This window comes from Moschus berezovskii, chromosome 2 (assembly GCF_049115385.1).
Source record: "Moschus berezovskii isolate FMDL1 chromosome 2, NW_MosBer_1.0, whole genome shotgun sequence".
Lineage (NCBI taxonomy): Eukaryota > Metazoa > Chordata > Mammalia > Artiodactyla > Moschidae > Moschus > Moschus berezovskii.
The window spans coordinates 126009038-126081126 of NC_142461.1; the positions used below are offsets into that span (position 1 = coordinate 126009038).

At 39.0% G+C, this 72089-nt stretch overlaps 1 protein-coding gene and 1 pseudogene across 1 annotated transcript; one reads left to right on the forward strand and one right to left on the reverse strand.

Annotated features, from left to right (window-relative positions):
- Positions 1-508: 508 nt before the first annotated feature.
- LOC129537745 (non-histone chromosomal protein HMG-17 pseudogene) lies at positions 509-1256 on the reverse strand (annotated as a pseudogene).
- Positions 1257-12890: 11634 nt separating this feature from the next.
- NUP35 (nucleoporin 35) lies at positions 12891-47552 on the forward strand. The gene is made up of 9 exons (XM_055397472.2): positions 12891-12984; positions 20172-20342; positions 22495-22622; positions 26024-26084; positions 39752-39893; positions 42865-42934; positions 43659-43787; positions 45781-45945; positions 46910-47552. The coding sequence occupies exons 1-9, from the start codon at positions 12945-12947 to the stop codon at positions 46985-46987; spliced, it is 984 nt and encodes a 327-aa protein (XP_055253447.1). The 5' UTR covers positions 12891-12944; the 3' UTR covers positions 46988-47552.
- Positions 47553-72089: the final 24537 nt, after the last annotated feature.

Below are 72089 nucleotides of genomic sequence, written 5' to 3' on the forward strand. Positions count from 1 at the left end.
ACCACTGGAAAAACCGAGCCTTGACTAGATGGACCTTTGTTGGCAAAGTAATGTCTCTGCTTTTTATTTTTTTGTTTTTTTTTTTAACTGTATCCAGCTTTATTAAAGATACTTTTCATAAACAATCATGGTATTTCAGGCAGGACACATGGGCAGACAATCGTTAACAGTATACATCTTTCAAACTCCCTTTTTCAATGGACTACTAAAATCAGAAAGTCACTATAAAACCCAATGAAATCTTCATGTGATGCTCTGAACAGGGAAAGTTTAGAGTGAGGGTTGACATTTCACATTTAGCATGTTGTTTAACAACTTTTCACAAGCCGACCCTGACTTTCAGGAAATGGAAATGAAAATGGCAGAAATATTACTCTGAGGAGCCACAGTATAAAAAAGGAACCGCTGCTCTTTTGAAGGACGCCATCTCAATGGTGACACTGGAGAGTCCAGATTGCCTGACATACTGGTCATCAATTTTGGGGGGGCACAGGTTAAGGTTCCAACAGGTCTCTGGGTTTAGGGGAGTCAAGTCTATGCTGAGGTGGAGAGGGAGAAGAGGACATAAAAACTGAATTTTAGTTTTTCCACACCACAAGGCGTTTGTGCCAAGGTGGCTAATGTGTGTCAACATCAAGGAATCCCTCCTTCCTGGGAACCAAGAGTAAGTCTCTCAAAACTAGACAGGGAAAGGTATTTTTCCCCCACGTCAATTCAGCTTCGGAGACATTCTGTTAGTGAAGTGCCCTTCCCCCAAAAAACAACAATGAAGTGTTCTGTGTGCTAACAACATAGCTTAAAAAAAAAAAAAAGTAAAACAAAATTCTGCATTTTTATAAAACTTTAAAAAATAGTATTTCAAACTGTACAGTCACCAGAAGTACACAGTTATCAAAAATGCACACACTTCACTTGGCATCTCCAGCACCTTCAGCTTTCTGTGCCTGGTCTGTTTTGGCATCTCCATTTTCTGCAGGGTTATTCCCATCCTTGCCAGCATCAGCTTTCCCCTTTTTCCCTTTGGGTACCTTCTCTCCCTTCTTTGCACGGGCCTTTTTAGGCTTGGGCTCTGGCTTTGGAGGAGCAGGTTTAGCAGATAACCTTGCAGATCTTCTCTGTGGTTCGTTCTTCACCTTGGCTTTATCTCCTTTAGCCTCCCCTTCAGCCTTTCTCTTGGGCATGGTGGCTGCGGCGGAGGGACGTAGGCGCTGAACACGGGGATGCAGTGGCGCGGGGTTTAAGTCGGTCCAGGGGTCGCTCTTGCCTCTTCTTCACACTGTTCTCTGCTTTTTAATATACTATGTTGGTATAACTTTCCTTCCAAGGAGTAAGTGACGAAGCTCAGTTGTGTCCACCTCTGCGAACCCCATGGACAGTAGCCTACCAGGCTCCTCCGTCCATGGGATTCTCCAGGCAAGAGTACTGGAGTGGGTTGCCCTTTCCTTCTCCAGGAGATCTTCCCAACCCAGGGATCGAACCCGGGTCTCCCGTATTGCAGGCAGATGCTTTACCATCTGAGCCACCAGGGAAGCTCTCCAAGGAGTAAGCCTCTTTTAATTTCATGGCTGCAATCAGCGTCCGCAGTGATTTTGGAGCCCCCCAAAAATAAAGTTTGACACTATTTCCACTGTTTCCCCATCTATTTCCCATGAAGTGATGGGACCAGATGCCATGATCTTTGTTTTCTGAATGTTGAGCTTCAAGCCAACCTTTTCACTCTCCTCTTTCACTTTCATCAAGAGGCTTTTGAGTTCCTCTTCACTTTCTGCCATAAGGGTGGTGTCATCTGCATATCTGAGGTGATTGATATTTCTCCCAGCAATCTTGATTCCAGCTTGTGCTTCTTCCAGCCCAGCATTCCTCATGATGTACTCTGCATATAAGTTAAATAAGCAGGGTGACAATATACAACCTTGACGTACTCCTTTCCTATTTGGAACCAGTCTGTTGTTCCATGGCCAGTTCTAACTCTTGCTTCCTGACCTGCATACAGGTTTCTCAAGAGGCAGGTCAGGTGGTCTGGGATTCCCAACTCTTTCAGAATTTTCCACAGTTTCTTGTGATCCACACAGTCAAAGGCTTTGGCATAGTCAATGAAGCAGAAATAGATGTTTTTCTGGAACTCTCTTGCTTTCTCCATGATCCAGCGGATGTTGGCAATTTGATCTCTGGTGCCTCTGCCTTTTCTAAAACCTGCTTGAACATCTGGGAGTTCACAGTTCACATATTGCTGAAGCCTGGCTTGGAGAATTTTGAGCATGACTTTACTAGCGTGTGAGATGAGTGCAATTGTGTGGTAATTTGAGCATTCTTTGGCATTGCCTTTCTTTGGGATTGGAATGAAGACTGACCTTTTCCAGTCCTGTGGCCACTGCTGACTTTTCCAAATTTGCTGGCATATTGAGTGCAGCACTTTCACAGCATCATCTTTCAGGATTTGAAATAGCTCAACTGGAATTCCATCACCTCCACTAGCTTTGTTCGTAGTGATGCTTTCTAAGTCCCACTTGACTTCACATTCCAAGATGTCTGGCTCTAGGTGAGTGATCACACCGTCGTGATTATCTTGGTTGTGAAGATCTTTTTTGTACAGTTCTTCTGTGTATTCTTGCCACTTCTTCTTAATATCTTCTGCTTCTGTTAGGTCCACACCATTTCTGTCCTTTATTGAACCCATCTTTGCATGAAAAGTTCTCTTGGTATCTCTTATTTTCTTGAAGAGATCTCTTGTCTTTCCTATTGTGTTGTTTTCCTCTAATTCTTTGCATTGATCACTGAGGAAGGCTTTCTTTTCTCTCCTTGCTATTCTTTGGAACTCTGCATTCAGATGCTTATATCTTTCCTTTTCTCCTTTGCTTTTGGGTTCTCTTCTTTTCACAGCTATTTGTAAGGGCTCGTCAGACAGCCATTTGCTTTTTTGCATTTCTTTTCGATGGGGATGGTCTTGGTCCCTGTCTCCTGTACAATGTCAGGACCTCTGTCCAGAGTTCATCAGGCAATCTATCTATCAGATCTAGTCCCTTAAATCTATTTCTCACTTCCACTGTATAATCATAAGGGATTTGATTTAGGTCATATCTGAATGATCTAGTGGTTTTCCCTACTTTCTTCAGTTTAAGTCTGAATTTGGCAATAAGGAGTTCATGATCTGAGCCACAGTCAGCTCCTGGTCTTGTTTTTGCTGACTGTATAGAGCTTTTCCATCTTCGGCTGCAAAGAATATAAATCAGTCTGATTTCGGTGTTGACCATCTGGTGATGTCCATGTGTAGAGTCTTATCTTGTGTTGTTGGAAGAGGGTGTTTGCTATGACCAGTGCGTTCTCTTGGCAAAACTCTATTAGCCTTTGCCCTGCTTAATTCCGTACTCCAAGGCCAAATTTTCCTGTTACTCCAGGTGTTTCTTGACTTCCTACTTTTGCATTCCAGTGCCCTGTAATGAAAAGAACATCTTTTTTTGGTGTTAGTTCTAAAAGGTCTTGTAGGTCTTCATAGAACCATTCAACTTCGGCTTCTTCAGCGTTACTGGTTGGGGCATAGGCTTGGATCACTGTAATATTGAATGGTTTGCCTTGGAAATGAACAGAGATCATTCTGTCGATTTTGAGATTGCATCCAAGTACTGCATTTCGGACTCTTTTGTTGACCATGATGGCTACTCCATTTCTTCTAAGGGATTCCTGCCCGCAGTAGTAGATATAATGGTCATCTGAGTTAAATTCACCCATTCCAGTCCATTTTAGTTCACTGATTCCTAGAATGTCTATGTTCACTCTTGCCATCTCCTGTTTGACCACTTCCAATTTGCCTTGATTCATGGACCTAACATTCCAGGTTCCTATGCAATATTGCTCTTTACAGCACCGGACCTTGCTTCTATCACCAGTCACATCCACAACTGGGTGTTGTTTGTGCTTTGGCTCCATCCCTTCATTCTTTCTGGATTATTTCTCCACTGATCTCCAGTAGCATACTGGGCACCTACTGACCTGGGGAATTCCTCATTCAGTATCCTATCATTTTGCCTTTTGATTCTGTTTATGGGGTTCTCAAGGCAAGTGTACTGAAGTAGTTTGCCATTCCCTTCTCCAGTGGACCACATAACCCTATCTAATAGTTCAAATATAAAAGCAGGAAATGAAATCTTATTTATAATATATTTATATTTATAAAAATAATTTATAACACCTTAAAGTTACATTTTTTAGAACAGTTTTACATTCATAGCTAAACTGAACAATAGGTATGGAGATGTCCCATGTACCTTCTGCCCTCACACATGTTTAGCCTCCTCTTTTATCAACATCTCCCACCAGAGTGGTACATTTGTTGTAAGTGGTGAACCTACATTGAAACATCATTATCACCCTCCGAATGCATAGTTTACATTACTTTGGATTCACGCTTGGTGTTCTACATTCTTTGGGTTTGACAAATTTATAATAACATGTATCCACCATGATAATATCATACAAAATAGTCTCAGTGCACTAAAAATCCTGTGTTCTGCCTATTCACAACTCTCTCCTTTAGTTATATGGAAGTTTTGATGTTGTCTTTTTATTTCCAACAGGTGTTAGTGAGTGAGTGAAAGTCGCTCAGTCGTGTCAACTCTTTGTGACCATATGGACTATACAATCCATGGAATTCTCCAGGCCAGAATACTGGAGTGGGTAGCTTTTCCCTTTTCCAGGGGATCTTCGCAACCCAGAGATTGAACCTAGCTTTCCCACATAGCAGGTGGATTCTTTACCAGCCAAGCCATGAGTGAAGCCCCAACAGGTGTTGCTGCTGCTGCTGCTAAGTCACTTCAGTCGTGTCCGACTCTGTGCGACCCCATAGATGGCAGCCCACCAGGCTCCGCCGTCCCTGGGATTCTCCAGGCAAGAACACTGGAGTGGGTTGCCATTTCCTTCTCCAATGAGTGAAAGTGAAAAGTGAAAGTGAAGTCGCTCAGTCGTGTCCGACTAGTAGTGACCCCATGGACTGCAGCCCACCAGGCTCCTCTGTCCATGCGATTTTCTAGGCAAGAGTACTGGAGTGGCTTGCCATTGCCTTCTCCGCAACAGGTGTTAAGAACCATCTAATCGGTTAAAAGACAAGTGAGTCAGCTAAACTGATAGATCTTTTGATGTTTGGCTACCCTCTTTCTGCCAGTTGTTTACCATAATAAAATCAGAAAACACTGGTAAGTTTCCAAATATAATATTGATTTTAATTTATAAAGATGTAGCTTTGACCATTACTGTTTATAGTGACCAGACAATGCAAATAACAACTAATTGATTTGCATTTTTTCTGGACAAAATCCCTACATCTTAAACACCACAGAGCTCTTTTGGAGATCATTTGTCCCTCAGTTCAGTTCAGTTCAGTCGCTCAGTCGTGTCCGACTCTCCGCAACCCCATGAATCACAGCACGCCAGCCCTCCCTGTCCATCACCAACTCCTGGAATTCACCCAAACTCATGTCCACAGAGTCGGTGATGCCATCCAGCCATCTCATTCTCTATCGTCCCCTTCTCCTCCCGCCCCCAACCTTTCCCAGCATCAGACTCTTTTCCAGTGAGTCAACTCGTCGCATGAGGTGGCCAAAGTATTGCAGTTTCAGTTTTAGCATCAGTCCTTCCAATGAACACCCAGGATTGATCTCCTTTAGAATGGACTGGTTGGATCTCCTTGCAGTCCAAGGGACTCTCAAGAGTCTTCTCCAACACCACAGTTCAAAAGCATCAATTCTTCGGCGATCAGCCTTCTTCACAGTCCAACTGTCACATCCATACATGACCATGGGAAAAACCATAGCCTTGACCAGACGGACCTTTGTTGGCAAAGTAATGTCTCTGCTTTTTAATATACTATCAAGGTTGGTCATAACTTTCCTTCCAAGGAGTAAGCGTCTTTTAATTTCATGGCTGCAATCAGCATCTGCAGTGATTTTGGAGCCCCCCAAAATAAAGTCTGACACTGTTTCCACTGTTTTTCCATCTATTTCCCATGAAGTGATAGGACCATATGCCATGATCTTTGTTTTCTGAATGTTGAGCTTCAAGCCAACCTTTTCACTCTCCTCTTTCACTTTCATCAAGAGGCTTTTGAGTTCCTCTTCACTTTCTGCCATAAGGGTAGTATCATCTGCATATCTGAGGTTATTGATATTTCTCCCAGCAATCTTGATTCCAGCGTGTGCTTCTTCCAGCCCAGCGTTCCTCATGAAATCATGGTCTGTCCGTATGTTTTATGTGACATCACAATGTACATCATGGCCTGTCCGTGCCACACCAGCTGCCAAAAGCTCAGATGATGGGAACATGAGTGCGACACTGTTGCCTCTCGTGGCTCTCTTTTCAAAGGTGACAAACTCTATTCTTTCCCTAAATTCTTACCAAAGGTGGATACCATTTTTCTTTGCTTCAGTGTAAAAATTCTTTGTTTTTATTTTTAAAGTAGACTAGGAGTGGGATTTAATAATTTCGGTCTATATACAGACATTGCATATTAATAGACATTTATAAATAGGTCGATGAGTATTCAGTGTGTATGACAGACACACAGTAGTTTGGCTGCAAATACATCAAATATATTGAAAATTACTACATTTTGAGACTTCATGTCTCAAATACATTTCTGACTTTTTAAAAATCTGTGTTTAGAAGAAAGTTGAAATGTATATAGCTGGAAACTAATCTTCATATTGGACTCTCTGTAGCCCCAGGGATTTCACCCAAGTGCTTCAGGGGTCATTTGAAGGTGATTATTGACAGATGAGGGGGCAAGAATCCTGAGTTAGTGGGGCTTGCACTTTACCTGTTTTTTTTCTTCCCCCTCAACCAGAGTGGTTCTGTTGTATGTGTTAAATATCTGCACAAAACCTTGTTAAATGAAAGAATATTCCATATAAGTCTGAAATTCAATAATCTACAAAAATAACACTTTGTGGAATCATATGTCACTGGAAGGCAGCATTCAGAGAACCACAAATCTGGAATAGAAATAAGGAACAGGTGTTCCACTTTGATATTTTATTTACCATGTTCAGAAAAGAAAGTAGGAAAGCAAGTATTGCAGTTAAGATAATAATATCCATGTATAGAAGACTATGATGAACATGCAGTATTTCTAAAGACTGTAGTTTAACAAGAAACATAAAAAGTAAAATTGTGCTATACAATGTTACTCATTCAAGATAACCCATTTTATCTCATTTTATAGAAATTTCATTTTACCAAAAAAGGATAAACAGAACTACAAATAGGTCTTCCATTTAAAATATGTATAATAAGCACTTCTAATGGAATTAATGTGCAAAATTATTATTTTAAACATTTTAAACCATGAAAATTGCATCAAATAAGTTATATCAGATAAATACACTGATGTAATTATTCAATGTTTATATAGAGTTTGTCATTAAAATGTGTTCATTCATTTACTTTTTCAACATAGTTTTATTGGAAAGTGATAGAAAAACAATAGAAAATATTACGATCCTGTCCTCAAGAAATTTCATCTAGTAGGGCTGAAAAGAAAACTTAAAAAAAAAACAAAACAAGTATCTTGTAGCAAATGAGTTGCAGAAATGATGTGTTGTACATTTTGAGATGAAACGATTATCGAAGGCTGGCAGGGCTGGAGCAAGTTTCGTGGTGGAAGAGAGCTGCCACTTGCAATAACAGGAATTTGTAAATTGTGGCGGAAAGCAAAGAGATGGTAAACAGGGGTATTGCTGGGAGCAAGGAGCATGATGTGAAGATCTTTCGCAAAACGTTGAAACACTTGCAAAGAGGAATAATGAGAGAAGTGATTGGAGCAGAAAGCTAGGGAGTGGAGAGACCGTTTTGAAACTGAGGCTCTCAGTCACCCCTGGGGAAGGCAGGGTGACAATATGTATCCCTTTTAGGGCACCTGTTGGATCAGCAGAAGAGATGCTTCTACATTCCCGTCTCAGCTTGTTTGGGCTGTTTGCTTCCCTGGTGGCTCAATGGTAAAGAATCTGCCTGCAATGCAGGAGGCATGGCTTTGATCCCTGGACTGGGAAGTTTCCCTGGAGAAGGGAATGGCTATACACTCTAGTATTCTTGTCTGAAAAATTCCAAAGAGAGAGGAGCCTGGCAGGCTACAGTCCATTGGGTTGCAAAGAGTTGGACATGACTGAAGTGACTGAGCACACACACAACAGAACACCATAGACTGGGGGGAATGTATAAACAACAGAAATTTATTTCTTCAAAGTTCTAGAGGCTGGGAAGTCCAAGATCAAGATATGGCAGATTTGGTGTTAAGTGAGAGCCTGCTTCCTGGCTTACAAACAGCACCTTGTTGCTCTATGCTCACATGACCAAAGGGATTGGGGCGCTCTCTGGATGGTTTCTTGTGTAAGAGCACTAATCTCATTCATGAGGACTTAACCCTCATGACCTAACCACTTCCCAAAGTTCCCAGCTCCCAAATACCATCATACTGGGTGTTAGGATTTCCAACAAATGAACTATGGGAACACAGATATTCAGTCTATAGCAACTTCCACCCCCAAAGGATGCTGATTTTCCTCTTGTTGCCTGGGTGAGAATGTGTACAGTGTAATGGGAGACGCTATTGGTTGGCATGTGCTGCACATGTGAAGCTTGTGAAGTTGAAAAAAATGAGGCTACTATCGGGAGGAGGAAGTCAGTGAGAGTTCTGGACAGCTGACTAGTGTGTACAAGGAAGGGAGCATCGGATAGTGGTGTTTGGTGGGAGAGATTGAAGGCATGGCATTGTTAAGAGTTGACTGCAATTGTCTAGGCATTGAGAAAGAATAGGACTTGGTATCTGAATGTTTGATGGAAGGGAAAATGGAAGCCAGAAAAAGCAAAATGGACCAGGCACTGTACTAAGCATATTGTTATCGTTAAGTCACTAAGTTGTGTTTGAATTTTTTGCACGCCCATGGACTGTAGCCTGCCATGCTCCTCTGTCCATGGGATTTCCCAGGCAAGAATACTGGAGTGGGTTGCCATTTCCTTCTCCAGGGGATCTTCCTGACTCACAGATTAAACCCACTTCTCTTATGTCTCTTGCCTTGGCAGGCAGATTCTTTACCATTGAGCCAACAGGGAAGGCCATACTAAGCATAACCACCTTTCAAAGTAGGTATTGTTTTTATTTTATAATCTAAAGAGATTTAATACAAATCAAAGTAATACAGGATTTAAGTGTATGAGTTGGACTTTGAATAAATGTCTGTATCATTTTAGACTCTAACGTACTGTGATTTTGAATTTCTAAGAGGTCAAAAGAGAAAGGGACAACTGGAATGGGGCTGGTTTTAGGGTAAGATGAGTTTATTTTTGAGGCTTGATGTGCTGGTAGATTGTTCATCAAGCATCTGGGAAAGTATAAGTTGGCTTTAGAGAGAGCTGGGGCTTACAATATTGGAATTCTCTCTCTTTTTTTTTTTGGCATAGACATGACAATTCATGAGGACTCCCAGAGAGAACATAAAGAATTTAAGAAGAGAGAGGACAAAGTCTTGACTATTAACAATATGACCAGGTTAGAATAAAGTAGGATCAGGTATAGAAAAACCAGAAAAAGATTAGAAAGTTATGGGATAAAAATAGGAAGTGTAGCCTCACCAAAAACATGGAAAACACTATCTAGATGAAAAGATGGTCAAAGCTGTTGACTACTGCAGATATCAAGAAGACAGGCTTAATCTGGCCACAAGGAGAAAAATAGCTGGGGATCAGTAGTTTCATAAGATTTACATAGTAGCCAGTATGTAATGAATTAAACAATAAGATGGTGAAGTTAGGGAAATAGATCATCCATGAAAATCGGTAGGCTCTTATTTTGAGATCTTGAGAAAAGGAGAGGAAATGTGAGAGAAATTAGTTCATGGTAGCTAGGAGAAAGAACAAGATATAGGAAAGTTTCTGTGAGAGGGACAACTAGGCATCTTAATAACTTGGTAAGGAAAGAGACAATTAAAGGGTAGAAGACCGAAAAGCAACTGAAGGAAAATGGCTTTCTTAAAGGAAAGAGTTTTAACTTGAAGAATACTAAAAATAGTAAATAATGCCTATAATCATCTACTAAAAGTTATACAAGATAAAATAAGGGCCCTTCTTAAGCACCCTGATTTACAAACCCCTCTCCCATTCTACCTTCTCTGTTAACAGTTTGGAAGGAATGTTTTCTAGATTTTTTCCTTTATTTAAATAAGCATCTCTGTTTCTGTCTCTTTGCATCTGTTCTCAAATGTATACTTTTTATTAAGTTAAAATGAAATGATGCTATATAATGTTTTCAAATTGCTTCTTTCACATCAATCATGGAGATTTTTCTAGATCAATACATACAGTCACATATCCAATCCATTTTATTCTTTTTAACAGGTGCATGATATTCTTTTATTTGGTTAGATCATAATTTATATTGAAATCCCTTCACTGATGAACTTTTCTTGGTACCTTATTTCTAGAAAGGGAAACATTGGGTGTGGTGGACTGAATGGAGCCTCCAAAGATATTCACATTTTAATCTCTGGAATCTATGAATGTTACTTTATAGACATAATTATTAACCTAATCACCACAACTGGTTACCACCATGGGAAGATTATCCTGGATTGTCTGAGTAGGCCCTAAATATGATTACAAAGGTCCTTATAAAATGGATGCAGAGGGGGATTTTACTATAGAAGAAAAAAGACCATGTGACGACAGAAGCAGAGAGAAGCAGTGTCACAGGTAAAAGATGCTATGCCACTGGCTTTGAGGCAGGAGGACAGGGCCCAAAGCTCAGTACAGAAGTTAGAAAAGCAAGGAAACAGATTCTCCCTTGGAGCCTCTTGAAGAAACCAGTCTTGTTGACACTTTGGTTTTAGTCCTATAACAATAATTTTGGATCTCTGGCCACTAGAGCTATAAAATATAAATTTGTGTTGGTTTAAGCCACGGAGTTTGTAGTAATTCAGTATGACTGCATCTGAACATGATTATATCTGCAAAGACCCTATTTCCAAATAAGGTCACATTCATATGTATTGGAGGTTAGGATCTTAACATTTATTTTGGGGGAGAGAGTTCAGCACATATGTAACATCTGTTAATAAAAAGTCACTTCATCTGTAAGTGGTTTTAAGCTTTGATTTCTGGAAACTTGTCATTTAATGCTGGAATTGTTATTACCTCACCCAAATTAGAAAAATCCTGGCTGGATTTGGGATTTCAGGCAAACCTCAGAGGAAATAGGGAGGATGGTATTTGGAGGACAGTGAATTTGGTATGGATCAGAGAGCATCTTGGAAGATACACATGTAGCATATCACTTTAATAAAATTAGTAAGTGAGCAAAACTAAACAACACATTTTTTCCTTTTATTTCCTTTTATTTTTTAATTTTTATTTTATATTATAGTTGATTAACAATGTGTTAATTTCAGATGTACAGCCAAGTGATTCAGTTGTACATGTACATATATGAATTCTTTTTCAAATTCTTTTTTCATTTCAGTTATTACAGTGTTGAGCAGAATTCCGTTATACAGTAGGTCCTCGTTGGTTATCTGTTTTAAAAATAGCAATGTGATGTGTCAGTCCTAAAGTCCCAATTTATCCCTCCTCCCTATCCTCTCCCCTTGTTAATCATAAGTTCTTTCTCTATTTCTGTTTTGTAAATGAGTTCATTTGTATCATTTTTTTTTGATTCTGCATATAAGCAATATCATACTTGTCTTTCTTGGTCTGATTTACTTCACTCACTATGATAATCTCCAGGTTCATTCATGTTGCTGCAGACGGCTGCTGCTGCTGCGTCACTTCAGTCGTGTCCGACTCTGTGTGACCCCATAGACGGCAGCCAACCAGGCTCCCCTGTCCCTGGGATTCTCCAGATGGCTAAACAACTGATTTTCACATACACATATTGATAAATATAATGTGTTTGTGTGCGCGCTCTTCAAATAATATCTAAAGAAAATCAGGACAGCCACTCCAGTGTTCTTGCCTGGAGAATCCCAGGGACGGGGGAGCCTGGTGGGCCGTCGATGGGGTCGCACAGAGTCGGACACGACTGAAGTGACTTAGCAGCAGCAGCAGCAGCAGGGAAAGGCAGACAGCAGGGATGGCATAGGGAGGAACACACAAGATTCTGCAATGTGGTGAGTTCACGGGTGTTTATCATTAGCCTTCATTATTTAATCTTTTGTTTATATTAACATATAATAAAACAGCAAGTATAAGTTATGCTGTAAGTAAAATGGGTTTCTCTGATAGCTCAGCTGGTAAAGAATCAGCCTGCAATGCAGGCGACCCTGGTTGGGTTCCTGGGTTGGCAAATTCCGCTGGAGACGGGAAAGGCTACCCACTCCAGTATCTGGCCTGGAGAATTTGTATAGTCCATGGGGTCGCAAAGAGTAGGACACGACTGAGCGATTTTCACTTTCAGTTAAGTAAAAGTGTGCCTATATAACCTAAAATTAAAAAAAAAAAAAAGGCATAGAGATTGTAGAAAATATGCTTTGAGAATGGTTTCATGCAGCCAGGCCCAGAAATTGACACTGGAAAGCGGCACCATCTGTTTCTCAAAGGCAACTTTTCCAGGCGGTACTTGAGAAAGAGCATTGGGTAAACTCTCGCTAACTATGAAAGCGTTACAGTAACTTGTGTTACTGTACGACTCAAGCACCAACAAATCAGGAGGCTCACAGGTGAGCCATGAAGTCCGGAAATCACAACTTCCACGTTGTTTCATCACTTTACCAGAGAAATTCTTCCCGCACAAGTAGTCTGAGCAAAGACTCTTGCCCTATACCAAAATGGCAGCGCCAGCGCCACAACAGGTACAGCGCATGTCCGGAAGTTACGCAATCCCATAAGGTAGCGCGGCCCCACCCGTGGGGAGAGTTTCCGCCATTTTTGAAAATCAGGAAGGTCCGGGGTTGAGTGCCGCCGCTGATGTGATGGCAGCCTTTGCCGTGGAACCCCAGGCGCCCACGTTGGGTGAGTAAAAAACTGCTTTTCCTCGCTAGCACTGCGATGCACACTGTAAGCTTGGAAGCGGGCACGCTGAGAGACAGTAATCGTAGGGTCTCGTCTGCTAATTTCAAGCCTCAAAGAGCTAGCCCTTTGGCTCGCCCCCAGGTTCCTAGTCCGCCTCCTACTCTAGGCTTCGCCACCCTGTAGCTACCAAGGGGGCTCCAGGGCGCTGCGGGCTCCGAGGAGGGCGAAGAAACGGCAGTCTTGTGGTGACTAAGCCGCTTTGTATCCCCCGCACAAGGCAGAGCCAGTCCTGTCCATACCTGAGGCTCCGCCGGCGCGGCAGACGCTATGCTAGGTTCCCGGATCCTGTGAAGCGCTGGTGGGAAGGTCCTCACCTGTGGAAGGTCCTCACCACGTGGGTGGGCGGTTCCCTGGAGCGTGGTCACCTTTCACCGCTGTTTGGTCACCTAGGCTTCTCGTTACTGCTTGATTCCAGCTCCTCCCGGATTCGCAAAAGTAATCTGTTTTTAATGGAAACTTGAGTTGTTCGACATTTAATTAACCAGGTGATGGCAACCATTGAGATATTCCCTTAATAGGAAGCCATGAATTCGCTTCATTTTCTTTATCTTGGGAAAATGACTCTATTGTAGAGGATCTTTTTCTCTACATTACGATCACGTAATGATTTTAAATAATCATTTCCGTTATATAATGGGAGCATTAAAAAAGATCTTGCATGTCAACTTTGGTTGTCGATTATTGTGTGTATTTGTCAGTTGAGTTGGTTTTGTGAGAACCATGGAATAGCTTAAAACAGAAAATAAACGGTCTGCTATCATAGAGACGTATTTGAAAATTTGATTACTTTCTGAGTTTGGAAAGGAGAGCAAGCACGGTATGTCTGTAGAATGAGTTTTATTAGAATTGAAGGATGTATGATGTTGGCCATGTTTTGTACAAAATCAGTTTCTTTTGATAACAGAGTAACTTGAACTGTTTTACTATTATAAAAATCTAAATGTATAATATCAGTGGAGATACTCAGCTGCATTTAAAGATGGCCTAGGTATTTATGTCTTGTATTATTTTAGAGGTCAGAAAACTTTTCATTTCCAGTATGAAAGTCTTCTGCTTAACAGAAGCATTCTGGAGTATATATTTCTTGGGGTTACAGTTACGATTAAACCCCTGGTCCGAAATCTGACATTAGCTGATATTGTTTAAATCCTTATTCCAGACGAGGTATAAACATTTTCCCAGCACTCAGTTCAGTTCAGTTGCTCAGTCGTTTCCGACCCTTTTCGACCCCATGGACTGCAGCATGCCAGGTCTCCCTGCCCATCACCAACTCCCAGAGTCCACCCAAACCCATGTCCATTGAGTCAGTGATACCATTCAACCATCTCATCTTCTGTCGTCCCCTTCCCCTGCCGTCAATCTTTCCCAGCATCAGGGTCTTTTCAGGTGAGTCAGTTATTCGCATCAGGTGGCCAAAGGATTGTAGTTTCAGCTTCAGCATCAGTCCTGCCAATGAATATTCAGGACTGATTTCCTTTAGGATTGACTGGTTGGATCTCCTTGCTGTCCATGGGACTCTCAAGAGTCTTCTCCAACACCACAGTTCAAAAGCATCAATTCTTCGGTGCTCAGCTTTCTTTATAGTCCAACTCTCACATCCATACATGACTACTAGGAAAACGATAGCCTTAACTAGATGACTGTTTGTAGGCAATGTCTCTACTTTTTAATATGCTGTCTAGGTTGGACATAACTTTTCTTCCAGGGAGCAATCAACTTTTAATTTCTTGGCTGCAATCACCATCTGCAGTGATTTTGGACCCCCCCCACCCCCCGCCCCCCGCAAATAAAGGCTGTCACTGTTTCCACTGTTTCCCCATCTATTTGCCATGAAGTGATGGGACCAGATACCATGATCTTAGTTTTTTGAATGTTGAACTTTAAGCCAACTTTTTCACTCTTCTCTTTCATTTTCATCAAGAGGCTCTTTAGTTCTTCACTTTCTGCCATAAGGGTGGTGTCATCTGCATATGTGAGGTTATTGATATTTCTCCCAGCAATCTTGATTCCAGCTTGTGCTTCATCCAGCGCTGCGTTTCTTATAGTGTATTCTGAGTATAAGTTAAATAAGCAGAGTGACAATATACAGCCTTGATGTACTCCTTTCCCTATTTGGAATCAGTCTGTTGTTCCATGTCCAGTTCTAACTGTTGCTTCCTGACCTGCATACAGATTTCTCAGGAGGCAGGTGGTCTGGTAGTCCCGTCTCTTTAAGAATTTTCCACGGTTTGTTGTGATCCACACAAAGACTTTGGCGTAGTCAATAAAGCAGCAGCAGATGTTTTTCAGGAACTCTCTTGCTTTTTTTAATGATCCAATGGATGGTGGCAATTTGATCTCTGGTTCCTCTGCCTTTTCTAAAACCTGCTTGAACATCTGGAAGTTCACGGTTCATGTACTCTTGAAGCCTGGTTTGGAGACTTTTGAGCATTACTTTGTTAGCATGTGAGATGAGTGCTATTGTGCGGTAGTCGAGCATTCCTGGCACTTAATGGAACAGTAAACTAACGGTTACTTCAGCAAACAATGCTCGCTGAGTAAGACACACCACTTAACATTTTAGGAGTAGAGACTCGGAAATTTAAGACTTGAGGATCCACCAATATAACTCTCTGAGGAAAATTAGTGTGAGGGCTCGGTGGTTAGTGACAGTTTAGTTAAGAGTCCTGTGGCTCTCCTCACTGTGGTTATTTCTATTGTATCACAATATATATTTGGATGTGTCAAAATTTTTTTGACTTAATTTTTACTACACTTGCTGTTACTGTTATTTAGTCTCTAAGTCATGTCTGACTCTCCCCCATCCATGGGATTTCCCGGGCAAGAATCCTGGAGTGGGTCGCCATTTCCTCCTCCAGGGGATTTTCCTGACCCAGGGATCGATCCTGTGTCTCCTGCCTTGGCAGGTGATTCTTTACCACTTTGCCACCTAGGAAGCCCATATATGTTTTTTCTTTTTATTTTTTCTTTTGGGGCTGGGAGATGGTACCTAAAACTTTGTACTTTGAGTTTATAAATATGTGTTCATAATATGCTTTTGTTTAGACTTTTGATTTGATTTTAGTATTATGTTCTTTGGAAATACGTAGTAGTAACATGGTAACTAGCTCTTTGAAGTAATTACAGTGTAATAAAGCTCTTCACACCTATTTCAGTATTTGCTTTCTTTTCCTTTTTCACGTGCTTGCATTGTTACTATATAGCAAGGTCTGCTATAATGAGAAATAAGAGGAAGGGTAAGTAAATGATAGTGTTTGGATAGCACTAAACACAATTTTGAGGCAGTTAAAAGTTACGGTGTAGTTAATAAAGGCCGTATAAAATATCAAGTGTTTGAACTTTCTGAGTTCCATAAATCACAAATCAGCCTTGTTAGATAATTGAAAAATCAAATTTTCTTAAGCAGAAATTGCAAATTCTACATGTACACAGTAAGTTTTGGTTATTGTAAGGTACTATTAGAGTAATAATAATAATAATAACTAATATTTGTGAGAACTGATTGTATATTAGGCACTTGAGTTAAGTGCTTTATTTGCTATTTTTCTAATCAAAGCTGGGTGCTGTGATTATGTCCATCTTTCTGAAAGACTTGAAACCAGGTCTCTCGACTCCAGAGCTCATGTTTTCCTTACTGTGCTGTGCTATTTTGTTTTGAAATTAGAGGAAGTTATAGCTTCCTTATTTTCATAGTTGGAATAATAGTTTTACCTATCCTGTAAATTGTGAAAAATAATTTTGAATGGATCATCATGAAGTATCAGCTCTCCTCTTAATTGGTTTTCTGTTAGGAAGACTTACTGATTATTCCTAACCCAACATCCGCTGGATCATGGAGAAAGCAAGAGAGTTCCAGAAAAACATCTATTTCTGCTTCATTGACTATGCCAAAGCCTTTGACTGTGTGGATCACAAGAAACTGTGGAAAATTCTGAAAGAGATGGGAATCCCAGACCACCTGACCTGCCTCTTGAGAAACCTGTATGCAGGTCAGGAAGCAACAGTCAGAACTGGACATGGAACAGCAGACTGGTTTCAAATAGGGAAAGGAGTACGTCAAGGTTGTATATTGTCACCCTGCTTATTTAACTTCTATGCAGAGTACATCATGAGGAACGCTGGGCTGGAAGAAGCACAAGCTGGAATCAAGATTGCCGGGAGAAATATCAATAACCTCAGATATGCAGATGACACCACCCTTATGGCAGAAAGTGAAGAGGAACTCAAAGGCCTCTTGATGAAAGTGAAAGAGGAGAGTGAAAAGTTTGGCTTAAAGCTCAACATTCAGAAAACGAAGATCATGGCATCTGGTCCCATCACTTCAGGGGAAGTAGATGGGGAAACAGTGGAAACAGTGTCAGACTTTATTTTTTGGGGCTCCAAAATCACTGCGAATGCTGATTGCAGTCATGAAATTAAAAGACGCTTACTCCTTGGAAGGAAAGTTATGACCAAACTGCTGCTGCTGCTAAGTCACTTCAGTCGTGTCCGACTCTGTGTGACCCCATAGATGGAAGCCCACCAGGCTCCCCCATCCCTGGGATTCTCCAGGCAAGAACACTGGAGTGGGTTGCCATTTCCTTCTCCAATGTGTGAAAGTGAAAAGTGAAAGTGAAGTCGCTCAGTCGTGTCCGACCCTTAGCGACCCCACGGGCTGCAGCCTACCAGGCTCCTCCATCCATGGGATTTTCTAGGCAAGAATACTGGAGTGGCTTGCCTTCTCCGATTGGAGTATCTAGTTCTTGCCAAATATGAGATTTTTTGAAATGCAATCTTAAAAGTCCAAAATAGAAACTGCATGTTTCCCCTACGTCTCGCTTCATACATATAGTAGTTCTCTGATACCACTGATATTTATAAAGTTACCATGTGGATATCACAAAATTAAGGTAATTATTTAAATGGATTTAAAAGTTAAATATGGAACTTCCCTGGTCGGTGTAGTAGATAAGAATCCGCCTACCAATGCAGGAGACAAGGGTCCGATCCCTGGTCCAGGAAGATTCCACATACCATGGAGCATCTAAGCCTGTGCACCACAACTACTGAGCCTGTGCTCCAGACCCCGGGACCACAAATACTGAAGCCTGTGCACCCTAGAGCTACGCCCCTCAAAAAGAGAAGCCACCGTAATGAGAAGCCCTCGCACTCCAACAAAGAGTAGCCCCCACTCACCACAACTAGAGAAAGCCCGTACAGCAACAAAGAACTAGTGCAGCCAAAAATAAAATAAATTTAAAAGTTATATATGAACAGGGACAAGAAATACTCAGCTGGATTTGCACCTCCCCAAATATGAATGGGGGAATATGAGCATACAATTCAAATCCTAACAATGTATGGAGCTGCTGGCACAGAAATAGGGGGGAAAGGTAGGAGAACTTCAGGTACATAAGCATTAGAAGACCTTTTCTAAGGCGAACTACAATAGTGATTTACCAGTGTGATGAAATGTCTTAGGCACAACTAGCAGTACTGCCTATCCTGCACAATGTCTATACTGGCATTTCTTTGGCAAACCTTTTCCTTAAATTTGTATTTATTTATTGGCTGCACTGGGTCTTCGTTGCTGCATGCAAACTTTCTCTAGTTGTGGCAAGCAAGGGCCACTCCTTGTTGTGGTACTTGGATTTCATTGGTTTCTCTTGTTGCAGAGCACAGGCTCCAGGAACTTGGCCTTCAGTATTTGCACCACACCTGGGCTCAGCAGCTGAGGCATGCAGGTTCTAGGGCATGTGGGCTTCAGCAGTTGTGGCACAAGGGTTAGCTGCGTTGCAGCATGTGCAATCTTCCCAGACCAGGGATTGGAACCCGTGTCCCCTGCACTGGCAGGTGGATTCTTATCCACTGTACCACCCGGAAAGTCCTGGTAACCTCTTTATACCAGTTTTTAACCCACTAAAATCATGGATTTGATATGCTAGATTTTTTTTCTTTAGCAATATGCAAATTAAGATTATATTTTAAAAGTTTACTTTTGACTGAAAAGTACAGAAAGAGATGCTATCTCAAAAACATTTCTCTTACCCGAAATAGCCATTTCAACACAGACCAAACTAGACAGCATATTAAAAAGCAGAGACATTACTTGCCAACCAAGGTCCGTCTAGTCAAGGCTATGGTTTTTCCCGTGGTCATGTATGGATGTGAGAGCTGGACTGTGAAGAAAGCTGATCGCCGAAGAATTGATGCTTTTGAACTGTGGTGCTGGAGAAGACTCTTGAGAATCCCTTGGACTGCACGGAGATCCAACCAGTCCATTCTAAAGGAGATCAATCCTGGGTTGTTCATTGGAAGGACTGATGCTAAAGCTGAAACTCCAATACTTTGGCCACCTCATGCAACGAGTTGACTCACTGGAAAAGAGTCTGATGCTGGGAGGGATTGGGGGCGGGAGGAGACGGGGACGACAGAGAATGAGATGGCTGGATGGCATCACTGACTCGATGGACATGAGTTTGAGTGAACTCCGGGAGTTGGTGATGGATAGGGAGGCCTGGCGTGCTGTGATTCATGGGGTCGCAAAGATTCGGACACGACTGAGCAACTGAACTGAACTGAACTTTAAAATGAATGGTTTTAAAAAATTACCCAAGGCATATTTCTTAGTTGGTATGCTGTCATCACTTTTATTTCATATGTGCTTTAATATGTGCATAGTTACACTTTTATTACAGAAATGACATGGTTTTTGTGTATGGGGAAAGAAAATGGGACATACAGCTAAACCTGTTGTATCTAATTTGCTTAGACTTTATGTTGCTAGTGCATCCTGTCCTTCTTTTTGGTTGTTACATAGTAGAAACTGCCAGAAATGCAAAGAAGTTCTTCTGTATGTATTAGGGATTTTTTTTTTTTTGGTCAGTAACCTAAAATTTAAAAATAAGCGTTGATTCTTAAATCTCTGAAATAATGTAAATAGCTGTCAAATATTATTTTGTTAATACAAAATATTTTCATATTTTTCTGGAAAAAATTTTATGGTTTTTAAAATAATTTAACTGGTTTTGTAATATTTAACAGTTTTTATTAAATTCTCAAAATTGTGTATACTGGTCCTTGTATCTGTTTTTACCTATTATTACATTGAAGTCCTTTCTCTGTATTTTATTTTCCGATTCATTTAGGATCTGAACCAATGATGCTGGGTTCACCCACATCTCCAAAGCCAGGGGTTAATGCCCAATTCTTACCTGGATTTTTAATGGGGGATTTGCCAGCTCCAGTGACTCCACAACCTCGATCAATTAGTGGCCCTTCCATAGGAGTAATGGAAATGAGATCACCTTTACTTGCAGGTAGGTAAATGTTTGGGCTTCCCTGGTGGCTCAGCCATAAAGAAACTGCCTGCCAATGCAGGATATGTGGGTTGGATCCCTGGGTTGGGCAGATGCCCTGGAGAAGGAAGTGGCAACCCACTCCAGTATTCTTGCCTCGGAAATCCCATGGACAGAGGAGTCTGGCAGCCTGCAGTCCATGGGGTCTCAAAAGAGTTGGACATGACTTAGTAACTAGACAAAAACAAAGGTAAATTGCTTAGTGTAGTTTTAAGTAGTATCAGTACATGTAGTAGAATTTTAAAAACAGTAGTGATGCAGCTTTCACCTTCATCAACTAAAATTATTGAAACAGGTGTAAGCAATGTAATTTACTTTAAGAATCACTCCCTGAAAATATGCATACTGCATTTTATTCAATCTAGCATTGATTGTAACACTCACCATTAAGCACCACTAGGAGAGAAAAACACTAAATATGATACACCATTTGCCATTTTTTGTAAATTATTCCTATTTCAGAGATGTTAAAGTGTGTTTGGGTGGGGGGAGGGGAATATGGTCATTCAACTTCAGCTGGATTCAGTTTAAAAAATTCGTCTTAATATAATAACAGCAAATATTCAGTCAAAATAAGTATTATTTGTAAATTTGTAGATATGAATTTGACTTCTAGTCTTAGTGAGTTAAGATTCTCACTCACTGTGTTTAGTGAAAAGACTTACTTCACAAACTATGCTTTACAGTTGCCAGCACAAAATATTGTTACATAAATGATACATTTAATACAGGACTCTTAGCAAACAAATATTTTTGAAAGATAATTTGGAAATTTTGACCATGAGTAGAGAGAGCTACAGAAATGGTTGAATTCCAAATGTGAGCTAGTAAGTGTTTTAATAGATGTTTAAATGGAAATTCTTTCTTTAATTGTCCTTAAGGTATTATTGGGCTTCCCAGGTTGTGCTAGTGGTAAAGAACCCACCTGCCAATGCAGGAGATGTAAGAGACTTGGGTTTGATCCCTGGGTAGGGAAGATCCACTGGAGGAGGGCATGGCAACCCACTCTAGTATTCTTGCCTGTGGGATCCCATGGACAGAGGAGCCTGGTGGGCTACAGTCCATAGTGTGGCAAAGAACCAGACATGACTGAATCGACTTAGCATGCATGCATGTGAGGTGTTATTTGTGTTAAAGTGGTTTATAATTTTTTTAAAAAGATTTATCAGGGAGAATTATCATGTTATAACTGAAGAGATTCAGTTAGAAACATTATCTCAGATTATTTATTTTTGCATATTTCAAGTGTATTTTATTGTTGTAGCTACCATATATTAAGTAGTTATGAGCCAGGGAGTATCCTAAGCACTTTATACGTTATCCTATTCTTTTAACAGTCTTAAAGAGTAGTTGGTAATGTCTCTATTTCTTAAAGGAATAAACTGAGGCTAAATGCAATAAAGAACTTGCTGGAGCTTGGTTAGTGACCATTGGCGGTTGAAGGTTGGGCCAGTCTTGTTCTATAGCCTGTGCTTTAATGTAAATGGCTTTTTCTGTACTGTCTTGACTCAGACATTAGTCTTACAGAAGGTGTGGGCTGCTCTACTAGTTGGCATTGATGATTCTCTTACTTAAAAAGGCCTCTTTGTATCCCCCAAAGTTGGTCCTTTTCCTGTATGTTTATTATGTACTTTAATAAATTTTTACTGTGAGAAACATGAACTTGACAGTCAAACTCCACATTAAAATATTATATTTTTTCAGGTATATACAAACTGGAGCTGTTTAATATTCTACTTTCAAGTGAGAAATAGGATTAAATTTGGTATTGAATTGTTAAGCATTTTGTAGAGAAAACAAAACTTGTGTGCATCCACTAAGAACTAAAATTTCTATATAGTCCTTGTCCTGGAAGCTTTTGTTCAAAGGGCAATCTATGGATCACCAATATTGACAGCTTGTTAGAAATTCATAATCTCAGGCTCCATCCCACACGGTCTAAGACAGAACCCGAATTATAACAAGATGCGCATGTGACTCTGTGTATTAAGGTTTGAGTAACATTGGGAGACAGGAGTTTAAGCCATTATTTAAAAAATATTAAAGGATCTTACCAGATGGATGGAAGATTTCTTTGTTTTCTCACCTCACTGTGTCTTTTGTACGTTGTTAGGTGGATCACCACCACAGCCAGTTGTACCAGCTCATAAAGATAAAAGTGGAGCTCCGCCAGTTAGAAGTATATATGATGACATTTCCAGCCCAGGACTTGGATCAACACCTTTAACTTCAAGAAGACAGGTGATATACATATCCTCATTTATGATCATACATACTCATTTCATGTTTTCATATGGTTGTACAGTGAGGGTCAGTAATTTGAAATGTTTCCCTGAAGTCTGTTTTAGTATAACTGTTGCATAGGAATAAGCATTAGGGACAGTTACCATAGAGTCTACTTAAATTGTCTTTATTATGAAATGTGCTTAAAAATGTGATAGAACTCAGGTAATTTCCTTGTATAGGTAATTCTGTGATTTTTAAAGAGGTACCTATTACACCTGTCCATGCCCGCAGCCTCTTTAATAAACATGTAGAAATGATTACTGTTTAAGTCAGTGATTGTTTAGAAGTTCAATATACATAGTTTTGTGGCAGAAAAAATGAAGATCCAGGGTTTTATCCAGATCTGAGGTACCTTGTGATGATTTAAGGTCATTATTTTTAGGTATGTTTTATTAGTATAAGACCAGTGCTCTTTTAGAGCTGATCCTGGGTGTTCATTGGAAGGACTGATGCTGAGGCTGAAACTGCAATACTTTGGCCACCTCATGCGACGAGTTGACTCACTGGAAAAGACTCTGATGCTGGGAAAGGTTGGGGGCGGGAGGAGACGGGGACGACCGAGAATGAGATGGCTGGATGGCATCCCCGACTGTGGACATGAGTTTGAGTGAACTCCGGGAGTTGGTGATGGACAGGGAGGCCTGGTGTGCTGTGATTCATGGGGTCGCGGAGAGTCGGACACGACTGAGCAACTGAACTGAACTGAACTGTATACTTATTTTACTAAAAATGCTTCCTTCTGCATGTTTATGAGTAATGGCTTAGTACGTTCCTGGTGTAGGTGTTCTGATGGTGATGTTAAATCTTGGCTGGTGTGGATGTAGGTGTTCTGCCAGTGTTACTCTCAGTTACGGATTGCAACGTAGAGCTCTCTGTTTTGATGGGACTGATAGCACAGAAAAGCATCGAATACTTAGGAAGTGCCGGGAGTGTGCATGCCCTGATCTCATGTATTATTTCATTTAATCCTCACAGTGACTCTGGGATGAATGACTCTCTTAGGAGCTTTGTCTTATCATGGAGGAAACTAGGACACCAAAAGCCCAAGGCAGCTAGTCTAGTTGAGCCAGATTTTAAACCCAGGGAATATTGACTCTAGAGCCAGTGTTTATCAGAACAATCTTGTGCTAATACTACTATGATTAGTCTTGATTGTCAGTTGAAAGGTAGTATGGAATTTTCTTTTAAGTAGCAAGTTTAAGAGCTTTTATAGTCAAAAGTTTTCTCTCCTATTTTGTGCTTAGTAGGATACAGAAACAAAAGTATTTCAGCTAAACTGGTAAGTTCGTTGTATAAAGATACTTCTGCTGTTTGATTTGGAGGAATATTAAAGGCCTTTCTTTAAATCAAATATTGTATATTTATTGACAAGTTTAAGAAAAGTAGAAAAATCTTTAAGCAAATTTTGATTATAGGCTTGATACCCTGGCCTACTGGGCCTATTTGTCAAGCAAAGCAAAATTAATTCATGTGTTAAACAGAATACTTTCTCTTACCAACACTTGTACACCTGCCCTCCTGTCCAGTGTAGTAGCTGCTAGCTAAGTGTGGCTTTTGACACTTGAAATGTGGCTAGTCCTATAATTAACTGAGATGTTGTTTTGCGAAAAGTTTTAAATCCTTCATTTTAGGTTAGAAGGATTGGTTAACAAAAGAAGCCATTCATTACACACACAATAAACAGTTTCAATTCTTAATAAAGGCTTATTTGATTAATTTCAATATTCTGCCACTAAGAGAAAAGAAATAGATACAATGTAGAAAAGTAACTGCATACATATCACCATATTGGGCCGAAACCTACATCCAGACTTGAATAATGCTGGGAAGTCCAGAGTAACAGCAGTCTGGAGTCCCTCTTAGGGAAGAGAGTCCTGGGCGGTGTGTCCATTCCACAGGTGAGGTGTTTGGGGACTCCTGCTTATAGTTCCAAGCTGCAGAACAATCCCACCATGTTTGTGTGCAAAAATGCAACTCTGGTTTTTAAGCTTTACATTGCTGTTTCTTTTACCTTGTGAGTCATAAGACTTCTTAGACCTTGGGAGGCTGGCTCGGCCTCCAGGGGCTCAAGAAATTACAAAAGCCACTCCCTTTGTTATCTAAAGTGCCACTTGATTTGCTGGTAACAGTTGGTGTGCTTGCTGGCAAGCACATAGTTGGGCATGGTCAGAAGTCAGTCAGAGGCCTGGTCTCCTGCTTCTGAAGCCTGAACAAGATTCCCTTCATTTTATTTATAATTTCCCTAACAGATATACATGCCTACTCTAAAACAATTGCTTGTGTGTCTTGTGTTATGTTTGGACAGTATTATGATAAACTTAACTAAGTCCAGAATATTCTGTTGTATTTTTCTAAAGGTTGCTAGGTAAATCTGATGTTTAATTTGGTATGAGGACCTCTGGCTTATAAGTGTATGCCACCTTTCATTACTCCTGTGATAATACCTGAAAAGAAAGGGAGTTTATAGTTACTGCTGTGTTCAAAATGTTTTAAAAACCTTGTGAGCCATAAGTTGTAGAGAAAACTTGACTTGAAAGTTGCTGAGAATATTATTAAAGTCCAAATTAATTTAACCCCTGAGACTCTTTTTTGGTCAGCCTGTCTCTACTCATAAGTTCTCATTGAGAATTGAACAATGAATTTGTATCCCCCTTTAATAATATCTCGACATTTGGTCTGGTTGCTGGGTAATAACCAGATTTTAGATTGTCTTAGTTTAATCAGAATCTGTTAAAAAAAAATTCTGTTTACTTCTAGAGAAAGAGTTTCTCACTCCTGATTAGCTATTATTGTTTTCTATTTTGTTTAGAGACAGATTTTTTAACTACTTGAATCTTTAATTTTCTCAGATTTAAAGGAACTAGTTTTTGTTACTTTTTACTAGTAGAGGCAGAGATATGCTGCTGTTTACTGTGTAGACTGATTTGATTTGAATCTATACTATTTCATGGTTTGTAAATGTCAATTTAGAAATACAGTTTGGCCAACTTTCTGTTTTTCACTTTGAACTTTGATGATTTGAAGAATCACCATTGTATCTGTTATTTCAAATACTGTATTTTAGGTACTAAAAACAAATAGCAGTGTTACTGTTAATAAAAATAACGCTTTTCTTATTTTAAACATTATAATATGCTAACGAGTCTGCCTTTTTAGATTAGTAGTGTTCAACTTAAAAAAATAACAACAAAACAAGCAAAAAAAAAGTATTCTTCAATTGTGAGCTAATAAGAGGCATTTCCAGTACCTGGTAGACATTCAGTTGTCTGTTGAATGAAGTTCTTCAATATTTATTGTGTTTATTTCATGGTTAGAACTTTGCATTTGACCTGAACACTTTCTTCTTTTTTGCGTAGGCAAACATTTCAGTAATGCAGAGTCCTCTTGTTGGAGTTGTGACAACTACTCCTGGAACAGGTCAGCAGTGCCTTTCAATACCAGTGACAATTTTTTACTCTTTGAATGAAGATAGTAAGACCTTTGTTGGTAATTGCCAAAATTTTGTCTTATTTTTCAAACTTGGAGACTTTCTTGAATGTCAGTAACTTTCTTTAGGAAGGAAATATTTGTATATTGGTTCTTTTCTGAACTTACAGATAAGGTTATGATACTCTACTGAAAAGCGTTAAGAATTTTAAAAATTACATATTTGTATCTTCTGAATTGTTAAAACTGTAATTTTAAAAAAAAGTTGCAATTGAGAAGAGGAATGCAGAGACTGAATAATAAAGATGTTTTGAGAGATATTAATGCATCGCTGTAAATCTGAATGTCATTGACTACAGCCTTTGATTATATCTCGTTTTTCTTTAGTGGTATTTCTGTCACTGTCAGCATCATCATAAGCACAGCTTTTCCAACATTTTTATGTATTTATAATCTATCAAATGTTCATTCAGCAAATACTTGGCATACAACCATGTACCAGGCCCTGGAAAACTGAAAAAAACAGATAATCTTTGCCTTTATGGACTTATATTTACTTATGAAATTTACATTTATAAGTAAAGTAAATAGTTTGTTAGAAGGTAATACATTTTGTGGAGGAATATTAAGCAGCAAAGGGAAGTAGGAAATAAAGTCTTGTATAACTAAGGTAGCGTGTTAGTTTTCTTTTGCTGCCATAACATATTACCATAAACTAAAAAGTGGCTTAAGCAATTCAGTGTACTATTTTTACAGTTGTGGAGGTGAGAAATCTGAAATGGGTCTCAATGGGCTAAAGTCAAGGCATTGGTAGCCCGTATTAATTTATGGAGGCTCTGGGGAAGAGTCCGTTTCTGCCTTCTTCATCTTCTATAGGCTGCAGGCATTTCTTTCTGGTCCTCTTCCTCAGTCTTTAAAGCCAGCAACATTGTATCTTTCTGATCATTCTGCTTCATGTCAAGTCTTGCTCTTTCTCTTTTAAGGACCTGGGTGAACACTTCCACCCTTCTGGATAGTCAGGATAATCTCCCTATTTTAATGATTAGCAATATTAACATCTGCAGTCCTAATTCTCCTTTACCATGTAAGATTCCTAGGTTTTAGAGATAAGGACATGGACATCTGGGGTGGGAGGGCGTTAGTCTGCTTACTACAGATAGTTATAGAAAACTGACATTTGCTCAAAAATGTTTAGGGAAAGTTTTCTGAACAGAGGAAGGAGCAAGTACAAAGGCACTGAGGTGGGATTGTGTCTGGAGTGTTCGAGTACGTGTAAAGAAGTTAGTGTGAAATGGAGTGAGGGAGGGGGGTGAATAATAGGAGATGAGGCCAGAGAGGTAATGGGGTTTATTGTATTAATAGCACTTGGTCTTTACCCAGAAAAGGCAGAGAAAAGTAGGATGAGATTACCCCTGTGATGTGAATAGACTTTTGGTGTAAGGGTCAGGGTGGAAGCAAGGAGATCAGATAGTTGTCTACTACCTTAACCCCGGTGAGAGATGGTGGTGGCTTAGACATAAAACAGGACAGGAAAGGAGGAAAAGAGAAGCAACAGCAAAAACAGATGAAATGGAAGAAGCAATAGCAAGACAGTAGATTTAAATGAACTGAATGGACGATTATATAAACGAAATGTGCCAAACACTCTTGTTAAAGGCAAAATGGATGACAAAATAATACCCAATGACAAACAGATCTTTTTATCCTCCAAATCTTGATTTCTTCAAGCAGTGTGTGAGCCATCACGGGCAATGTTCTCTAAAGTATAGATTTCTACTACTGGTTTGTTCAGTGCTATTTCTATCATGTTCCTCAAAGTTCTTCCAGCCTCCACCCACTGCCCTATTCTAACGGTATGTCCACACTTACAGGTACTACAGTAGCATTCTACTTGGTACAAAAATCTGTATTTTTAAAAAGTTTTTGCCGTAACAAATTATCACAAACTTAATGGCTTAAAACAATACACATTTATTATCTCATAGTTTCTGTGGTCAGATGTCTCGGGCAGAGCTTGGTTCTTTAGAGCTCAAATGTTAGCATGGCTCTGTTCTTTTCTAGAAACTGTGGATGAATCTGCGTCCGGGTCGTTGGCCAATTCAGTTGCATACAGTTGTAGGACTGAGGTCTCTGATTCTTTACTGGCTGTCGCCATAGGTTGTTTTCAGTGTCGAGAGGCTGCCCTCATTCTTTGGCTTCTGGTTTTCTTTCTGTCTTCAAAAGCCGCAATGGCAGATCGGGTCTTTTTATATGCTTTGAGTCTCTCTGACCTCTCTGTTCTCTTGTAGTTCTGATTTTACTTTTCTGCCATCTGCTGCTGTTAAGGGATCATTTGATTCCTTTGGCTCACTGCAGTAGTCCAGGGTAGTTCTTTAAGACCAACTGATAAATAATTTAATTCTTTCTGTAAAATCCCTTCACAGCAATACTTGGATTAGAGTTTGGTTGAATTACTAATTAATCAAACCGGGGGACAGAAACTTTGGGGTGATGTCTTTAGATTTCTGTCTACCACATATCATGGTGAAAAATCTAAGATGTCACCTCTGTTTCAGTTACATACTTGAAGTGAAATGTTCTAGGGAAATTAGTTCAGGTTTTAGCCATCTTAATCTGATCAAACCAGGTAGGTGACAGTGCTTTGTTGTGTGATAATACCTTGCTACTTGACTGCTATAGTAGTGACTGTTTGACTGAATCAGTAAGTGACGGTAGAGACTTTGGAAATGCAAAAGCATGTAATATAAGTAATGTGTTATATGTTTTAAAGCATTTCTTAGTTGTCTAAAAAGCATACATTATAATATTGCTGTCAAGTAGAGGAGTACAGGGTTAAAGCTAATTAAACTTCCTTTTGTTAATCTGTTTTTTGTAATACTGTAACTTCTGTGAGGTTCTTGTAATTTTAGAAACCATATGTGAAAATATAAAAACTGTGATAGGAAAATATCCCTGTCATGAAATTGGTCACTGGGAGCCACTGCTGCTTCTCCTTTAAGTTTAAAGAATTTATGTATTGAAAGTCTTAATGGGACATAAGTGAAAAAGAATGCTTTTTCTTGAGAAAGAATACTTTTGAAAACATGTTGTAGGCATGAGGACTATGACGCATGGTCGATACTAAGCAAGAAATTGAATAAAAGAGAAAATTGAGGGAGAATGTGTAGACTTCGTTTTTTAAACTCTTACATTAAATAAATTAAAACTTCTATAATTTGTAAATTTTAACTTTCGGAAATGGACAGCTTTTATAAAGAGACATCAAAAAAAAAAAAAAAGACATCACAGGACTTAATGGTATGAATTGCTGGTTTATGCTGAGGTCTTTGTATCCATGAGTTTGAGTAGGCTCTGGGAGTTGGTGGACAGGGAGGCCTGGCGTGCTGCAGTCCATGGGGTCGCAGTCGCAAAGACTCGGACACGACTGAGCGACTGAACTGAACTTGTATCTAATAAGAAGATTTTGGTTAGTTCTTAATTCTATAACTGAGGTTAAAAATTTCTTTTAAAATCTTATTTCTGGTGCAGGAAAACCTTGGTCATACAACAAAGTAGGTAATCAAAATTAAAGAATTTAAGAAACTTTTCAACCATTATTGCCTCCAGTAAAGAATATTGAATGTTTGCCCTGTCTTTCCCCATCCTCACTGATCAGTTTTCTTCTGCTGCTATTTAAGTAATGCTCTATTTTTCATCCTATTTTTAATTAATTTTTTTTTCTTGAGAAGTTCTTTAATTCACTTGTCACCTCTCGCAAGTAGCATAGCATTTACATGTACTGAGCTAGAATCCTTATTTGTGTTAGCATACTGTTAACAGGTTAAGTATGATGTTTAGATTATAGCCATTTATGGCTGCTTTTGTTGATGCCAGGAACTCAGAATTCTAATAGTGTTCCCAGAAGAGCAGATAAAGGGCTGGTTTTTCTGTGAGCAACTTTTCCCTGACGCTTCTTTTTCTGATCTGGGTTAGCTGTTCCTGTGTGTGCGCCTGTAGAACTCTCTTCCAGGCTCTTAGCTCACCCTGTTACTGGGTTATGATCTTTAGGACAGAGATTCCTTCCACATACCCACATTGTTTACCTATCACAGAGCTGGGTATAAAGGGACGTCAGTAAATGTTGGTTGACTGAATGGATTGGTGGATGTAAGTTGTAGTGAGTTGAATGGTGGCCCCCAAAATGACGTGTTCACATTCTAACTCCTGGAACCCTGAGTACTGCTTTTTGTGGCCAAAACTAATTTAAGGATCTTGAGAGGGGTATCTCTCAAGGAGAGTGGACAGTTAAGGAGAGAGGAAAAGACGGGAAGATAATCCTGGTAATTACCTGGGTGCAAGTGTGCCCTAAATCCAATCACAAGTGTTCTTAGAGGCACAGAGAAATTTGGCAGAGACAGGAGAGATATACAGAGAAGGTGATATGAAGTGAGCACGCATTGAAGTGTTGTAGCATGAAACTAAATAAATTTTGGTGACTAATTTAAAAAAGTTAATGCCAGAGGCAGAAAAATGGTCCTCCAAAGATGTCTATGTCCTAATACCCAGGAGTTGTGAATATGTTACATTACATGGTAAAGAGAAATTAAGGATGCTACGGAAATAAGACTGCTAATCATCTCATCTTACACAAGAAGATTATGCTGGGCTAATAGAGTGAACCCAGCAGAGTCACAAAGGTCCTAAAATGGCGAGGACCTTCGTATTCTCTAACACAAAAGTCACCAGGGTCTCTGGAAGCTACAGGAGCCAGCAAGTAAGGAATTCTTTGATTGCTGGCCTTCAGCGATGTGTTAGACTCTGCTGAAAACTTGTTCTTAGACTTCTGGTTTCCAGAACTGTGGGAGGATAAATGTCTGCTGTTTTAAGCCACTCAGTTTGTGGTAGTTTGTTATAGCAGACAGAGGAAACTCCTATATGTATATAGTGTTTTGAGGCAATGACATCCCAGCACCAAATGATGATTGGAATATTTGTGTCCAGCTTGGTGTGGCATAGTTTTTCTTTAATATATTGAGTAAAATTAGCCTTAATCTAGATTATATTAGTTTCTTATTACTGCTGACACAGATTATCACAGATTATAGTGGTTTCAAATACCTCATTTATTATTTTAAAATTCTGGAAGTCAGAAATCTGGAATGTGTCTCAGTGGGCTAAAATCAGAGTATTAGTAGGACTCCATTCTTTTGTGGAGGCTCTAGGGGAGAATCTTGTTTTCTTCTCTTTTCCAGCTTTTAGAACTGCCCATATTTCTTGGCTCATGCATTCTTACCAACTTCAAATCCTGCAATGGTTAGTTGAACCTTTATTTCACATCATTTGTTTCCGCTCGCCATTTAAGGACCTTTGTGACTGTGTTGGTTCACTCTATTAGTCCAGCATAATCTTCTTGTGTAAGATGAGATGATTAGCAATCTTAATTCCATAGCATCCTTAATTTCTCTTTACCATGTAATGTAGCATATCCATAACTCCTGAGTATTAGGACATAGACATCTTTGGGGGACCATTTTTCTGCCTCTGGCATTAACTTTTTTAAATTAGTCACCAAAATTTATTTAGTTTAATGCCAAACTAGCCGTAGTACCATTGATTGGTCTCTAATTTTAGTGGGATAATATTTTATGTTTTAGTCAAAGTAATAATTGCAAATTGTTTAAAAATAGCACGTAGTACTTAAATGCAGTACTCTAATGAAATGCTGAAGTCCTTAGCTGTATTCCTCCAGAACTAGCCAGTCCAGATCGTAGAGCTATTCCTTTTGGAATTTAGCTTCCCTTACCTGAATGAGTTGCTGTATTAGCTTTCTGTTGTCACTATGACATATTACCACAAGTTCAGTGACTTAGAACAGTTTGGATTTATTTTCAAATAGTTCTAGAAGTCAGAAGTCCAAAGTCAGTTTCATTGAGCTACAGTCAAGGTGTGGGTAAGACGGTTACCTTCTGGAGGCCTTAGAGAGGATCCATTCCCCTGCTTTTTGGTTTTATTTTTTCCAGTTTCTAGTGGTTCCCTATATTCTTTGGTTTGTGGTCCCTTCTTTCAACTTAAAAAGTGTACTGTATCACTCCAGTCTCTTCCATCATCACATCACATCTCTTGTGAGGACACTGGTGGATGTATTGGGGGTCCACCTGAATAATCCTTAGTAGTCTTCCCATCTCAGGATCCGTAATCATAAATGCATAATCTCTTTTGCTATGTAAAGTAACACTTACAGGTTCTGGGGATTAGGATGTAGCCATCTTGGAGGGCCATTACTTAGTTGGCCGTATAGAATTATATTGCTTATTCTTGATTTTCATTTTTAAAATTGCTATATTTATCTTAAGGTAATTGAAGATAATTAACTTATCTTCCCTGCATTATCTCAATATAATTGAAATATATCAAACTTTATTCCTTTGTCAGTGTTTTATATTACTATGATTATGTAAGGGCTGTTTAGTGTTGCGTCGAGTAGTATATTATAATTTATTCTTCCTGTAAATTTAAAATTTTTCTTTAGTTAATAATTTTCTTTTTTCCATTTGTCTAATTTTCTACACGCCATTTGCTTCCTATAAGCAACTGTTCTGCTGCTGTGTCTTTTTGAAAATGCTCATTGTTTTATTTTTGTTTGTTTTGTTTTAAACTGAGAACTTCTCATTCTCAGCTTCTCTTCTGGCTGTTTCTTATATTAGCGTGATGTACATCTCTTAGGATTTGCCTTAGCAAATTTCTAGAGTTGATCTGTTTTTCCTAGTTAACATGTTTTCTTAGTTTATTTTCTCATTTTGGTGAAGGACATATTTGAGTACCTTTCTAGGAAAACTTATATGGCAAATAAAATTTAAGACCTTGAGTTTGAAATGCTTTTTATCTTCCTTATAAGTGGGCTGCTTGTTTGGTGAAGTATAGAGTTCTAGATCGGAGAAGGCAATGGCAAGCACCTCTAGTACTCTTGCCTGGAAAATCCCGTGGATGGAGGAGCCTGGTGGGCTGCAGTCCATGGGGTCGCTAGGGGTCGGACGCGACTGAGCGACTTCACTTTCACTTTTCACTTTCACACATTGTAGAAGGAAATAGCAACCCACTCCAGTGTTCTTGCCTGGAGAATCCCAGGGACAGGGGAGCCTGGTGGACTTCCATCTATGGGGTCACACAGAGTCGGACATGACTGAAGTGACTTAGCAGCAGCAGCAGCAGCAGAGTTCTAGATTGGAATTTTGGAGGTATCATTCCTTTTCTGGCTTCTAGTGTTCTGCAGAAGTCATACACAGTGGTGGTTTCTAAGTTGTTGTAGGGGCTTGGTTTCAAAAAATTTAAGATCTCTGTAGGGTTAAGTGTTTTCAGTTTCACAAATCTGCCTTGGTCTGGGACTTTAGTTTTCTGGGGAGTTGGTGGATCCTTTAAATCAAGACACTTACCCTGGGTTTTGGCAAACTTCCTTGTATTTGATAATAGCTTTCCTACTGTTTTCTGTGTCCTCTCTCTGGAATTTCTTCTGTTTGTGAGTGCTGCAGAGATTTCTAAATTTCTACTTTTTCTGTGTTAGAGTGTCTTTTATATTTGTATTCTCCTTTCTGAAAGATGTCCACAGTCTCAGTTTCCAGTGCATCTAATAATTTATTTTGATATTTTAATATTCAATGATCTTTTTTGCTGCTGTTCTCTTAAAGTATTTAAAATGTAGCATCCTGTCTTGTTTCATGGTTAAAATAACTTACCAGTGAAGTTCAGGTTGGACTTTTATTCCTGTTCATACCGTCTGTTTCCTTCTAGATCTTTTTTTTTCCCTCTCTCTGATTTTCTTTCTTTCTTTCTTTTAAATCTCTTATGCCTTTTCTTAGTGAAGGCATATATATTGAATGAGGCACTAAATAGCTACTTGGAGTCTCTGTGTGTGTGTGTGTTGACAGTGGTAGAAAGGGAGAAATTAGAGGAGGTTATTCTGTCTTTTTGGGCTTTGCTGTAGGAGCATTGGACAGTTAGATAAATTTTTGTTGGAAAAATCTCTGATTTCAGCATATATAGGTCCTTTCTCTAAAATTTCCCAAAGAAAAATTCTTTAATATTCAGTATTAATGTCTAAGCTGCTGTTCTGAATGTAGAAAGGGAGAAGTCTTCTTTTCAATATGCAGATTTTCGCATAGTTATTCTCCACTGTAACTGGGACCCACTGAGTCCTGAGCTATTGACGTTTCTTTTCCTTGGGGACTAACAGCTTGATTTTTTGGGGGTGGAGTAGCTGCACAAGATGAGGAAGGGCTTGCCTTTTCAATCCCTTATTATATACTCTCTTAAACTAGTTTGCCTTGATTTCAATCAGGAGTCTGTTTCACACCTTCTGTGGTCTCCAAAACCTTGGACTTTCCAGAATGATTAAGTACCTGACAAGGGCTGGAGATGAATACTGGTGTTCAGTTCATCGTACTGTTTTGGATATTGTTGTATTCATTCGGGTACAATGCGTTTGTCAGACTGCAAGTCTGAGCATACAGTCTTTGCAAGATTACTCTATCTTCAGGTGCGACTGTAAGTTTAGGTGTCCCCAGGGCCACTTTCATTTCAGACTTGCTGGTTGCAAATTCAGGCTTTCCGAAGCCCACGCTAAGGTCTGATAATTCACCAGACAGATTGAAGATCCACTGAAAGTGCAATGCTTACAGTTAGTTTTATTATACAAAAGATACAGATTAGAACCTTCTAAAGAAAGAGATACGTAGGTTGAAGTCTGGGGCTGTTCCAGACAAGAACTGTGACTTGTTCTTGTTCCAGACAAGAACTGTGACTTGTTCTTGTTCCAAACAAGAACTGTGACAAGAACTCTTGGCATTGACATATGGCGCTATGTCAGTGCCACAGAGTATTGGCAAGTAGGGAAGCTCATGGAGCCTCCATGCCTTGAGTTTTCATTGGAGTTGCATCACATAAAAATGATTGCATGATTGATCAAGTGGCTAAACTTAGTCTCCATCCCTTCTTCTGCCCAGAGGTGACCTTTTTTAATAACATGAATGTCTTTATGGGTGGTCATTAAGGCATGACCTACTTCACTATGTCACCTTGTTGGCTCGAACTGCCAGGTTCACTTGAAGTTGAGGGGCCTGCCACGAATAACAGAAACACTCTCCTGGCTGGGGAAATTTCCTAGGGTGTCGGGGTTATCTCCCAGGAACCTGGAAAAGTCAAAGGAGGTCTTTGGACTGAGACCAGATTCTTTTTTAAACGTTGTGCTACATTGTTTCATGCTAAGAAGGGAACAGCACTGCCGGGAACCTCTTTTTCTCCCAAGCTTCATATACCATGTATCTGTTTAACATTTCCCACTCCTTTTATCTCTTATTTTCATTTAGGTTAGTGGTCTGTTTTGAAATAATTGAATCTTGTCTTTAATTCAAGACATTTTCATAAAAGGTAATAAGTTCTTTTACCTTCCACTTCCAGTCTGATTTACCAGGGGAGACACAATTTGATGTGGTTTGATAGGCACACTTTTTCATTTTACAAAGCATTGCTTGCAGGTACTAGAAGTCTTATTGAAAGGAAGTAAAATTACTGGACCAATGAAACATTAACAAGGTGGGGGGCAATTATGCTAAAGTTATGTAAATAGTTTTAGATTGTGTATAAGTGGTTTATGTTTTTCAGAGTAGTTGATGGGTCAGAAATTAGATTGCTTATTTATTTGAGACTTAATTTTGATTTGTTTTATTTTTAAAGGTCATAATGGTTGTCTTATTTTGATCCTTCATTTAATTTCTTCCTTGAAGGTTATTACATGATACAGCAAAGCTAAATTGTACGTTCGTAATGGTAATACAGGACATAAAATTTTTGAATTGCCTTTAGATTTTATACTAAATGCCTTTTTACTATCTCTTTTATTGTGTTAAAGGCATGTCTTTGTAGTAAGAACTAAACTTATTTAAGGTTATGTTTTGTGTGCTTCTCCGTATTTCCTAGCAGGAAAGTTGATAAGTTGATTGGCTTAGTTATTAAAGTAGGATGTTTCATTTTAAATCAAGTTTATTTTAGAAATATTTTATACCTATTAAATACTTCTGTGATGAAGAAAAGAGAAATTGCTAGGAAAAAGAAAAGTGGCCAAATGTATTATAGCATCCTGTGCCGTTTAACATTAAGTTATTTACTTTGTATTGTCTCTCTTAAGCACAAATTTAATTTTAAAATTAGATGCATCTGTAGACTGAACCATGTAATATACTAGAATTCCATGTCCTTCTTGGATATCCTTTTGTTTTCTCTAGAGTTAGTAACTGTTCCATACCTTCTTTTGCTTGATTACTGTTGTAAAAATATTTAAATATTTTTTTGTGAAATGTCTGGTTGCTAAATTGTTTTTAGCCCAATTTCTTGATGACTGAACATAAAAAAAAAATTGGTTTTGAGCATCTTATTTTCTAGTAGGGTCTAGGATAGTGTTCTGAATTAAATAGATTTCTTAATTAACCTTGCAGATCTGAAGTGATCTGAAATTATTTTTTTTCTTAAGGAAAGGCTGCTGCTGCTAAGTCACTTCAGTCGTGTCCAACTCTGTGTGACCCCATAGACGGAAGCCCACCAGTCTCTCCTGTCCCTGGGATTCTCCAGGCAAAAACACTAGAGTGGGTTGCCATTTCCTTCTCCAATGTGTGAAAGTGAAAAGTGAAAGTGAAGTCGCTCCTCCGTCCATGGGATTTTCTAGGCAATAGTACTGGAGTGGCTTGCCATTGCCTTCTCCGGAAGGAAAGGCTATATTGTGTTAAATTAGATTGATTCTGGTATCTAAACTTGAGTCCAGATGAAGTAAGGAAATTCAAGTTGTGCGGCATAAAGGATTAAGAACTTTCAAATTTGTAAATGATCATATTTTTCCTCTTTAGTTAGAATCACTTTGTTACATTGCAGTTTTTACTTTATTGATGCCTTTGACTTGTAATTCTGTTGAGGATGTAGTTTTGGTTTGATGCTGCTTGGTGGCAAGAGAATGGAGATCATTCTGGGAAGTCTTTTATTTTAGATTTGACTCTGAATATATTTGTGCTGTTGATGCAAAATAATAATTATACGAAGTGCATCATTCATAGTATTGAAGTTATATCTTGTTAAAATAGTTAACTATTGTGAGTTCTTATTTATCTAATGTCCCATTTGATTCTTGAAGTAACGTATGAGTCTACTGTTACAGGTTAATTTATGGATATAATATGAGGGAAACCAACATTACAGAATTATTGAGCTATAATTGACAGTCAAGTTTAAATTGTATACTGTGGGCTGATTTACTTCACTGATATATTACAAAATGATCCTAGTGTTTGCTGACACTTTTCATCATATTACTTAATTACCATTTTTCTTTTTTGTGGTGAGAAAATTCTCTCTTAGCAGCTTTTAAGTATGTAATCTGGTATTATTAGTGATAATCAGCATGCTGTACTTAAATCCCTGGAGCTTATTCAACTGTACCCTTTGACCAGAATGATTCCCCTTATACCCAATCCCCAAGTGCCTGGTAGCCACTCCTGTGAGTTCTGCTTTATTACACTCTGCATATAAATGAGGTGATACAGCATTGGTCTGACTTCTTTCCCTTACTGTCTTGAATGTCATGCGCTCCAGATCCATCCGTATTGTCACAAATGGCAGGTTGACTGGCGCTCCGTTGGGCTTACGCAGCTCATCTTTATCCATCTGTCTGCTGGTGGACCTTTATTTTGTATCCATAGCTCGGCTGTTGTGAATAGTGCCTCAGTGAACTTGGGAGTGTGGATATCTGAGATCCTGTTTTCATTTTCTTGGGCTATAGGCTCAGAAGTGGGATTGCTGGATCATATGTAGCTCTATTTTTAATTTTTTTGAGAACCCTCTATACTGTTTTTCATAGTGTGTGTACCAACTTAGATTCCCACCAGCAGTGTATAAGGATTCCCTTTTCTCCAAATCCTTACCAACCCTTGGCTCTTGTTTTTTTTTTTTTTTTTTAAATGATAGCCATTGATGAATAGCCATGAGATAACTCATTCTGGTTTTGATTTGCATTTTCCTAATGATTAGCGATATTGAGCATCTTTCTTTGTACCTGTGGACATTTGTATGTCTTTGGGAAAATGTCTTTTGAGTTCCTCTTTCCATTTTTTTTTTATTGGATTTGTTTTGTTTTGTTTGTTTTTTGCTGTTGAATTGTATGAGTTCTTTATGTATTTTAGATAGTAACTCCTGTCTGCATATGTATTCCTTATCATTCCTCTGCATTATGATTTTTTTTCTTAAAGGGTTTTGTTTTCTAACATACTAGGTATTTACTTTTCTCTCTTCCATGAGAATTTAAGCTCTGTTAGAGACTTTTTTTCTCCCTTTTGTCTAACTTGGTCTCTTTTTGTATCTTTAATACCTGGAATGATCCTTAGTGTACATTTAAAGTCTCTGCTTCTCAGAAATATGTGGTCTCAGTAGGACAGAGCTTCTGAGATAAAATGAACACATAAAGTGTTTAGCTTGACATGTTGGACGTGAAGCTCTCATTAATTGTAGTTGTTGAAGGTTAAGAAAAGAAAAAATAGAATCAGACATTTCAGATAGAACTATCCTGAATAAGAGAAAACTGCATTCACATCTTAGGGACTAGGGTAGTACTGTTTAGGGGCACACTGGAAAAATAAGGTTGGAAGTATATTAATGTTTTTGAACTGTGGTGTTGGAGAAGACTCTTGAGAGTCCCTTGGACTGCAAGGAGATCCAGCCAGTCCATCCTAAAGGAGATCAGTCCTGGGTGTTCATTGGAAGGACTGATGTTGAAGCTGAAACTCCAATACTTTGGCCACCTGATGCGAAGAGCTGACTCATTAGAAAAGACCCTGATGCTGGGAAAGATTGAAGACAGGAGGAGAAGGGGATGACAGAGGATGAGATGGCTGGATGGCATCATTGACACAATGGACATGGGTTTGGGTGGACTTCGGGAGTTGGTGATGGACAGGGAGGCCTGGCGTGCCTCCTTCATGGGGTCGCAGAGTCGGACATGACTGAGCGACTGAACTGAACTGAACTGATATTGTGGAGACCAAGGCATTTGGATTTTGTAGTGTCTAATGAGAAGTAATTGAATATTTTTAAGGCAGAGGTGCCATAATGAAAGTGGCGGGTTTGGAAGATGAATCCAACAGAAGTCCTTTAGGTTGACTGGAGATCCTTCTGGTGTAGGTTTAACTGGAAATTAATAAAACATTTAGAAATTTGTAATAAAGATAAATTTGCAAAGTCGTAAGTTACACTCAAATTTTAATGGTTTCCTCTCATTGTATGTGAAGTGAAGTCGCTCAGTCATGTCCGACTCTTTGCAACCCCATGGACTGTAGCCTACCGTGCTCCTCTGTCCATGGGATTTTCCAGGCAAGAGTACTGGAGTGGGTTGCCATTTCCTTCTCCAGGGGATCCCGACCTAGGGATCGAACCCAGGTCTCCCACATTGTAGGCAGACGCTTTACCGTCTGAGCCACCAGGGAAGTCATTGAATAGTAGTATGTAATTATGATTTGGTTACAGTGTATATTTTGAATTATTTATGGAATTGCCAACTTTTAATATACTTTTCCATTTAAAACTAAAGCTTTCATTTAAAATAAACCAAGATGTTTATATTGGTAACTAACTTACTAAATATACTAATATAGGGCAAAGTATGTTTAGTCCAGCAAACATTGGTCAACCCCGAAAGACAACATTATCTCCTGCCCAGTTGGATCCTTTTTATACTCAAGGAGATTCTCTGACATCTGAAGATCACCTTGATGACACTTGGGTGACTGTATTCGGGTAAGGTTTCTAGATAATTTACCTTTAAAGCAACAATGTTTTCTAATGAATATTATCAAATACATTTAAAAAAACTAAAATAGTTGCACAGCAGACACTCATTTATCCACGTAGATTCACCTAAATTCATTTTTTTTGTTATTGTTGGTACATTTCAGGTTAAGTTGCAGACATCAGTATATATAACCTTGACATTTCTTCTCGACATTTCTTTCCCTTCTGGGGGATCTTCCCAACCCAGAGAATGAACCCAGGTCTCCCACATTGCAGGCAGGTTCTTTACCAGCTGAGCCACAAGGGAAGCCCTGGACATTTCAGCATGTATATTACATTTTGATATTTAATAGCTTTTCCATCATTTTTCTGTTTGCCTTTTCTTAAATTATTTTCTCTTCAGCACATTTGCTGAATATTGGGAGAGGGTTGCACCACTAGACTTAGGAAGCCTCTTCCTTTGTTGGAACTGTGTCTGTGCTTATATTGGACTTTACCAGTTTTGAACTAACAAGTTGAATTGTATATATATGCATACTATGTCACAGGATTGGTACTTACTAGCTATAGAATCGGAGAAGGCACTGGCAAGCCACTCCAGTACTCTTGCCTAGAAAATCCCATGGATGGAGGAACCTGGTAGGCTGCAGTCCATGGGGTCGCTAAGGGTCGGACACGACTGAGCGACTTCACTTTCACTTTTCACTTTCACACATTGGAGAAGGAAATGGCAGCCCACTCCAGTGTTCTTGCCTAGAGAATCCCAGGGATGAGGGAGCCTGGTGGGCTTCCATCTATGGGGTCACACAGAGTCGGACACGACTGAAGTGACTTAGCAGCAGCAGCAGCAGCTATAGAATATCGAACATTAATAGAAACTGTACATGACAGTCCTAGATGCATTTGAATAGGTTTTTAGATCCAAAAAAAGTACTTTCAGGCATCTTAGAAATGGTATTCCATCACTCACAGATGAAAAACTGAAGAGGTAGACAGATTAAGTGATTTACTCAGAGACTTATATCTAGCAAAAACCCAGGTTTTTTATTTTCAGGCTGTGATTGTTTATACAGTACTACATAAGGTTCGTTTCTGAAAGTGTGATGTCATACTGTTGCTGGACCTTACTATGCTTAGTTTTGGGGTGAAAAATACAAAAACATATGAGCTTGAAGGAAGAACAGTGCACACAGTAAGTATTAGTGTACTTTATTCAATTTATTTAAATTCAGAGGGATGTGTATAGTGAAGTTCTTCCTACCTCTTCCCCAACAGTTGCAGTTTTTCTCCTTGCCAGGTAGTTCCTGCCATCTTTTTTTGTGTGTCACCTTCCAGAGAGAGTTGTTGCTGATTCTGTTTAGGTAAAAAGCAGGGTCACTGCTTTTCCTTGTTCTCCAGAAAGCCCACACTCAGCCCTGTGTCCATCGCCATTGGGCTGGCTGCTGCTGCTTTTTTTTTGTGTGTGTGTGTTTGTGTTTAAATTTTTGTATTTTCTCATGAAGGGCTTGTCTGTGTGTTTTGGATCTATCTGTCCACTTAAATGTGTTTTTGAAGTTTAGTAGTAATGGTGACACTTTTAAGCTTCCTCAGTAGATGGATTAATTAATTGAAGTATTATACTTCTGTTAGTCCTTCATTTTTAAGACTTATCCTTTCCCACCCATATATTTTCTGTTGGTTTTACATTTTAGTAACCCTGCTTATGAGTTTAATTGCAAGAAAGAAAACATTTTCTTCTAAGGGATAAAATATCATCTTTTGATTATTTATAGGGAAGTACAGCTAAAAAGTACAGCTAAAATACATTATAAATGTTCTTCCTTTGATTATTTGACTTTTTCTTCTGACTCAGGGTCATCATGAAATAGCATTTATTGTTTTAGTGTAATGATTTTTAAAAGTTTAAAAAGTTGACCAGTGTCATGTTTGTCTCTGCCGTACAAGGTGAATCAGCCACAAGTATACATATATCCCCTCCCTCTGGAGTAGGGTGATTCTTTGACAGGATATTGGATTGTTTCTCCTCAGAGTGCTCCTAGACTCTTAGATTTATGTTTTATTTCTCAAGTGCCTCCCTCAAGTGCAAACATTATTTCTCTCTCTGGTTTTGATATTTTTTAGTCCTGCTTTGCAGTCACCCCGACTTTTTTGTTGTTTTCTTTGGAGTTAGAAACCTTATATCCAAACTTACAAAACATGAAATAAATTTCCAATCTTGAATGCAGTATTTTAGTCACATAGATTTTAATATGTGAAGTTTCTTATTTATTTTTGTGACTCACATTTTTTCCTTTAAGTTTCTAATTCAAGGTCCAGATAACTGAAGTTATTGGTTAAGGAAACTCCAGATTTTTAAGTTGAAAATAGCTTTATTATTTGAACTATCAAAAGTTATATCTCATTGTGATAGTCAAGACATTCAGCGCTTTATGAAGAAGAAAGTAAAAATCACTTAGAGTTTTCCATACAGAGATAAGGTCATTTAAAATTTTGGTAGCCGTCTTTTTAATTGATTGTTTACCATTAATTGTGGTTCTGAGTTTTTGTTTCAGGAACACATTTTTGAATTTTCAGGTGGTGCTCAGTGTATGTCGATATGACTCTGTATAATGTAAAGTTCTTTGCTCTTTAATAACCATAGTGGTAGATCTCCACCCCCTCCCACCCCCGCCACAAGCACGTCTGCACATACACATGCCCACGTAAAATATTTACATGCAGAACTGTGACTTGAATTTTAGAAATTTCAGGGGTGGAATTTGGAGATGGAAAAAAGTGACTGAGTCAGAACTAATTTTAACATAATTTTCTTTTGGGTGATGGGCAAATGAATAGATTTGACTAATAATAGAGGAAAGCAGAATGATTAAGGGTCTCTTATTAATGTAAACTGGGGGGAGTTTATCTTGAAACGCTTGTAAGTTAATTTGCATTCATCATTATTGAAGTTGATTGGGCAAGTTTTTTTTTTCCCCAGGTTTCCTCAGGCATCTGCTTCCTATATATTATTACAATTTGCACAATATGGGAATATCTTAAAACATGTGGTAAGTCTTAATTCTTTTCAGTTCAAGATTTAAGCTGAGGAAAGATAACCTGTGAATTTGCTGCTGAATGTCTTAAAGTTTTTTTTTCTTTTTTAAAAGTTTTCAGAGGATATATCTGACAGGCTGGAAGTTGCATAGTATTTGATAAAAAGAGATAGAGAAATAAGTGAGAGTTTCAGGCTTCCCCCCTTTTAAAAATAGTTAACAGTCTCTTAAAAAAGATTATGCCAAGTTTTCCAATTTGAGCTTGTTGGGTTAAACAAAAGGATATTTCTGACTTTGAGTTCTTAGAGTTTCTTTAGTTTTTCAGAGAGCTTTTTTTATTTCTTTAAATTACCTTGCACAATAAATTATAAATAACAAATCTTATTTTTATTGCTAGAGATTGACTTTTTTAACTCCTACAAAAAAATCAGATCGATGAATACAGTTTTAAAAAATTTCATAGCAAGTGTGGATAAGACCTTTTTGTAAGAAACAGTTATCTTTTGAGAATTACTTTGCTTTTAGAGAATATTTGCCCACATATTCTTTATATAAGAGATTTAAGAATTAGTGAATTGTTTAAATAGAATTTTTGTTGAATTCTAGTATACAGCTTTTTACAGGGCATCAGATAAAAAGTAGAAGCAGATTTATTTTTGTATGTTTCTGTTTTCTAGTAGAGAATTTGAATTTTATATACTTTATATTTTAATTTAAGAGAAAACTTCATTTTTTGCAGATGTCTAACACAGGAAATTGGATGCATATTCGTTATCAATCTAAACTGCAGGCCCGGAAGGCCTTAAGCAAAGATGGAAGAATTTTTGGAGAATCTATCATGATTGGTGTAAAACCATGTATAGATAAAGTAAGTTATTGCTGATGTAAGGAACACAGCTTAATTTATGTGAGGAACACAGAGCTGAGCACTAACATTGGTGGCGTGTCACTGTGCTGCTTTTGCTTAGTTTTTAAAAGTGTGAGGGATGATGTTATAGCACTCTTTTATGATAAGTCAAAGATATTTAGTCACAATACTCTAGACATAGTATATCCTAACCCCTTCACTCTATAGGTAAAGAGGTCAAGAGGTCTTAGGTAACTTACCCAGGGTTGTTAAGGTGAGGCCTACATTCTAGGTCTTTTAACTTTTAACCCGTTCCCTTTTTTATGCAAAGCACCGTCAGATCCAAGTACATTAAAGGAGTGGTGCTATTTCAGAATGAAATATTCCATATGAATGGTAACTGAGGGTTACCTTTTGAAAGACTGAAGCTTTTTTTTTTTAATGGAATATCAGATTTATTTACATATATATTTTTTAAAACTTCCTAAAAAAATGTCTTTATTTATTTGACTGTGCCAAGTCTTGGTTGCAGCATGTGGGATCTAGTTGTCTGACCAGAGATTGAACCTGAGTCTTCTGCGTTGGCAGTGCAGAGTGTAGCCACTGAACCACCAGGGAAGTTCCTGACTTTTTGTTTTATATTGAAATATAGTTGATTAACAATATTGTGATAGTGATTCAGTTATACATGTACATGTATTTGTTCTTTTTCAAATTCTTTCCACATTTAAATTGTTACATAATATTGAGCAGAGTTCCCTGTGTTACATAGTAGGTCCGTCCGTTTTGATTGTCCATTTTAAATATATCAGTGTGTCCATGTCAGTCCCTGTAACTATCCTTTCTGCCCATCCTTATCCTGGCTACCATTAAGTTGATTATCTAAGTCTGTGAGTATCTTTCTGTTTTCTAAGTTCATTTGTATCTTTTAAAATTTCATTTATAGGTGATACCATATGATATTTATGTTTCTCTATGTGACTTACTTAGTATGACAATCTCAAAGGCTGGCTGTGTTGCTGCAAATGGCATTATTTCATCATTTTTAATGGCTGAGTAATACTCCATTGTATATATATGTCACATCTCTATCCATTCCTCTGTCAATGGACGTTTAGGTTGCTTCCATGTCTTGGCTGTTGTCAGGTGAAGCTTTTTTATTAGTCATTTCTGTTTTAAAATATTTAAATAATACTATATGTTTATATGGGGCTTCCCTTGTGGCTCAGATAGTAAAGAATCTGTCTGCAGTGCAGGAGATCCAGGTTCAATCTCTGGGTCAGGAAGATCCCCCTGGAGAAGGGAAAGGCTACCCACTCTTGTATTCTTGCCTGGAGAATTCCATGGACAGAGGAGGTTGGTGGGCTACAGTCCATGGAGTTGCACTGAGTTGGACATGACTGAGTGACTCTCACATATACACACACAGACATATATTTATATACTTTTAAATAAACTGAGTACACTTTAAACTTTTCTTTGTGGCTTGTAAAATCATGATCATTCTTTAATATATGTGAACTTCTACCTACCAGGCACTGTGCTTGATACTTTTATATATACATCAGTGCATGAATTAGACATGGGTCCTGTTACCATAATCTAGGATTGCTGAGTAGTTGTGTAATTATTACATTGTGCTGTAACAGATCATCGTAGAGGCTAGAGGAAAATTTGGGGTTACCAGGTATAAAATAGCACTGGACTTTGATTCCCTACCCACCTCAACTTCCCCCAAAATTCTCTTGTCTTTCTTACTGATTTTCCATAGTGTTAGGAGAGTCTTATTCTTGAGAGTTGATAGTAGGTATTTGAGGTCATTCAAGTGAGATTTCTATTTGAGCATTAGATCTCATATGCTAGCTAAGAAGCAGGTATTGTTTTATCAAGTCTAAAATTATTTGAAAGGTGAATTAGATCAAATAAAGTATGCTTCTTTTACTGATGTTTTCTTTGGACGTAATAGTGGATAAGATGTATTATATTAATAAACAGAAGTTCTTTATTTCTCCAGAGCGTCATGGAAAACAGTGACAGGTGTGCTTTATCATCTCCATCTCTTGCCTTCACACCACCAATCAAAACCTTAGGTACCCCAACCCAACCTGGAAGTACTCCTCGGATTTCTACTATGAGACCTCTTGCTACAGCATACAAAGCTTCTACTAGTGACTATCAGGTATTTTAAGGATTGGATGAAAGAACATACTCTAAAGGGTGCAGTGCATAGTGTGTTTGTTTAACTTTTTCATTGGGTTGATTTGTATGCAACTAAAATATTTCCTATTGAAGTTGATTACCTTGATGAAACCAATAAACTTTGTGTTTTTAAATTTTCTATTTTACAAATTAAAGTTTTTCCCAGTGGAAATTTATCTTGAATTTTCAGAAACAATCTTTGTCATTTTAAAAAACATTTTGAGATTTCTTATTTTAGTTTTTTCTAAGTTATGTTTGTATATATAAAGTTTCTTGTGGACATCTCTGGTGCGAGAGAATGTTAAAACTCTGTTAGTTGATAACTAAATCTGATGGTATCATAAATGAAGAACCTTGGATTGGAAGTAGTTTTGGTGATCAAAAGAGAACATTGCCCAACTCCCATTTCAAAACTTATCATTTCAAAAAGCTTAAAGGAAAAGTTCATTATGTTTATTGACGAATACTAGAAATATTATGCTCTCATTCAGTATATAATTGTCTCCTGCTTAATTAGCCAGGAGTTCTAAACTTGCCCAGCTACAGACACAAGTCCTAAGACAGCAAATAAGACACGTTAGTAGAGCAGTTGGACTTCCCTTGAAATTTGGGGATCGTTCTAGAACTGGCTTAATTTTTCCTTTTAGTTGTTTTTTTTTAAAATCATCATTTTAAAGTCCTCATCTCCTGTAGCTTCGGTGTTTGTTCATTTTACTAATTGGGCAGCAGATGCACTTTGCTTTGCCAAAGGAGTATAATTTTGCCATTCTTAAAAGCATACGGATCTTCTAACTAAGCCTGTGTTTTAATCTTTAAATATACAATTTAGTGCTACAAATCCATTTTAGTGTTTGGTACTTTAAAATTAGCTGTTAACTCTAGAATGGACTCTGACACTAAAACCATAACCATACAATTTTACGTATGTGTGTTTTTTTTGATAGGTGATTTCTGACAGACAAACACCAAAAAAAGATGAAAGTCTTGTATCCAAAGCAATGGAATACATGTTCGGCTGGTAGTGTAGGAAGAGCTGAGACGTCAACTATGAAGGAGAAGACTGCCACACTAAAACAGAGTTAGCAGGGTGCTGCTGGGATTCTTCGGTTAGTTCTATAACCACTCGACAGTGTCGTATCGCTGTCTCATACTTCCTTTGGAAGCCTTTTTCTTTAAGAATATAGCATACTTGTAGCTCGCACTTTAAAAGATGCTTGAGATACATTTTAAAGAAACAAATCCCTGTATAGAAGATTTGGGACTTTCTGTGATAGTGCATGATTAACTGCAAAAACTCATTGATTACTGTAAATTTATATAATTGAGTTTGTAGTGAGGCTTTGTAGTCTTCATAAGTTGGTGAGGTGAATTTCGTGAAGCGTAACTGTACAGCTGCTTCTAACAAGACACAAAGATTATAATTAGCAATTTGAATCAGGGTCTTTAAATTTAGATAGTATTTAATATTTTAATTATCCTTGTTTATGTTTGTCCTGTCCTGGATGATCATCTTTCAGTCTTGTAAAGCCAATGCAGTCTTTTAAAAAACCTGAAATTTCTTGATAATAAACTTGTCAATTATATGTATTGAGCAGTTTTTGAGAGTGATTTATTAATTAGTACAAAAAGTTTGAAGTCTTTGCAGAAATAGAGAAAATATGTCACGAACCTTCATCTCACTATAATCCAGCTTTAATAACAGTGTAGCCACTACTATTTTGCCATGGTTTAATCTCTCACTCTTGTTTAAAGTATATCTGAGATGTGATTTTAAATACTTGAGGTTATATCAAAGAAAGAATATTTCCATATGTAATTACCATGTCAGTATCTCACCTAAAAGAAGAATAATTTCTTAAGTTCTAATATCTAGTCCTTTAAAAAAGTTTTCCAATTGTTTTCAAAATTTGTTTGAATTTTACAGTTGGTTGGTTTGAGTCACTATTGAGGCCATGTCTACACAGTGTATTTGGTTTTGTCTTTGGAGTGTCTTGAAGTTTAGAGTCTCCCTGCCCTTCTCCACTGTTGAGTACACCTTGACTTGTTGAAAGTACCATGTGAGTTGCCTCTGTAGTGTCCCACAGACAGAATTTGATCAGTAGTTTTTTTGTTTTACTTACTCTGTCATTTGTCCCGTATCCTAGAAATTATATCTAGAGAAGGTTAATTAGATTCTGATCTCATTTTTTTGAGCAAGAGTACTTGATGGTAGTATGGGATACTTAATGTTAAACCAGGGGAGGTTTAGTTCTGGTTTTCCCACTTTTAATAATCCTGAGGTTGGTCATTGGGCACATGGGCAAAAGCCAGACACTGTCTTTGGAAAGGTCCCCATTAACTTTTTATATAACATTTTTAAAAGCATGCATTAATGATACTTGCATGAATCAGTTATTTCATTAAGGTTTGTAAAATGATGCTTTTCTTTCATTCCTGTTGAATTTATTAGCTGTAATTCTTTTCATATAGAACTTTGGGCCATCCATTAGGGCTGTTTGGTTATCATGGAATACTTTCATGCCAGGATGCCAGGATAAATATTTAATTTGTTTCCTTTATCAGTTTTTAGAGTAATTTTTGGTGCCCTGGCAACCTCCACTGCTGTTCTGAGTTAAAAAAACAAACTTTTTTTATCCTTTTGTATCACTGTGTACTTATGGCTTTTTTTTTTTTAAATTCACTGTTTCAATTGCTTGCAGACATTGTCTTACTCAAATTATCCTCCTTGGCCAGTGAAAACCTCCTCAAGCTGGCACTTTTGTGAAAAGGAGGTTTTAACTGACATAATATTTCTCCACAGAACATATATCTAGGAAGTCTGCATATTTCTTTATATAAAAAATAGCTAAAATAACACATTGTGTGGAAGGTTTTGATACCCTTTTTAAATTGCAGCAGAGTACTGTGAAGACTTGTTTAGTTCTCTGAGATGAAGTGATACTAAAGAATATACTGGGATGGATGAAAATCCATTTATCATTACATTTATAAAGTACATTTTATCTGAAACTTTAAAAATCTTTTCCAACTTAAAATAGGATTGTATTTTATATCCTGTTTCATTACATACAGAACTCAATTATTCAAGGTAGAACTGGATACTTCTCCCATTAAAACTTTTGGATTTGTGTTGGAATTACATTTTTGTAAAAGGGCTGTAGATTTTTGTTTTGTGAGGGCATTTTATTTTCATAGACCTCTGTGGAGCATGAAGTTTGCTTTCTAACTAAAAATATTTGTTTGCTATGTTTGAGTTTGTTCTTTTTACCCAGTATTGTCTCTGACCTGTCTTCGTGTATGTCACATCATTTATTTAAAGAGAGCCAGGAAATGGATGGCATATATGAGTATGTGTGTGTGTAGAATTGTTGGATGTTTTCGCAGATGAACTGTGGTTTTATTGTTGTTCAGTCACTAAGTCGTTCCCACCTTCTTGCGACCCCATCGACTGCAGCACACCAGTCTTTCCTCTCCCTCACCATTTCCCAGAGTTTGTCTGCGTTCATGTCTATTGGATCAGTGATGCTATCCAACCATCTCATCTTCTCCTTTTGCCTTTGGTCTTTTTTCAGCATCAGGGTCTTTTCCAGTGAGTTAGCTGTTCGCATCAGGTGGCCCAAGTGTTGGAGCTTCAGCATCAGGCCTTCCGATTGGTATTCAGGGTTGATCTCCTTTAGGATTGACTGGTTTGATCCCCATGCTGTCCAAGTGACTCTCCAGAGTCTTCACCCGCACCACAATTCGAAAGCCTCAGTTCTTCGGTGGTCAGCCTTCCTCATGGTCCGGTTCTCACACCTGTGCGTGACTGCTGGAAAACCATAGCTTTGTCAGTAAAGTGGCATCTTTGCTTTTTAATGTGTGGGTTAGGTTTGCCGTAGTCCTCCTCCCAGGAAGCAAGCGTCTTCTAGTGTCGTGGTGGCAGTGATTTCATCCACAGTGATTTTGGAGCTCTAGAAGAGAAATAATCTGTCACTGCTCCCACTTTCCCCCATCTGTTTGCCATAAAGTGAAGGAACCGGATGCCATGACTTTAGTCTTTTGAATGTTGATTTTTAAGCCAGTTTTTTCACTCTCCTTCACCCTCATCAAGAGGCTCTTTAATTCTTCTTTGCTTTGCCATTGGAGTGGTATTATTTGCATTATCTGAGGTTATTGATATTTCTCCTGGCAATCTTGATTCCAGCTTGTAACTCATCCAGCCCAGCATTTCGCATGACATACTCTGCATTTAAATAAACAGGGTGACAGTATACAGCCTTGTCCTACTCCTTTCCCAGTTTTGAACCAGTCAGTTGTTGCATGTAAGGTTCTCACTTTGCTACTTGACCTGCATACAGGTTTCCCTGGAGACAGGTAAGATGGTCTGGTATTCCATCTCTTTAAGAATTTTACAATTTGTTGTGATTCACACAGTCAAAGACTTTCATATAGTCAATGAAGCGAATGTTTTCCTGGAATTCCCTTGCTTTCTCTATGATCCAGCAAATGTTGACAATTTGATCTCTGGCTCCTCTGCCTTTTTCTAAACCCAGCTTGTACACCTGGACATTCATGATTCAAGTACTGCTGAAGCCTAGCTTGAAGGATTTTGAGCATAATCTTACCGTGGGAAGTGAGTGCAGTTGTCTGGTAGTTTGAACGTTCTTTAGCCCTGTACTTCTTTGGAACTGGGATGAAAACTGACCTTTTGCAGTCCTGTGACCACTGCTGAGTTTTCCAAATTTGCTCACATATTCAGTGCAGCACTTTAATAGCATCATCTTTTAGTATTTTAAATAACTCAGCTGGAATTCTGTCACCTCCACTAGCTTTACTTGTATTGATGCTCCTGGGTGTTCATTGGAAAGACTGATGCTAAAGCTGAAACTAATACTTTGGCCACCTCATGCGAAGAGTTGACTCACTGGAAAGGAGTCTGATTCTGGGAGGGATTGGGGGCGGGAGGAGACGGGGACGACAGAGAATGAGATGGCTGGATGGCATCACCGACTCGATGGACATGAGTTTGAGTGAACTCCGGGAGTTGGTGAAGGACAGGGAGGCCTGGCGTGCTTTGATTCATGGGGTCGCAAAGAGTCGGACACGACTGAGCGACTGAACTGAACTGAACTGAAGGCCCACTTGACTTCACACTCCAGGATGTCTGGCTCTAGGTGTGATCACACCATCATGGTTATCTGGGTCATCAAGACCTTTTTTCTACAGTTCTTCTGTGTGAGAACTCTCTACCATGATCCGTCTATCTTGGCTGACTCTGCATAGCATGGCTCATAGCTTCATTGAATTATACAAACCGCCCCTTCGCCACGACAAGGCAGTGATCCATAAAGGGAATGGTTTTATTACTGTTTTTTGACAATAAGAGTGAAGAAATGTAGATGTGTTTAGGAGCTTAAGTTCTGCAAATAAACCAATCTTAGTTAAAAAGGTAGCAATCTGTAGCTTCAAAGTCTCCAGTTAAATCCCCTCATTCCTTGCTGAAATGTTTTTGCCTTTTTTCCCCAAAATGTCTTAATTAGGTTTCATAAAGTGTGAAGTTAAGCAGCACTTTCCCTTCCATCTCTCCTGTTGCTGCCTGATCTTAACTCTTGTAATGTCTTTACCATTCATTTGTCAAATTTTTACTGAGTGTTTATTTTGTTTTATTCATTATGCTAGTTGCTGGAGATTGAGCAGCAATAAGGCATGGGACTTCGATCTTTTTCCCTGAGATTCAAGATGATTAATTTATTTAGTGTTCCCTCCACTCCCTTGCCATTTTTCACTCTTGTTTACCCAAAGTTTGGGCTTCCCAGGTGGTGCAGTGGTAAAGAGTCCTTTTGCCAATGCAGGAGCAAGAGACGTGGTTTCATCCCTGGACCAGGAAGATCCCCTGGAGAAGGAAATGGCAACCCACTCCAGTATTCTTGCCTGGAAAATTCCATGGACAGAGGAGACTTACGGGCTACAGTCCATAGAGTTGCAAAGAGTCAGACGTGACTGAGCGCGCATATACTCGCCCAGAGTTTACCCTTGTTTGCCCTTCTTTAGTCTCACTACGTTTATTGGTTCTCCACCCCCCTCAGCTTTCCCCACACTATGAAGAAAGAATAATAGAAAAAATAGAATGCTAGAAAAAAACAAACTGTTTTGTTGCATTGTGATTTTTAAATCAGCTCAAGTTTGATGTACAGCTTTTTTATCTTCTAACTTGCATGTGAAATAAAGGTTATGGCCATTGACAAATCTTGAGCTAGATGACATTGTGTTTTGATTTTTTTTTTTCCGCTTTTCAGTTTCGTGTTTTCTAGCACATCTGTGTCTCAGATGTCCAGAGTTCCTTAAATGGCAAATGCTCCATATACTTCTTTCCTTCTATTCATAGTTCTAGGCACTTTCATGTTATGACACTAGGGAGAAAGGTGAATCTCTCTCCAATTTCCTGTGAATTGGTTGGCAGTAGCTATGTGATTAGGGCATGAAGACACCCCTGTGATTTACACAGTTAACCTTAAATATAAACACTCTTAAACCTCAAGTACTTTCCAAACATTTTTAAAAAATCTCAATATGTAGGAAAAGACTAAGAGTAAAATATACCAGTACATTGTAGGTTCAATCAGACTTGAAAAGGGTTGAGATTTTTATGTGATGTAGAAATCTGATTGAAGTTAAAATTCTTAGTAAGCTTGTAAGACTTCTGGATGTTAATGAAGCAAAAGTGTAGGTATTGTGACTCGGAGATTCAGCTTTGGAAGTTCACCTCACGTTAGTAAATAAGTTGAACCAAAATTATTTTAGCTTAAAATTTTTAACTAGGTCGTTAAAAGGTAATGTAATGATGTAAGGTGAAAATAATCCCTCTGACATTTTTAAATAGCTTTGCAAAGTGGGTATCTGACTGTCTTGGTCTAATACTCATTTTCTTGATTCAATTTTCTTATATTAATTTCAATAAACATGCTAATAACCTATACAGTTCAAACTACTGTAATAGCTGGTTAATTAAAAGGTAGTGTTTAAATAGCTGGTTAATTAAAAGGTAGTGTTTAAAGTTACTGGAATTTGCTTTTTATAATGATTAAAAGCTTAGATTTTGGAGTGAGACTATTTTTAACTCCTGTATCTGTCTGATAACTATATAACCTTGGATAAGTTACTTAACATTTTTTGTGCCTCAGCCTCATCATATATAAAATGATGATAGTATATTCATCATTGGATTGTTAAGATTAAATGTGATTTACATGTAAATCACTTAGAATAGCATCTGGCATGCACTATGCATCCATTAAACATTAACTATTAATAGTTAATATGCTTGCTAATTAGTCTCATTAAAAAATGAGTATGTGATGGATTAAAGATGGCTGCAAATTTTTGACATTCCTCCCTATTGAGCCACAGATCTGTTTCTCCTTCCTGTGTGTCTGTGTGTTTTTAACTGATATGATACAGTGTAAGTGATGGTATGCCAGGCTCAGAACTAGCCTATTAGAAGATCAGCAACTTTCACCTTGGTCTCTTGAACTCCTGACCTTCCAGGTAGGAAGACCCATTATCTCATGGGAGAGATATGGAAAGGGCCTGAGACTGCATGGAATGGGAGAGGGACTTGCTGCTGCTACTGCTGCTGCCAAGTCACTTCAGTCGTGTCCGACTCTGTGTGACCCCATAGACGGCAGCCCACCAGGCTCCCCCGTCCCTGGGATTCTCCAGGCAAGAACACTGGAGTGGGTTGCCATTTCCTTCTCCAATGTGTGAAAGTGAAGTCGCTCAGTTGTGTCCGACCCTTAGCGACCCCATGGACTGCAGCCTACCAGGCTCCTCCGTCCATGGGATTTTCCAGGCAAGAGTACTGGAGTGGCTTGCCATTTAGCTTTCAACAAAGCCTTCTGTTGACAAGGCAGTAAGTATGCTGGTGAGGTTGTCACAGACTCAGCATAGCCTAGCCGCCAGCTCAGTATCACCAGGAGCTCATTCATATCTTGGAACAGGAGAATTACCCAGCCAAGACTTGTGTGAATTCCTGATTCACAAGATTGTGAGATATAAGAGTAAATGGTGGTTGTTTCAAGCTACTAAGCTTAAGGGAGGTAGGTTATGGAGCAGTTGAAACAGAAGGTAAGAACACATTGCACGTGTCTTGCCTTAAAATCACATAGATATATAGTGATAGCAATTGGACAGAAACCCAGATTCTTTAGAGTGCAGTGTTGTGGAATTACAGTGTATTTTCTTTAAAACTTAAGATTATTTGATTTTTAAATCACTTAATTAAGATGCATTGGAATTGAAAAGTGTTTTAATGAATGTCCTAGATTCCAATTGTGGCTGTAAAAATAGCTATTATGTAATAGAATATTTAAAAAGAAAGTTTTAAAAACTGTACATGAGTTATTTTTGGTCTTATAAAGTTTCTTAAGAATTTACAGTATATAAAGCATCAACATAAATCACTGCACACATTTAATTGTGAATATTTAAACATCATTAAAGTTTGATAAATTCTTCATTTAAATATTCTGCATTCTCTTTGTGCCAGCACTTATTATCTAGGGTAAGGCTTCCCTTGTGGCTCAGCTGGTAAAGAATCCGCCTGCAGTGCGGAAGACCTTGGTTTGATCCCTGGGTTGGGAAGATCCCCTGGAGAAGGAAAAGGCTACTCACTCCTGTATTCTGGCCTGGAAAATTCCATGGATTCTATAGTCCGTGGGGTTACAAAGAGTCAGACATGACTGAGGGACTTTCATTAATTCATTCATTAAGGCAGAGGGAAATTTGGGGGACACAAAGGCATCTCTTCCCCAGAGGACACATGTGGATGGTTTAACTCCAAGTTTCTGCAGTCTGAGAACTCTCAGGGTAGTGTATGCTGGAATAGAGACCCTGACACTGGAAAGAGACTCAAAACAGTGAAACAAGTGTCTTTGGAGCCTTTGGGTCATATCTTAAATGATCAGGTTATTGATTAATCAGTAAAGATACTTTTATAAATTTAAGCTGTCTGTCTCTTCCTGGCTGTTTCTTGTAAGTAGCTAAGTCTTGCAGAAATAGTTTTTGAAGTGTAATTTCAAGTGGAATTTAACTGGTTAGATTTTTTTATTGTTGAAAACATCCATTCGTGTTCCTGTTACTTCAGAAAAATGTTTAACTGCGGATGTGCCTCCATCTTGTGGTGACTGTCTGAAGTGTCCAAAATGAAAAAGTTTTAGAGTATACCTGAGATAAAAAGGCAACCCACTCCAGTTTTCTTGCCTGGAGAATCCCAGGGACGGGGGAGCCTGGTGGGCTGCCATCTATGGGGTCGCACAGAGTCAGACACGACTGAAGCGACTTAGCAGCAGCAGCAGCAGAGATAAAAAGGCATTGGTGTATTCAAGCTTGTGGAACTAATGACAACTATTTTTACAGTTTTGTTTCTTTTTGCCTTTTTTGTTTGTTTTTTGTGTACTTGGCGTTAGTCTTACTGTACATCTTTACTTTTATCACAAAAGATCAAAAGTATTTTTTAAAGGGAATGGACATTATAAATAAGTCATTTTTTCCAAAAATTTTCTTTTGAGCCAGAATAAAAGAAATATTGATCTTAATGAATTAAAATATGAAAACACTGAGTAATATCATTGGTTTAAAAAGGATCAATTGGTAAGGATCAAGGAGATAATTCAGTATTTCAGGCAGCTCTATGGCAGTTCACATGACCTACAAAAGAACATAGAACATATACATGTAATCCCATCCATCCGTCAATATATGGAAAACTTCTTTCAACTACCAATTCAAGTAATACTTATTGAGCTCCCAGTGTCTACTACAGGGCTTCCCCGGTGGCACAGGAGTTGCAGGTTTTATCCCTGGGTGGGGAAGATCTCTTGGAGTAGGAAATAGCAACCCATTCCAGCATTCTTCGTTGGGAAATCCTATGGACAGAGGAGTTTGTTGGGCTACAGTCCAGGGGGGGTTGCAAAAAGAGGGGGTCGAGCTGGACACATCTCAGCAACAACGTGTTTAGTCAGCAGCAGCCTTGGGTTACATCAGAGGGATAAAGGTGATCTTGTGTAACTAATATTCCAGCAGAAAGAGACAGCAGGAAATAATCATAGTAAAAAAGTTACAGTTCAGTTGCTCAGTTGTGTCCGACTCTGTGACTCTATGGACTGCAGCACGCCAGGCTTCCCTGTCCATCACCAACTCCCAGAGCTTATTCAAACTCATGTCCATCAAGTTGTGATGCCATCCAACCATCTCATCCTTGGTCATCCCCCTTCTGCTTTCAGTCTTTCCCAGCATCAGGCTCGTTTCCAGTGAGTCAACTCTTTGCATCACGTGGCCAAATATTGGAGTTTCAGCTTTAGCATCAGTCTTTCCAAAGAATATTCAGGACTGATCTCCTTTAGGATGGACTGGTTGGATCTCCTTGCAGTCCAAGGGACTCTCAAAAGTCTTCTCCAACACCACAGTTCAAAAGCATCAATTCTTTGGTGCTCAGCTATCTTCACAGTCCAACTCTCACATCCATACGTGACTACTGGAAAAACCGTAGCTTTGAGTAGATGGACGTTTGTTGGCAAAGTAATATGCTGTCTAGGTCAAACTTTTCTTCCAAGGAGCAAGCATCTTTTTTAATTTCATGGCTTCAGTCACCATCTGCAGTGATTTGGGAGCCCAAAAAGATAAAGTCTGTCACTGTTTCCATTGTTTCCCCGTCTATTTGCCATGAAGTGATGGGACCAGATGCCATAATCTTAGTTTTCTGAATGTTGAGTTTTAAGCCAACTTTTTCACTCTCCTCTTTCACTTTCAAGACGTTCTGTAGTTCCTGTTCGTTTTCTGCCATAAGGGTGGTGCCATCTGCGTATCAGAGGTTATTGATATTTCTCCCGGCAGTCTTGATTCCAGCTTGTGCTTCATCCAGCGCCGCATTTCTCATAATGTATTCTGCATATAAGTTAAATAATCAGGATGACAATATACAGCCTACTTCACGTACTCCTAAAGGGTAATAGTTGTTATATGGGATAAAAGAACATAATCAAACACTGGCACTCATGGTAGACCTCATTAAGAAGGTGAGATTTGAGCAGACTTGACAGGGATGAGATTTTTAGGTGAATCTGGGGAAGAGCTTCAGCCAGAGGGAACAAAAAGGACAAAGGCAGGAGTTGTGTGTTCAAGGAAGCTAGGGTTGCATGAGCAGGGGAAGACTAGTAAGAAAAGTGATCAGAGGTAGTGGAAAGTCGGATCACATAGGATCTTAGAGACCTTGATAAGGGCTTTCCCTTTTACTCTTTGTGGTAGACACTATAGTGGTTCCCCAATGACATGGTGTCCTGGTCCCCAGAGTCTGGGAGTCTGCTACTTACGTGGCAGGGGAGCTATGCAGGTATGATTAAGGATATGGACCTTGACAATAGGTAAACATGAAAAGATACTGAACATCACTAATCAAAAACAAATCAAAACCACAGTGAGATACCACCTCACACCTGTTAGAATGGCTGTTATGAAGAAGATAAAAAATGTCAAGCATCGGCAAGAATGTGGATTAAAGAAAATTCTTGTGCATCCTTGGGAGAAGTGGAAATAGGTGCAGCCATTGTGGAAAACGGTATGGAGTTCCCCCAAAATTAAAAACAGAACTGCCATGTGATCCAGCAGTCTTATTTACAGTTATTTATTTGAAGACAACAGAAACACTAACCTGAAATATATGCACCTCTATTTATTGCAGCATTATTTATAATAGCCATGATGTGGAAACAACCTAAGTGTCCACTGACATATGAATGGGTCAAGAAATGATGGGAAAAAAAAAATATATATATATTTATATGATGGAATATTCAGCCATGTGGCTCAGCTGGTAAAGAATCTGCCTGCAATGCAGCAGGCTTGGGTTTGATCCCTGGGTTGGGAAGTTCCCCTGGTGAAGGGAAAGGCTACCCACTCCGGTATTCTGGCCTAGAGAACTCCATGGACTGTATAGTCCATGCGGTTGCAAAGAGTTGGACACGACTGAGTGACTTTCACTTTCTTTTCATGAAAAGTGAAATCTTGCCATTTGTGGCACCATGGAAGAACTTGAGGGCAGTCTGCTAAATGAAGTGAGTCGGATGGGGAAGACAATGTGTCATCTTACTTACATGTGGAGTGTTAAATGAAGCAAAACAGCCAAGCTCACAGTCTGAGAGAACAGATTGGTGGTTGCCAGAGCTGGGGTGTGGGGGACAAAATGAGTGAAAGGAGTAACAGGATACTGTGCAAACTAACAGTTACAAAATAAGTCATGGAGTGTAATGCACAGCATGGAGTTAATACTCTATTGCATACATGAAAGTTGCTGAGAGTAGATCTTATATGTTACCACATGAAAAATAATTTTAATCGTGTAGTGATGGATATTACCTCAGCTTATTATTGTGATCCTTTTCTATTACAGATATCAAGTCAATGTTAAACACATGAAACTAATGTTATATGTCAGTCTTCAGTTCAGTCCCTCAGTCGTGTCCGACTCTTTGCGACCCCATGAATCAAAGCACGCCAGGCCTCCCTGTCCTTCACCAACTCCCGGAGTTCACTCAGACTCATGTCCATCGAGTCGGTGATGCCATCCAGCCATCTCATTCTCTGTTGTCCCCTTCTCCTCCCGCCCCCAATCCCTCCCAGCATCAGACTCTTTTCCAGTGAGTCAACTCTTTGCATGAGGTGGCCAAAGCATTGGAATTTCAGCTTTAGCATCAGTCCTTCCAATGAACACCCAGGATTGATCTATCTCCTTTAGAATGGACTGGTTGGATCTCCTTGCTGTCCAAGGGACTCTCTCAAGAGTCTTCTCCAACACCACAGTTCAAAAGCATCAATTCTTCGGCAATCAGCTTTCTTCACAGTCCAACTCTCACATCCATACATGACCACAGGAAAAATCATAGCCTTGACTAGACGGCCCTTGGTTGGCAAAGTAATGTCTCTGCTTTTTAATATACTATCTAGGTTGGTCATAACTTTCCTTCGAGGAGTAAGTGTCTTTTAATTTCATGGCTGCAATCAGCATCTGCAGTGATTTTGGAGCCCCCCAAAATAAAGTCTGACACTGTTTCCACTGTTTTCCCATCTATTTCCCATGAAGTGATGTCAATCTTACTTCAATATAAAAAAAAGTTATGTAATTGAAGAATAGTTGATTTACAATGTGTTTCAGTTCAGTTTAGTCGCTCAGTCGTGACCGACTCTGTGACCCCATGAATCACAGCACGCTAGGCCTCCCTGTCCATCACCAGCTCCCGGAGTTCACTCAAACTCATGTCCATCGAGTCGGTGATGCCATCCAGCAGTCTCACTCTCTGTCGTCCCCTTCTCCTCCCGCCCCCAATCCTTCCCAGCATCAGAGTCTTTTCCAGTGAGTCAGTTCTTAGCATGAGGTGGCCAAAGTGTTGGAGTTTCAGCTTTAGCATCAGTCCTTCCAATGAACACCCAGGATCGATCTCCTTTAGAATGGACTGGTTGGATCTCCTTGCAGTCCAATGTGTTTACAGCATGTTAATTACAGGTGTACAAAAAAGCGATTCAGATATATATATATATATATATATATAGAGAGAGAGAGAGAGAGAGAGAGATACTGATATATTCTTTTTCAGATTCTTGTAGGTTATTACAAAATATCGAATATAGTTCCCTGTGCTGGACAGAGGTCCTTGTTGGTTATCTGTTTTGATTATATAGTAGTGTGTCTATGCCTAGAAAATCCCATGGATGGAAGAGCCTGGTAGGCTGCAGTCCGTGGGGTCGCTAAGGGTCGGACACAACTGAGCGACTTCACTTTCACTTTTCACTTTCACACATTGGAGAAGGAAATGGCAACCCACTCCAGTGTTCTTGCCTGGAGAATCCCAGGGACGGGGGAGCCTGGTGGGCTTCTGTCTATGGGGTCACACAGAGTCGGACACGACTGAAGTGACTTAGCAGCAGTAGCAGTCTGTTTGTTAGTCGTTCAGTTGATCCAACTCAGTGCAACCCCATGAATTATAGCCTGCCAGGCTCCTCTGTCCATGAAATTCTCCAGGCGAGAACACTGGAGTGGGTTGCCATTCCCTTCGTCAGGGGATCCCAAACTCCTGATATATCCCTCCCTCCCCTTTTCCCCTTTAATATCAGTTCATTTGCTCAGTCATGTTCGATTCCTTGCGACCCCATGGAATGCAGTATGCTAGGCTTCCCTGTCCATCACCAACTCCCAGAGCTTGCTCAAACTCATGTCCATAGAATTGGTGATGCCATCCAACCATCTCATCCCCTTTAATCACATCTCAATTAAAAAAAAGTAAGTAAGCAAACAAAAGGGTATGGACCTTGAGTTGGGAAGAGTATATTGGTTACTCAGGTGGACCCAATTTAATCAATCAGCCCTTAGACAGCTCAGAGGATCCCCTCCTCCCAAGTCAGAAATAGAGCTTCTGAGAAGAGCTGTCAGCTGATAGCAAGGAATTGGAGACAGTCCTACAACTGCTGAATTCTGGAATCAGCCAGAATGGGTAAGAAAACATTCTCTCCTGAAACCTTGGAAAAGGAACAACTTCTGGATTTTGGCCTTCTAAGACTCAGACTCCTTTGAGCTCTCTGGACTTCTGACCTGTTGGAACTGTGAGGTGATACATTTGCACTGTTTTAAGCTGCTAAATTTGGGATGATTTAATTTGGCAGTAACAGAAAACAGGACAGCAATTGGATACTTTCTAGTAGAGGAGTATTATGATAGGACTTGAGTCCTTTATACTAATTATGCAAATTTCTGTGCTCTCTTGACACAATACAAGTGGTATTTTACAATTAATCTCTCACTAAAGTTAATCACCTTCTGCTTTGGTAGTTGAAAGCTGAGTAATTTATATCCTTAACAGCAAATGCTGTTTTGACAGTTTGAAAAGCCTTTTTACGTTTTCTTAATTTCAGCTTTAATATGTATTTCTTTTCCAAGAAGTCTAGATTAATATGATCTGGAACATTTAAATGGTTTAAAGTTTCTTTGTTCTCTTTGGGAAAAACAACACTGTCTGTAGCAGAGTCAGGCTTGAATTGTCTCTGAAGCCAGTCTTTACCGCTTCCTTTTTAGCCCCCTTTTTGCATTTTTTTCTTCCTGTAAAGCAAGTCCTTAATAAAACTGAAGTAACTAAAGAGTAAGAAAGGAATAAAAAGCTATTGTCTTTAAACTGCTGTCTCAATATTTCTTAAAATTTGGATGTATTTTCCATAGCGTTCCACTTTGGCTGTCTCAAGCAGAAACAGCATATGTGTTTTTTGAGTCAATTCTCAGTAAATAACTCTTCTAAGTTTGCTGAAGCTGAAACTCCAATACTTTGGCCACCTCATGCGAAGAGTTGACTCACTGGTAAAGACTCTGATGCTGGGAAAGATTGGGGGCGGGAGGAGAAGGAGACGACAGAGAGTGAGATGGCTGGATGGCATCACCGACTCGATGGACATGAGTTTGAGTGAACTCCGGGAGTTGGTGATGGACAGGGAGGCCTGGCGTGCTGCGATTCATGGGGTCGCAAAGAGTTGGACACGACTGAGCGACTGAACTGAACTGAACTGAACTGAACTGAAGTTTGTATAGAATAATAGCTTACTAACCTAGTTCATTTGAGGCACCACATTTCAGCTCGGAACCACAGAGCTTCTCCATCAGCTATGGATAAGAAATTGTAGTTCTAAGGAAAACCTCTAGGCCAACATGCAGAAAGGCCCAAAATGGGACTTAGTAGTTACTCACAGAATGTTCTTACCAAGAGATTTGCTCAAAATAATCTGTATTCATTATATTAATAGTATACATATTGATGGAAGCTAGTCCTCTATTGTGCTTTTGTGTTTCAAAATAATTGAACAGCTCTGCACTAGGAGGATACTGCTGCTGCTGCTAAGTCGTTTCAGTTGTGTCCAACTCTGTGCGACCCCATAGACGGCAGCCCAACAGCCTCCCCCGTCCCTGGGATTCTCCAGGCAAGAACAGTGGAGTGGGTTGCCATTTCCTTCTCCAATGCATGAAAGTGAAAAGTGAAAGTGAAGTCACTCAGTCGTGTCTGACTCTTAGCGACCCCAGGAACCATAGCCTACCAGGCTTCCCCGTCCATGGGATTCTCCAGGCAAGAGTACTGGAGTGGGGTGCCATCGCCTTTTCCGAGGAGGACACTAGCTTTAAAAAATCATTTTGAAGTGGTAGAACTATAATGAGTAAACATTCTTAGGGATAAACTCCCATCTCTCTGGAGAAGAAAGAATTTAATCCTCTTTCTTTGTGGTAAAGTGCTGGGCACAATGGATATTACTGCTTCCACAGCTTTATGAAGTAAAAAATAGGAAGTTTACTAAGTTTCGTTTATGCATTGTAAATTGAACCAAACATTAGGCAGTTGGTTCTCTTAAGGGTCGGTGAAGCCTGGTCACACTGAATCTTTCCGTTCCGTTCTGTCGCTCAGTCGTGTCCGACTCTTTGCGACCCCGTGGACTGTAGCCTACCAGGCGTCTCCGTCCATGGGATTCTCCAGGCAAGAATACTGGAGTGGGTTACCATTTCCTTCTCCAGGGGATCTTCCCGACCCAGGGATCGAACCCAGGTCTCCCGCACTGGGGCAGACGCTTTAACCTCTGAGGCACCAGGGACTCTTTAGCATAATACAATTTCTCCTGGCAGCAAGTTTCTCTTCCTACTGAAACCCTGACTCCAATGTAACATTGTCAGATTTAAGTTAAAATGTTTGAAATATTAATGATCAGTATTATGATTCATTTAGGAAAGAGGAGTTAGTACTTTGCATTACTGAAAACCAGGGAGACTGAGGGCTTTAATGTAAAATTTAATGTAAACTTATTCATAATGAGTTAAGAAGCTGCATTCTGAGATTTTGGGGGGCCCAAACTCTAGTCAGACCTAGAACATTCCACTTCTGCAAATTTAAGACTTTATTATTAGGTCACCCTTCTAATTCAGTCCTAAGAACACTATGATCAATTACCTATGCCAAAGGTATATATTTATTTCAAGTTATTCTGATTAATGCTTTGACTTTACTACCCTTTATGGCAACCACATCAACCTGTTTTTGACAATTAAGTATTGCGGCTTGGTCACTGTCACTCTGCTACTATCCCTATTGAATTCAAGGAGCCCGTTCAATGGCAGCAGTTCTGTCTTTTCTGGCCTGCAAAGAACAACCACCTCAGAGCTTTGAAGATGCTGGGGTACGCCTCATGAATGTTTATTACATGGTCTTGGTGAAAGGAGTGTCCTTTGGACCCTTCAGGAGATGAAGAATTGGGGGATAGATGAGCAAGTCTACATGATGAATTAATCATAGCATCCAGTCTATCTAAGCCTTTGGTATCTTCTTCTTCCAGATTTTCCAGAGTATTATCTGGGCACCCTTTGGGGTTGCTGAGAGCCTTGTTTAGTATCTATGAACTAAAAAAACTTTTTTCATAATAATAAGACTTTATTTTGCCTTTTCCATTCTTACGTGAGTACTCTTAAGTAGAGTTTTCCAGAGGCTAAATAATATGTGATGATAATATCTCTATGATGACTCATGGAATATGTGGTAGTATGTTCTTGTGTTCTAAATTTGGTGACAGGGGAGTTCTCAGTGTTTTCTAAGAGTGTAAAGAGGTCCTGAGACTAAAAAGTGTGAGAACCAGTGCACTATAATCTATCAAGGAAGTTCTCATTTCAACTTTATTTAGAGTGAGCTACCTTTGATTTAATAGATTTTTCTCAGTTGTATTTTTAATTGTACTGATTTCTGCCCTAATATTTAGTTTTTTATTCATTTTCTTTAGTTTGTTTTTTTTCCTGGTTTCTTCAGATAGACCCTAAGTTACTGGTATCAGATATTTCTTCTTTTCTTAATGCCATACATTTTTCTTTAAGTATTGCTTTAATATGGTATTCTATGCACTTAAAAATATTGGATTTTCATATAGTTCAAAATATTTAAAAATTTCTCTCAAGATTTCTTCTTTGATTTATATAGAACTGTGTTATTTACCATATATTTGAGGATTTCCAAACTCCTTCCTATTGATTTCTAGATAGTTCTGTTATGATTTGAAAATGTAATTTTATTATTTATATTCTTAAGATTAGATCTTATTTGTTTTATGGCCTTGAAGATGATCTGTCTTGTTGTATGTTTCATATACATTGGAAATAATTGGGAATAGACCATATATTAGAATGTTTCAGAATAACACAAAAAAATGGCGTACGCAGTGCTATTTCAAATCTTGAAAGATGATGCTGTGAAAGTGCTGCACTCAATATGCCAGCAAATTTGGAAAACTCAGCAGTGGCCACAGGACTGGAAAAGGTCAGTCTTCATTCCAATCCCAAAGAAAGGCGATGTCAAAGAATGCTCAAACTACCGCACAATTGTACTCATCTCACATGCTAGTAAAGTCATGCTCAAAATTCTCCAAGCCAGGCTTCAGCAATATGTGAACCGTGAAATTCCAGATGTTCAAGCAGGTTTTAGAAAAGGCAGAGGCACCAGAGATCAAATTGCCAACATCCACTGCATCATGGAGAAAACAAGAGAGTTCCAGAAGAGCATCTATTTCTGCTTCATTGACTATGCCAAAGCCTTTGACTGTGTGGATCACAAGAAACTGTGGAAAATTCTGAAAGAGATGGGAATACCAGACCACCTGACCTGCCTCTTGAGAAACCTGTATGCAGGTCAGGAAGCAATAGTCAGAACTGGACATGGAACAACAGACTGGTTCCAAATAGGAAAAGGAGTGCGTCAAGGCTGTATATTGTCACCTTGCTTATTTAACTTCTATGCAGAGTACATCATGAGGAATGCTGGGCTGGAAGAAGCACAAGCTTTAATCAAGATTGCTGGGAGAAATATCAATAACCTCAGATATGCAGATGACACTACCCTTATGGCAGAAAGTGAAGAGGAACTCAAAAGCCTCTTGATGAAAGTGACAGAGGAGAGTGAAAAGGTTGGCTTGAAGCTCAACATTCAGAAAACAAAGATCATGGCATCTGGTCCCATCACTTCATGGGAAATAGATGGGAAAACAGTGGAAACAGTGTCAGACTTTATTTTTTTGGGCTCCAAAATCACTGCAGATGCTGATTGCAGCCATGAAATTAAAAGACGCTTACTCCTTGGAAGGAAAGTTATGACCAACCTTGATAATATATTAAAAAGCAGAGACATTACTTTGCCAACCAAGGTCCGTCTAGTCAAGGCTATGGTTTTTCCTGTGGTCATGTATGGATGTGAGAATTGGACTGTGAAGAAAGCTGATCGCCGAAGAATTGATGCTTTTGAACTGTGGTGTTGGAGAAGACTCTTGAGAGTCCCTTGTACCGCAAGGAGATCCAACCAGTCCATTTTAAGGGAGATCAATCCTGGGTGTTCATTGGAAGGACTGATGCTAAAGCTGAAACTGCAATACTTTGGCCACCTCATGCGATGAGTTGACTCACTGGAAAAGACTCTGATGCTAGGAAAGGTTGGGGGAGGGAGGAGAAGGGGACGACCAAGAATGAGAAGGCTGGATGGCATCACCGACTCTGTGGACATGAGTTTGAGTGAACTCCGGGAGTTGGTGATGGACAGGGAGGCCTGGTGTGCTGTGATTCATGGGGTCGCGGAGAGTCGGACACGACTGAGCGACTGAACTGAACTGAATTGAACTGCAGTGGCAGATAGATCACAAAAGAGCCCAGTTATCCACCTTACATCCCCTTTGGAATGTGACTTTGCAGTTTCTTGCATCACAGAGTGAGGTCCATTTCTCCACTCTTTGAATCTGGGATGGTTCCGTGAGTTGCGCTGACCAATGGAATCAGTGGAGATGATGGTGTCAAAGTCCTAAGTCTAGGCCAACCCTTGCACTCTTCTCTCTCTTGCAATAGTCCTGCCATCACCATAAAAGCAAGCCTCGGTTAGCCTCGTGGAGCATGAGAGGGTAGGTAGAACAAAGTTGAGACCTCCCAGGTATTCTGAATCCTCTCAAGTTTGGCCCAGATCAACAGAGCTGCCTGGCTGACCCTAGCTGATGACAGAGATCTGAGTGAGGTGGGCTAAGAGCTGACTGCCCAGCTGACTGCCAGGAGAAACAGGAATGGTTGTTATTTAAGATTCCAAGTTTGGGGGATAGCTTATTAAAATGCGTGTGATAATTGATAATTGACACATGGGCCAGGTCTAAACTTAGTTACTCAAAGCACGTTTACATGGAAACACGTAAAAAAGAGTTACAGACTCAGGTAAATAAATGCAAAGTACAGCATTACAACCTTTGTGGTGGCAGAATTTCATAGTTCTTCACAAAGGCACATCTCTCCCTTATTCTGCCTTTGATTACCTGTATCCATAAAAAACAAAAACAAAACCATCCTATTCAGTAATGCTTTTAGACAAAAACAAATGAAAGACTGTTTAGTCTAATGATTCAGTGTGCGCACTCTGGGGATAGAGCCTTCCACCCACAATCTATATGGTCTTGAGAGATGGTACTAGTGCCTACCACATGGAGCTGTTGACGGGGTGAAATGAATTAACCTTTATCAAGTGCTTAGAAGAGTGCACGGCAAGTAGTAAATACAGTTGACCCTTGAACAAGGACTTATACTGTGTTGGTCCACTTACACTCAGATTTTCTTCCACTAAATGCATACTAGAGCAGGATGCCATCTGAGGCTGGTTAAATCTGTGGATGTGGAACCGTGGATACTGGGGGTTCACTGAAAAGTTATGCCTCATCTACTGCGAGGAGTGTTGGTGCCCTTAACCCTGAGGGTCAACTGTATTATGAAAGTAAATGTTAAGCAAGTTATTTTTAGTTTCATTAAGTGCAGACACCCTATTACTGGGGAATTACAAAGCTTATGTACTTAAATTACTTCATAAAGAAGTCAGTCTTCAAGAGTAATTTTATTAGTAAGTTTGAAATATCTAATATGCTTGAAATATTTTATTCTATTCCCAATCACAGCACTCAAAATGCTACTGAGACTTACTTGCTGGTAGAGAGTGCGGAGCAGGCAGTAGAAAAGTAATTGCACTTACAGGTCAGTTCACAGAGCAAATGTACGTTCTGTTAAATGTTCTAAAGAAGCCTTTCTTGAGTGATTTTAGAATATAAAAGTTTGAGGTTAGCGATTCTGTGACTACAAAAAAAAAAAAAAAAAAAAAAAGGCCCCTGAACTCCTTGCAGCTTTAAAAACATCCTTAGAATTTTAGTTTTGGTTTTTTGCTTGGCATAATGCTAATTATATTACCTGTAATTATATTACATTCAACTGTAAGGCCCTTTTCTTCCTGCTAAAAATAGTGATATTTGAGGCTCCTAAAATAGTTATTTACATTTATATTGAGCTTGATAGATGCTGCTTTAATTTTTTTATTTATTAAAACCACAGTTTATGTTAAAGAGATTTTTCTAAAGTGTAGAAAAATATTCTTATAGGGATTACACTGTTAAAGATTAGAAGGAAATATAGTATAACTATGTTCTGTAGGTCTATGTCTATACTTGTACTTTGGTCCTTTCCAAAAAGCATTTGAAATAACTTCTAAAGATATAATATTACAGGATGAAAATGATTTAAAGGGAACACCAATTGAAGAACGTAAAGGAAATTGTTTCTTCCTTTCATGCATTACTTTCTTTTTCTTTGCTTTTCTGTTTAAGAATATTTTTGCATGGAGTAGAAAATCAGATGTTATAGAAAAGTTGATATCACCAAATTTATAATAAGGAGACTATATATTCTAAGTTGCTGACCCATTTGGATGTTGAAGCAAAGCAGAATTTTCAGGACTAGAAAGTCATCAATAGATATGATATAATATCATATCATATATTAATATCTATCTATCTGATATACAGTTAACTCCAATTCATTGATTACTCTTTGGGATGGAATAGAGTTAGAGCAAAAGGCTTGATGAATTCTGTGGTCTCCTTGATGTAGATTGTATAGAACTCATCTGTATAGTGTACATATTTCTAGTTACAACACTGAGTTATGTTTTCCAAATGTCAAATCTCCTTAGGGTGGTGCTGGACAGAAACTAATTAACTCCATATACTGAGAGACTGAACCAAAAAACGGGTATTTATTTAACTAGACTTGAGTCACAAAAAGCTTTTAATTTTTATCTTTCAATAAAGACTATATAAATGATTTCACAGTAAATATTTTAGAAAATTTTTAAATGAATGTTTAAATGGTCTCATGCCTAAGAAATCAAAAGCAAATAAATTTGTAGGAAAAAAGAATGTTGGAATGGTTGTTTCCTAATCTGTTTAATGCGATTAGTTCTTGAAGAAGTAAAAGTCCATCTAGGAAGGATTTTGGAATTCTAGACAGAAAGCACTTGAAGTTGAAGAAAATAAGCACAGGAAAACATATGCAGGTAGACTCTAGTGATAGTTATAACAGCTACCATATAGTATCACAGTATGCCAAAGGGTATCACAGATTTAGGAACTTCTGGTCTGGCTCCTGATTTGTAAGGATGAAGTAGTGTTGTATACTGATGAGGTACAGAGGGCTCAGAGCATGAGATAGTCCGTAAGACACAGCCTAAGAGGGGGAACAGAAACTTTATAACCAATTGGGACGTATGATTAATAAACGTTAACTTGGAAGGTTGAGAAGAATTTTGTTTGGCAGTATTCTTGGGGACTGATCTCTTAAGAAAAGCAGTCATCATGGAGTACAAACCCATAATCCTAAGAGGCTGGTAAGAAGGATCAGAATTTGAAAATATACACACACTGTGAAGAAAGTTTAATATTAGCCATGCTGGAGAAGGAAATGATAACCCACTCCAGTATTCTTGCCTGGAGACTCCCATGGATGAAGAAGCCTGGTAGGCTACAGTCCACGGGGTCGCAAAGAGTCGGGCACGACTGAGCGACTGAATAGAACAGAACATGTGGCACTTTAGGAGGAGAGAGAAATGTTAAGAATTTTAGGCAACATGCTGTGTGATGTGTTATGTAAAACTTACCCGGTACTGCCCCTTTCAGGAAAACCATGGTAAATACATAATTTCTCGAGGCTCATGCAATACTTGGTTTTTTTCTGTTGTTGTTTGTTTGGTTCTTGGTTGATAAGCATGGTTTCATGGAAGCCCCATTATACTTTATGTGTCTATATCCTTTTACCTAGGGTTATCCAGATTATTTCCTTTTAAAGGAACTGTTCTTCCTTCTAAAAACTCAACATGCACATCAAAAATTCTCTAGGAAATGAAAAATTTTTATGCAAAATTTGGAGATAAGAATACAACATTAATTCATTTTTTTAAGAAAAGAGAATAGATCATTGTCTCTTATAGATACCTACTGCCTAACACGCAATATCTAGCTCCTTTTTATGGGCATATTGTTTGTTACTGAAATAAAACACACTTTATATAAACCAAATTCTTCTTGTCATTTTCTCGGTAACTGATATGATAACCTTCTCTATTTTAAAAAAGTGGGAGCTATTTCATCACCCTGTATTTACCAGTGTAATGAAATATGTTTAATAATGTTCTCATATCCTTCACCATCCACAGTTGTAGATTGAGTAGTATTGGAGGAAAAAGTTCCTGGGGTCTAATAGAGAGGCATATTGTAGACTATTAGTCATGGTATATGACAAAGCTCTCAGAAGCCAACTGAAATATAACAAGTGGCAAGCAAAATCTTCATCATTATTTGGTAATTGCAGTAAGAAGCATCTTTCTTACTTAATTTTCAATGCTACCTAAAATCATGCCAAAGTAAGGATCAGTGGTAGTTATTGCCCTGAAAATCCAGCACAGCCTTACAGCTCCCTTTCTGTAACATGTTTTATTATGCCTCCCTTACAGGAGTTTGGCTTCCCTGCTGGCTCAGACAGTAAAGAACCTGCCTACAATGCAGGAGACGTGGGTTCAATCCCTGGGTCGGGAAGATCCCCTGGAGAAGGAAAGGGCAACCCACTCCATTATTCTTTCCTGGAGAATTCTGTGGACAGAGGAACCTGGAGGGCCACAGTTCATGGGGTCACAAAGAATCGGACATTACTGAGTGACTAACGCTTTACTTTTACTTACTTTTACTTTGCAAAATAAACATAATGCTCTAATTGTAAAAATGGAATAGAAGCCAACAAAAAGTATATATTAATATACAATGAACGCATATTTCAGTGTGTAAATCCAACAGCACAAGTACACTGGAAGGCATGATGGTGTCATGAGGGGCTTGCACATACACAGAGAAGCGTGCTGAATGCCAAAGGTAAGAAGGCAGATTGTATTGTACTAATTAACTGAGCAAGCATGACTGACGATAGTATAATTTTCCAAAATGATAAGCAATTCTTGGTTCAGTTCAGTCGCTCAGTCGTGTCCGACTCTTTGCAACCCCATGAATCACAGCACGCCAGGCCTCCCTGTCCATCACCAACTCCCGGAGTTCACTCAAACTCATGTCCATTGAGTCGGTGATGACATCCAACCATCTCATTCTCTGTCGTCCCCTTCTCCTCCCTCCCCCAATCCTTCCCAGCATCAGAGTCTTTTCCAGTGAGTCAACTTGTCGCATGAGGTGGCCAAAGTATTGGAGTTTCAGCTTTAGCATCAGTCCTTCCAATGAACACCCAGGACTGATCTCCTTTAGAATGGACTGGTTGGATCTCCTTGCAGTCCAAGGGACTCTCAAGAGTCTTCTCCAGCACCACAGTTCAAAAGCATCAATTCTTCGGCTATCAGCTTTCTTCACAGTCCAACTCTCACATCCATACATGACCACTGGAAAAACCATAGCCTTGACTAGACGGACCTTGGTTGGCAAAGTAATGTCTGTGCTTTTTAATATGCTATCTAGGTTGGTTATAACTTTCCTTCCAAGGAGTAAGCGTTTAAGTGTTAGATAAAAATACTGCATGTTTTGCTTGATTTTCTTAGTGCCTTCTATGTGATCCTGGATTAAAGAATGCAAAAAATACTTTGTATTTACATATAAAAATGGAATTAGTTTCTAGGCCCAAGTAATGATAAACAGGTTTTTACCTACAAAAATCTTGTTTTTTTTTTTTGTCATTTCATAATTTGTGCAGTCCTGGTCCTCATATTGTGGTGTATCTGGCGTGTCTAAATGCCACTAGTGACCCTCCCAATTATTTTGACAACCAAAAACATTCTAGTCAGTCAGTTAGCTAACTGACATATTCACTAACTACCTAGTACCTACTAAAAATTAGTCCTGTTTCAGTTGAAAACGTTGTTGGTAGGAAGAGGATAAATACAGAAATTACTTGTAGATCTGTCTCCCGCAAACAATAGGCTCCTTTTGGTGGTTTTAACAGTTAATTTTCTCTTTTTGACTTTTTCATATGCTAGGGCTTTAAATATTGCACGCTCCATACATAGCTAATTTCTGAAAACTTCTAATAAAACCCCATCCCCTGGAACTGTTTGTGAAAAAGTGTATTTATTTATGGGTGCGCTGGGGCTTTGTTGCTGTACGTGGCTTTCTCTAGTTGTGGCAAGTGAGGGTTAGTCTTCGTTGCAATGCACGTGCTTCTCATTGGTGTGGCTTCTTCTGTTGCAGAACATGAATTCTAAGGTGCGTGGGTGCAGTAGCAGTGCCCAGCCCCAGCTACCCTATGGCATGTGGAATCCTCCCAGACCAGGGATCGAACTAGTGTCCCTTGCAGGGGCATTAGTCTAGGTGGACTTTCAACCACTAGACCCCCCAGGGAAGTTTAACTGAAAAGGTTTCATAGATAACTAGCCATAAAATAAAACTCGAGTGTGATAGGCAGAAAAATGGCCCCCCAAAATGTCCATGTCCTAATCCCCAGAATCTATGATTATGCTACCTTACCTGGCAAAGGGGACCTTGCAGATGTGATAGAATTAGGGCAATTATTCTGGATTATCTGGTTGGTCCCAATGTGATTGCAAAGGCAGTAATAAGTGAAAGGGGGAGGCAGGAATGTGAAGGGTCAGAGTCAGAGGTTGAAGATGCGGTGCAGCTGGCATTGAAGATGGAAGGAGGGGCCTGAACCGAGTAATGCAAGGTGGTCTCTAGCAGCTGGAATAGGCAAACAAACGAATTCTCCCCCGGAAA

Coding starts and splice junctions, on each gene's coding strand:
- NUP35 (XM_055397472.2), top strand. CDS start 12,945: ATGGCAGCCTTTGCCGTGGAACCCCAGGCGCCCACGTTGG. Junction 12,985..20,171: donor ACCCCAGGCGCCCACGTTGG/GTGAGTAAAAAA, acceptor CGATTCATTTAG/GATCTGAACCAATGATGCTG. Junction 42,935..43,658: donor GGAATATCTTAAAACATGTG/GTAAGTCTTAAT, acceptor CATTTTTTGCAG/ATGTCTAACACAGGAAATTG.